At 44.5% G+C, this 52,921-nt stretch overlaps 2 protein-coding genes across 2 annotated transcripts; one reads left to right on the forward strand and one right to left on the reverse strand.

Moving 5' to 3' along the window:
* Nucleotides 1-2,919: 2,919 nt before the first annotated feature.
* On the forward strand, nucleotides 2,920-20,108 carry TSPAN13 (tetraspanin 13). The gene is made up of 6 exons (XM_083468594.1): nucleotides 2,920-3,284; nucleotides 12,060-12,227; nucleotides 14,412-14,492; nucleotides 16,894-17,007; nucleotides 17,380-17,490; nucleotides 18,708-20,108. Exons 1-6 carry the CDS (start codon nucleotides 3,222-3,224, stop codon nucleotides 18,780-18,782), a joined length of 612 nt encoding a protein of 203 aa, XP_083324720.1. The 5' UTR covers nucleotides 2,920-3,221; the 3' UTR covers nucleotides 18,783-20,108.
* A 4,860-nt stretch (nucleotides 20,109-24,968) lies between these two features.
* AGR2 (anterior gradient 2, protein disulphide isomerase family member) lies at nucleotides 24,969-35,236 on the reverse strand. The gene is made up of 8 exons (XM_083468942.1): nucleotides 35,165-35,236; nucleotides 31,716-31,859; nucleotides 30,006-30,069; nucleotides 29,753-29,805; nucleotides 28,588-28,661; nucleotides 27,721-27,784; nucleotides 26,038-26,121; nucleotides 24,969-25,280 (listed from the first exon to the last, which is right to left on the reverse strand). The coding sequence occupies exons 2-8, from the start codon at nucleotides 31,849-31,851 to the stop codon at nucleotides 25,231-25,233; spliced, it is 525 nt and encodes a 174-aa protein (XP_083325068.1). The 5' UTR covers nucleotides 31,852-31,859; nucleotides 35,165-35,236; the 3' UTR covers nucleotides 24,969-25,230.
* Nucleotides 35,237-52,921: the final 17,685 nt, after the last annotated feature.

Consider the following 52,921-nt stretch of genomic DNA (forward strand, 5'->3'; position numbering starts at 1 on the left):
TTGGGGGGGGGGAGAATAAAAGGAGCAGTTTCTGAGGGAGAAGTTTAGACAGGGATTTAGTTTTGAGAAGGGGCAAAGGTTCAGGTTAAGAAATATGGTTTGATTGGAGTTGGGAATTAGGGAATGAGATAAGGAGAACTGGTTCTGAGTGAAGTTCAACTTACACACTGAGGAGACTATCTGTAGTGAGAGGACAGAGTCTTGCAGCTTGGATAGGGATAGGTTGAGGGTCTGGGAAAGGTATAGAGACAGGAGTGTCCGGGGAAGGCTGTGAGTGAACCGGGAAAGGTAGATCTTGTGGGAATGCAGGCTACCTGGGTGTCAGTGTAGCCAGGACGGGAGAGTTCTTCTAGGTATTGAAGACTCCTAGCCCAAGGGGTGAGGTGATCTCCTGGGTGTGAGAATACCTCAGGTGTAGGGTTGTTAAAAGAGTGGGAAACTGAGGAGAAGTGAATCAAAGTATTAAGCTATAAAGGAAGCGGGATAGTGTCAAAAGTATTTAATTGTAATATCTAAGTGACAGAAATGGAGTCAAGCATTTTACCAACCATTCTAGAAACCTGGATATTTACCACCTGAAGTGTTAACACCTGATTTTTTTTGTAACTGAAGTTTACGAAGAGTTGTTCCTATAGTATTGTGTTTAAGACTGAGTCATCTCATAGTTACTTAAGGTAAATAAGTTAACTTCTACCTGAAAGAACACATTTCTTGACTCACTTCATTTCATAAACTTCTTTTTGTTTAATAAAGCTTTTCTTTAGAGTCTAAATCATCAAGTTTTCCCTCACACAAGTCCCCCACTAGATAATCTGTGGTAAATTGTAGAAATGTGTTTAGTTGGTGTACCGTAAGGTGTGTGCACTATATTTAATTGGGGGAAGTTAGTGGGAGTGGGTCTGCCACATTATTAATTGGTGGTAATAAGTGGTGGGTCCACTGCAGCTACCATATCTCCCTTCAGTCTCTTCTTTTCCAAACTAAAGACACCCAGCTCCTTCAACTGTTCCTCATCAGGCTTGGTTTCCAGACCCTCGATCATCTTGGTTGCTCTGCTCTGCACACACTCCAGCTTGCCAACATCCTTCTTAAACTGTCATACTCAGAACTGGAAACAGTATTCCAGATGTGGCCTGACCAAGGCAGAATAGAGTGGTACTATGACTTCCCTTGATCTGGACACTATACTTTTGTTGATGCAGCCTAGAATTGCATTAGCTTTTTCTTCCTTTTTTTGCTGCTGCTGCATCACACTGTTGACTCATGTGAAGCTCGTGGTCCACCAAGACCCCTAGATACTTTTCACATGTACACTGGTACCTTGGGTTACATACGCTTCAGGTTACAGACTCCACTAACCCAGAAATAGTACCTTGGGTTAGGCTTCAGGATGAGAACAGAAATTGTGCCCTGGCAGCGTGGCAGCAGTGGGAGGCCCCATTAGCTAAAGTGGTGCTTTAGGTTAAGAACAGTTTCAGGTTAAAAACAGAGCTCTGGAACGAATTAAGTATTTAACCAGAGGTACCACTGTACTAGTCAGCCAGGTATCCCTGGCTTTTGTCCTTTCACCCACATACATGTTTCATCCATAATGCTTCTCAAACCAGTTCGAATATGTTCTATCCTTTGCAGCTGGGCAGCCTACTTGCATCTTTCTACCTACTGCGTTTTCCCTCCTTTTGACTTTGCTGCATGAAATGTGACTTGTGCATGACGTAGCATCTGTGCCAGCTTGCTCTTTAAACTGTGGACTTGCCACTCCAAATATTGACACAGGCCTTTATCTTTTCACCCTAGCTAGCTGGGCGATTCACTGAAATAAAACGCCTCAAGTGTGCAGATACTCATGACCGTTCATGTTATATTGACCAACTGCATAATGGAGTACAGAGTTCATAAAGGTTTTCAAATACATGGCAGAAGTGGAACTCTAGGAGTTGGTTAATATAGAGACTGAAAGTCCAGTAGTAATCATTTTGGCCATATGCATAATATACATTTATAGCACTATGACACCAAACAGTTATGGCTTCCCTCAAAGAATTCTGGGAGCTGAACTTTGTTAAGGGTGCTGTCGTAGCTAAGATAGCCCGAGACAGGTTGTTACAAAGATTGAAATCCTAAACACCATTACTGGAGTGTAGACTGCATTGAGCACAGTGGGGCTTACTTCTGAGTAAACACACATATTTCCCCTACATTTATAAGCTGCCTGATTGTAATCAAACTTCTAAGTCGAAGAGGTTTACCACCCCCACCCCAAAAAACCCATAGCATTGCACCATAACCAAAATTTTATTTTGATGATGTCGATGCTGCCTTCAGTCTCAGGGTGGCAAGGAACCTGGCATATAAAAAATAAGAACAGTTTCAAAATACAACAATTCAACCTCCAACATATTTTAAACAATGGTCCAGATAACTATTGGGATGCACCTATTCCTTCAGAAAGAACAGAGGCCCATACGATTTCCTGAAGGCTGACTGACTGACTGATTGATTAGATTGCACACAACCAAAGGTGATTGATTAGAACAGGGTAGGCAACTGATTGGAGTAGCCAAGCTGGTGCCCTCCAGATGTTATTGGATTCCATCCCATCCCCACTGACTATTGGACCTGGAGCCCACCACCACCTGGAGGGCACCACGTTGGCCTTCCACCGTGGTGGATCACTGGAAACCCACGAACCAGCAGAAAATGGCGCAAAGCTCTTTTTGACGCCGGTGCTCTTAGCTGCTCCCTCCTCTCCTGGAGCAACCAGAAATGGGCGTGCGCCTGTTTGGCTTTCGGGGCGCCTCTGGCTCTCCCATTTCCCCGCGCGCAGCCACGATCGAGGCGCCCCTCCCTTCCCGGATCTCGGCCCCCGCCGGGTCAGCGGGCCGGGCGCCTATTTGCATATTTTTACCTTTGTCTCCTCCGGCCAGCCAATGAGCGCGCGCGGCTGCTGCTCCTGGCCCGGCCCCCTCGAGCTTCCCATAGCTGGTGCAGCCGCCGCTTCTTCCAGCTCGCTGGGAAACAGGGGCTTCTCCGCCGCCCTCGCCGCGTCTGATCCTTTCTGCCAGGAGCGCGCGATTCTCCGGCAGCTGAGGACCGCTCCTCAGATAGCCAAAGAGGGGGGTGGGGTAGAGTAGATCCACACCCCACACCCCCAGCTATTGAAATCTACTCGATCGGCAGGCGATCGCCGCAGTAGCGGCGGCCACAAGCGCAGAGGCGCGATGGTTTGCGGCGGCTTCTCCTGCTCCAAGAACTGCCTGTGCGCCCTCAACCTGCTCTATACGGTGAGTGGAGGCGCACGTCGGGGGGAGCCGGGCGGGGCGCGCCTCCCTGGCCCACGCGGGGAGCCTGGCGCGCCTCTTTTCCCTCGCCGCCCGGAGGCAATCGGCCCCACCTCTCCCTTTCTCCGGTGGGTCGGGCAAGGGCCACCTTTGAGGCCTGGGCGGTCGCCAAGCGGAGCCTTCCGAGTTGGCCTGGGAAACCCGGTAGCCAACGGCCCCTGAAAAGCCGCCCGGCTCCTTAGGCGCGCCGGCTGCACCTGTTGGGGTGAGGCGGAGGAAGGGGGCAGCTTGCAATCCGCTCCGGGAAGCGCCTCCCTTTCTCCGTCTTGACGCCGGTGTAAAGGGCTGCGTGGCCACAAGCCTGTTTTTTGGGGGGGTGGGGGTGGGATTCCTTTTTCCGGAAGCGAACTCCTCGCTTGGGTTTTTTTGGGTGGCGCTGAAATTTCCCCCATCGAGGTTGCCCACCTTGCCCCTATGCAGTTAACACGACTGCAGAGCAGGCAGTAATTCAGCGTGGTCTCTCCCCCTTCCGAGAGTAGGAGAAGCTTCACTTGTTGAGCTTCTGCCTGCTAGGCATCGGTTTCCAGGAACAAGTAGACACCTGCCAGGAGAAAATGGCAAAAGGGGTGCAGTGGGTCATACTGAGCTGGAAAATCTTCCATGACGTAGCCTTATATTAAAAAAAAGAACTGGGCCAGGCAGCAGGTAAACTCTAAATCTACCTTTCCCCCTTAGATCTTACCCTTTACATGCCATGTTTACTACACCTGCCAGGTGAGGAAGTCAATTCTGCCCGTGAAGCTTATAAACTCCCTAGTTTCCAAGGTGCTGCAGGATGTTAGCTGCAATCCTTTCTAGCACTTACCTGGGAGTAAATTTCACTGAACTGGATGGAACTGAGTAGACATTGTGCTGCCTGCCTTGCTTTTCCCCTTTTGTTTTGTTGTTGCAAAATAGTAACATATCAATACTATGGAAAATGGTCTCTTACATTTCTGATTACGTTGATATATATTTTTGAATGCCACAGGCTTTATTAATCTCTTGAACCTATTTTTCGTATTCAATCCCTTTCACTTTAAAACACATAAAGAGAAGTAATTTCCTCCTCAGTTTAGGTGTTGTGCTTTTGTTTAGGAAGCTTGCCTATAAGCCATGTGATCACAGCTTTTATTCTTTGTTTCCCTGATGTGGCAGCAATGAACTCTTTAATCTGTTTAAGATGCCCTGTATCTCTGTGTTTTCACTGGGACTGTAGGTTGGACAAAACTTTTGTTTGTTTTTTTAAAAAACAAAACTGCTGATATGTATCCCAAGCACAGTTATTTGAAAGTGAGCTCCACTGAAATCAGTGGAAGCTACATCTGGCTAACTGAGCCAGAAGTAGGAACCTATGGCACTTAAGTGGGCCAGAATTACTTTACTTTACAAAATGCTTTACAGTCTTTGCTGTTACTTCATATAGTGCCGGGGTCTCCAAGATGGTGCCCATGGGCACAACAGCCACCTCAGACACTGTTTCTTCTGTAAAATGGGTATTTTGAGCTGCCAGTGGAAGTTCCTTAAGCTTCTAAATATGTCTCCAGCCCCCAAAAGACTGAGGACTGCTATAGCACAACAGTAATTTAGGACTGAACAGAATTAATCAGTCATTATTATTTTCTAGGAAAAAATGGTGCTGGTACTTACAGCAAGTGCCATACTTTTAACATTTGAAGAAAAAGGTGCTGGTACTACTTACCTCTGAGTATGCCCCCCCCCCCACTCCCACCCAAAAGCACTGGAATTAGGGCACAGACCATATCAAAATAGAACAGGATAAAATACTGTACAACATGATATCCACCTGGAAGTGAAACATGTTTAAACAGTTAACCTACAGAAATTGCTGTTGCAAAATGTGACACTGGGTCATATGTAGCTTAAATGACTTTAAAATGGAGTTGAAAAAATTGTTTCCTGATTCGGCGGGAATATTTGATGCTATGGAGTAACGGGGGGGGCACTTTTGTTTCATTGCTTTTCACTGCTGCCAATCAAGAGGGACCGGTATACAGTAGGTATGCATTCGGCGCCCCCCAGAATTCGACACCTGGGTGCCCTGCAGCCTTTGCACCCCTAAGTAAAGACGGCCCTGTAAATTATGATGGTTACCTTTGGGAAACGATATTAGTCCTGCAATGCAGTAACATCACTTTCTGAATTGCATCCTAAAAAAACAAGCTCAAGCATTGTTAGCCTAGAGAATGATACTGCTTCAAGTCTTCCCATGTTTACACTTACCAGCATCAGTCATGGTCAAGAGAGAGGTACCCCTAGACCTGGAGCAATGCCAATGTTTGTAGCTTTAAAAAGAAAAAAAGAAAACTAAAAGGAAAATCCAAAAGGAACCAAACTAAAAAGGGAAAGCTGAAAGGAATTGGAAAAGTTAAGGCAGTGCATAATCCTGAGAGTCTGAGAGGAAGCATACTGACAACTGAGTTGGAGGGGGAATAGAATGAAGTGGCGGGAAAGAAAGGAGGCAAAAAAGATATGTAGAAAGAATCATCACATTGTTTGCATAGGTCTTTCCTTGGTCCACACTGAAAAATGTCCCCAGGGACAGAGCAGAGTTCACCATAGACATTGATGGACATATCCAAGATTTTAATGTAACTGGTGGACTTCTTCCCCCTCAGGGTGGGGGGAAGCCAAAATAGAACAGAGGAGACAGTCACCTAAAAATATGCCAGTGAGACTCTAGAGCAGTCTTTCTCAACCTTGAGTCCCCAGATGTCCCCTAGCTAGCAGGACCCAGTGGTCAGGGATGAAGGCAAACAATATCTGGGGACCCAAGGTTGAGAAAGGCTGCCTTAGAGTGTTAAGTGGTATGAGATGCTGACTGACTGACTGGAGGAGTAGAGGAAAGCCTGGGGTGGATACAATGGAACAGGATCTCACCTGTGCTATTAGAAAAAGAAAAAGCTGATTATGCTATGTCAGCCAGGGGTGTATCCCTTCCAAGGACGTTCTTCGTAATATGTCAAAAGCCACATCGTATACTACATCCTGACACAAACATGTGAGAACATCACAGATACATGTGTGTGATTTGGACACTGTGGGCAAGGATGTAACCATGGCAAAGGTGCATATCTTGCCATGTAATGTGTGGAACATCTCTGGGTCTGGCCGTTCGTCATCTGCTAGGCATTTAATTACGGGACGTATAAGTTTCACCTGCCAGCTCAGTTTGATTATCTGCCTTTATGTACCACTTGGAGCAGGGAACTGGAGTAGGCAGGGGAACAAGATCAAGGAGACTGGTAAACAAGGTGTTTGAATAATGCTGGACTCCGGAGAGCTATTTAAGGATTTCCAAGGGATTACTGCAGCCATTTGAAGTTAAAATTTGATACTGGTTAAAAATCCGGACGCTTGAGTAGTTTTTGAAATTAATTAACTAGAAGAATTGCGGCATTCTTTATAGCACTCAGGGTGGCCTACAATAATGTAAATGATAATATCAGGTCGTGCTGGAGCAGCTCTGTTGGTTAGAGCGTGGTGCTGGTAACGCCAAGGTTGCAGGTTCAATCCCCGTGTGGGACAGCTGCATATTCCTGCATTGCAGAGAGTTGGACTACTAGATGATCCACAGGGTCCCTTCCAACTCTAGGATTCTATGATGAAATTCTGGGAGGAAGATAAAACAACACTACAATTAAACAACGGAAGAGCAATAACTTTGTTATCTGCTGTACCTGTCTGCCTAAAAACAGGATGGGGTGGGTGGGTGGTATCCATCCCTTGAAAAGATCTTAACAGGGCGTGTTAAATGTCTGCAGGAATACACTCCTGAGGGAGTCCCACTATCTTGGCGGGGGCACAGAGAAAGCCCTCTGCTGTGTCCAGTTGTGCAGGGGTGGGGAATCTTTGACTGAAGGACCCCTCCAGGCCTTTGAAACTGGCCCTTGGGACTCTCTAGGCCTTGCATCCTCCCAGGCCACACTCCTCATAAACCCTCAAGTGCTTTTGCCTGGCTGGAATGTGTCCTTGAACTGCGAAGTGTATCTAGAAGCTCCTGACTTTTGCATGGGCGGAATGTAGCTTTCCGTCCAAGGGTGAGTCACATCCTTTCCTCTGCCCCTGTTTACTTTTCACCCAGCCTACTTTTGCTTCTGGCCCTGCCTGCCACACTGGCAGGTCCCCCACCTCCCGCTCCAACTCCCCCAGAAGGTTTTCATGGGGGATTGTGACCCTCTGACCTAAAAATGTCAGTCCCCTCCCTGCAGTTGTGCTTCAAAAAAACAACAACAAAAACACTAGTCTGCTCAACAGCTCTTACGGAGTAAACAGGCTTGTATGGCAGAATAATCATATATAAGTAGTGTTTTACCTTCACAACACTAGGTTAGGCTCATATATACGGACTGTATGTGAGAAGACATCATTCAATGGGTAGAGGACCATGCTTTGCATGCTGAAAATGGCTGGAGTGGGATGGGGGAATCAGGTAATAGGTGATGGGAAGGAATTACTAGCACAGGCACCCCCAAACTTGGCCTTCCAGATGTTTTGGGACTACAGTTCCCATCATCCCTGACCACTGGTCCTGTTAGAAGAGGAGTTTGAATTTGATATCCCGCTTTATCACTACCCGATGGAGTCTCAAAGTGGCTAACATTCTCCTTTCCCTTCCTCCCCCACAACAAACACTCTGTGAGGTGAGTGGGGCTGAGAGACTTCAGAGAAGTGTGACTAGCCCAAGGTCACCCAGCAGCTGCATGTGGAGGAACGGAGACGCGAACCCGGTTCACCAGATTACGAGACTACTGCTCTTAACCACTACACCACACTGGCTAGGGATGATGGGAGTTGTAGTCCCAAAACATCTGGAGGGCCGAGTTTGGGGGTGCCTGCACTAGCAGATGTTCTTTAGAGTCTTGGAGTCTGTAATACAGGGCTACATGGATAAAGAGCCTTACCTGAAATAGGGACCTCTCTAATTTCTGTGGTAATCTTGTGAGCTTTGTACCTGAATTGGCTGAGTATGAGTTGTATCCTTTTCAAGGCACCCCAGAATGCCTGCTTCATTGGTGCCCTTTGGAACATGGATGCTCTGGACAGCTGCTTTGGGTGCTTGTACCTAATTTCTAGTTCTGGTTACTTAACACCCGACTTTGGTTGGCTTTACTGCTGAGAGTCAAGCCCTTTAAAAAAGAAAGAACCATTTATTATGACTTTACATATCAAAGAAAAACAAACGAAGAAACAAAACTCAGAGTTTATATACACCTATTTGGTTACTGCAAATGTTAAGAGAAAAACATGTAGCTGACAGAAAATGTTTCACAAATGTACAGGCCACAACACACACAAAAATAGACACTAAGTGAAACAATTGGGGAACTATCATAGAAGTACTCTACCAGCCAAACGTAAAAAGAAGAAAATTAACTCAGTCCTCCTATAATATCACTGCATAAGCCCCACACGAGTTGATGAAGGAAGTCCTAATCATGCTCTTTCTCCAAAACATAATAAATTAAACTAACCATTGTACATGAACACACACAAACATTTTTTCCTCTGCTTGCATTCTTCCCCTCAGCTGGCAACTAAGTTTTTCCATAAGGGTCAGGGTCAAGCCTTTCTGATGTAGTTGCTGCACCTGCAGCCTCAATTTGATTGGAACATGGCATAGACCTGCTAGTTTCCTTGAGGAAGCTTCTGTTGTGATGTAACATAATAGCCACTCTGCCCACGGACAGGTGGAACATTTGGTATCAATAATGGATTGAGCTAAACCAGGCATGTCTAAAGTCTGTTTCGGGGGCCCTAATCCTTCCTCCACGCCCCTTCACTTCATCAAATCTGGCCCTCTTTGAAAAAAGTTTGGACACCACTGAACTAAACCATTCCTTCCTTTAGGCAAAGCGGGTAGGGGCACATTCGTGACTGGCTTGCACAACTGGATAAGTGTTTTAGGCAATTTTTTAGAGCGGGGACGGATAATGGTTTTCAGCCACAAGGCCACATTTCCTTCTTGGCAACCTTTCAAGGACCACATGTCAGTGAATGCCAGAGGCAAAAATGTGCCGAGAAACCAATGTAAATGTTACCTTTATACGGTAGACTAGTTTCTATGCACATTCTCACATCCCTCTCTGTCCAGGAAAGCAAGAAATCATTAGTGTTTTGGTACACATTTCAGTCAGAGGGGAAAACACAGGGTGTGAAGCAGAGCAGGGGGGATTTGTGGCCTGAGGAGACTTCTGAGGGTCCCATTCAGCCACCAGCTCTGTCGTTCCCTGCCACTGCTTCAGACGGTTGCAGATTTCATATTTTGCTAGCTTATGTTGCAAGAAAGATGTTTCCAATAAGTGTTTGTTGCTTATTTAGGCTGTGGTCCTATGCTTGGGAGTGTGTTGTTGAAGACAGTACCCATTTACTTGAGAGTAAGCCACCCTTGAATTCAGTGGGGTTTTCTGCAGCATCAGTATGCATAGGATTGCCCTGTAAGAATCACCAAATCTCCAATTTTGTTATCAAGCGGTGAGCATGTTACTCAAGAGACTGAATGGTTCTTCTTGGCTTTTATTTTGGAAGCTTGGGGACCGTTTTACCAATTTTGCTTTAAAAGAATTAATTCTTTCGCAGAAATCACTTGGAGCTTTCAAGGGCGATGTGATAGGCGAATGCAAAAAATGTGACTGCTGTTCACGTTTGTATATTTAGGCTCCTAATGGAGTATACAGCAAGAAGCCCTCATTCCTTTCTTTGGTAACACCATGATAAATGTAGGCCCCTCCCTTCATAAATGATTTTTGACTTCATGGGATGTTTTGATATGCCAGACAATAAGTAGTTAGCAATATTTGTGCAATCAACCAACATCTCAACCTGCTTGGCATATCTCGTAGAAGATCTGTGAGCTACACCAAAGGCCCTTGCATTAACTCCTATAACTTAGAAGGTGCATGGATGACTCAAGCTTGCTTCACAAGATGGCCCTGATGATCAATGGAAAAATACAATGGGAACTATTGGATTCTGGCTTCTTTCGAAAGTTGATGGTTCCTGTTTTTGTGAATTGCATTAGCAGACTTCCTTGTTTAGAGTACTGGAGGAAATCATTACTGGTTTGGGAAGAACCTTCTTTGAAAATCGAAACCTTGCAACTTACGTTGCAGTCCAGTCTGTTCATTTGCTAGGTGAACCTTCAAACTTCAGATACTTCTGCAAGATAAATTCTTGGCCTTCTCAGTTCACTGCTATCTAACGTTGCCTTCACTTCTCCCACATTATAGCAGAGACTTAGGTGGCTCAAACTTACTGTGGTTTACGGAAACACAGGAAAGGCAGGAGCTTCCTGCATATAAAACATGACCTTGCAAGCTGACCTAGCTGAACCTAATCTTCCACTTCAAAATGTCATCCAGAACAGGAAAAACAGCTGTATCCCCAAGGTTTCCAAACTTGCTTTGATCAAATTCAGACAAGAAGGGCTTGGCGAGAGTAAAAAGCTGTCTTCCTATTAACAATATTGGATGCACTCTTCCCAGCAAATGACGTCTCTTAGGTCAAGTCTTCATCTCGCAGCCTCCTGTGTCAGCAATATAGAGAATGCTGAAGATAACACGTTGGCAGCTCAGTCTGCAGTTACGCTTCTGTGGTGTGAGATTTCTCAAGCCGTTTGAACAGCCGAGGATCGCAATGAATTGCCTGTGCGACTTAATTGTTGTGAATTTAAAGCACTTCTCTTCACTTGCTCATGGGTGTCGAAACAATGCACCTAACAAATCAACAACATATTATTCATCCTTCTGGGTCATTACACAACGGCCTGGTCTGACCTCCTAGTAGAATATTTCCAAGAATGTTATAGGACTGATACCTGCCCATGAGAAAAAACTCCCTATTTGTAGGCACTGGTGACTTGAAAGAACTCATCCCAGCTGGCAAAAAGTCTGTTTTGCTTGGAGTAACAATCTTTTCCTGGTTGTTTGGGACTAGTAGAAGGCAATTCATAATGGAAGCTCCATGGAAGCAAAACTTGTATAAAAGGAAAATGGACATGAAAGCTATTTTCCTTCCATCCATCGCTCCTCCATGTGCCCCCCCATTCTTCCTCTCTTTAAAAACACACACACCAAAACTTTCACTTAAAGTTTTCAACATGAGCTATGCAAGCCAATCCTTGGCTTGATAATGTTATTCTTTTTCTTTATTTCATAAAATCTATATACCAGTTGATTGTTTTAAAAAAACCTCAGAGCAGGACAAAACAATGACATTATCAGTAAAAAACACACAAACCCAGTTAAAAACAGCTATTTAAAACACTTTAAAAACAAGCAAACTCCACAGTAAGCTAAAATCCAGATTAAAGCACCTGTTATCATTCTACGTATCTGGATAGGCTTGCAAAAAAAGAGAAGTTTTTTGCAGGCACTACAAAGAAGTGCTGTGAAGGCGCCTGCCTGCTGTCAATAGGCAGGGAGTTCCAGAGGTCAATTTTGTACAGATGCGGAGTGAGTATTACATGCCACTGTTCTGCAGTGTGGAGCAGCTGAGTGGGTATATATGGGGTGATGTGATCTTGCAGGAAAACTGGTCCCAAAATATTAAGGTCCCAAATTATATTAAAGGTAAGACCTTGAACTCAGTAGTAAGTTTCAGCGAGCTCCATCGGACTAATTGCAATGTGCATGGATTTCATCTTTATATCTTTCTCTCTTTTTTGCTTTTTAGGAAATCCTAGTAATCCTTTTTCTCTCTCTCTCGCTTTCCTTCCAGTTGGTGAGCCTGCTGCTGATTGGAATTGCAGCATGGGGCATTGGTTTTGGCCTCATCTCCAGCTTTCGGGTGGTTGGAGTAGTCATTGCTGTGGGGATATTTCTCTTCCTGATTGCTCTGGTGGGGTTGATCGGCGCCATCAAACACCACCAGGTGTTGCTCTTCTTCGTATCCTTCGACCTGGGCAGTTTTTCTAACACACGACCCATTTTCCACGGAGCTATTTGTAACCCTATTTCCCCCCTTTATCTGCCTCGACGACTCCTTGCATTGCAGCTCAGTCTAAATGCGCAGAGTCACCTAAAGCACAAGGAACATTGATCACATGGTTGGCCCTTGACCCAGTTTTGACATTTTTATTCCCCCCCCCCAAAAAAAAAGCTGTTTCGTAAAGCAAACAGTTCTCCATCTATAAATGGGTCACAAGACGGTGGTGGTACAACTGGTTTCCTTGAAATAGTTACAGATCACCGATAAGGAATACCAGCTTGTTTTCTGGGCTTTCTGAAGCAATTATATACCTTATGCTTCCTGCAGCAATCCTGTTTTCTTCTAGAAGGCAGCGCTGCTTATGTCATGCACAAGATTATAGGGTGCATACTTAGAAGCCCAGCGAGAGAAGAATTCTTGTACATGGGAGACCTGCTTGCCCTTTCCCAGCTGCCTAAAAGCCCTGCTTGAATTACTTACCTTGCTGCTTCCCAGCTGGAATAGATTTATCATGTACATATACTGGCTATGGCATGATCTGTCCACTGTTAGACTTTTCAACCATGCATTTCCTCCCTACAGAAAGTGGATTTAGACTTGCAAGTGTCCCTTGTATGCCTAAAATTAACATTTAAAGCTGCCTCTGAGATAGTTTCGGAGTTAGTGACAAGGGACAGGGACTTTTTGGTTGTGACCTTCCACTTACGGAATAATTTGCCCAGTGAGGCCCACCTGGTGCCAACATTCCTGTCTTTTCAGCACCAGATTAAGACACTCCCCTGCTTAGATTTGCTGGTCTGTGATGGACTGTTCGTTATTAACTACCAGCTTCTAATGGACTTTGGTTATTAATTATGTATTGTGCTGATATTGATTGTGCCAACCTTTATGGGGCAAGGTGTGTTTGTAGTTTGTGTCTGCATAATATGAATTAATCGTTTTTGTTTTTATTGCCTTGCTCTAAATTTTGGATGTTTTATACTTTTGTAAGTTGCAATGTCTGGGTTTTTTTTTTAAATCACATGAGAAATATGATGATAAATGTTAATATTAATTATATATTTTTTATTAATAAGAGTTTTCAGCAAATGTTTAAAAGTTGAAACAGAAGGCACCTGATGAATCTCTGTTAGCACAGTATTCCCCAATACAGTGGTACCTCGGGTTACATACACTTCAGGTTACAGACTCCGCTAACCCAGAAATATTACCTCGGGTTAAGAACTTTGCTTCAGGATGAGAACAGAAATCGTGCTCCAGTGGCATGGCATCAGCAGGAGGCCCCATTAGCTAAAGTGCTTCAGGTTAAGAAGAGTTTCAGGTTAAGATCAGACCTCCGGAATGAATTAAGTACTTAACCCAAGGTACCACTGTATCAGGTCTAAGACATGAAGAACTCTCTTTCTTTGTCATCGTGAAATGAGCTTCCACCAATCTGGGTAACAGCCAGTGATCCTCCTGCAGATGATTCTGTAGTTGGGAAGAAAAGTGGTTACTCACTAAAATCCTTCAGGTTACAATCCCAGATTCACTTACTTGGGGGTAAGTCCCATTGAACTTGCACTCAGTGGGGCTTACTTCTGAGTAGACATGCACAGAATGGCTCATCTGATTGCTGCCAGCCTTTTGGAGAGAATGTCAGTAGAGAGTTTCCCCCATACACCATCCCACCCTTTCTTTGATAAGAAACAAAAGACCCTTTTTCTGCTTAAAAATGATTGATGGGTAATAAACCCCGCCCTCCATTGCATTTGTGTCATGTGGGGGCTTAGCAAAGGCACTTCCAGTAATGAGGCTTTAGGAATGCCACTTGTCAGTAGAGGTAATATGAAGAAATGATTGAACCAAGATTGATTAAAGAGCAACTTGATCCAAGGCAGGCAGACTGGCAGGCTGGTCAATCAACCAAAACAGAGAATAGTCTAGAGTAGTTTGTTTCTGATTCTCACCCTTAATGGCACCAGAAAAAAATCCTCTTGTCTGTGATGATCACCTTACTTTACTTCTTGATTGAACTCCATCTCTTCCAAGCCAAGAGAGCTTAGTTTCTTGGCTAAAGAACCCCATTTTGTGCATACAGTTAACATTGCATTTTCATGAACGATACACATGATCTTGTTGACCTTAACTACATAACTTCAGTATATGATTATTCTCTTGCTAGTGTTTATTATACAGTTTTCGGTCTCCTGTGCTTGTTTGACATTGAACAAGGAACAGCAGGTAAGAGATGACTTCTTTGCCTAAAACTGCTCATAGCCGTGGCTAAATCTGTGTGCTGCTTTTCCATATAGAAGCGCCTAGAGTTTCTTGCAACAGGGCAAGAGCAGGAATATGCGTCATTGCTAGAAATAATCTTGTAACTATTCAATTCAAAACATACAGAGCAATCAAAACAGTTTTTCTCTAGTAGTATTTAAAATTTGTTACAGAGTAGGCAAGTGCAGTCATTAAAACTTATTGTCCACTGATAAGATCAAGCTTCAATTATATAAGCCTGAGATACTGGGCAGTGGGTGGCGCTGTGGTCTAAACCACTGAGCCTCTTGGGCTTGCCGATTAGAAGGTCGGCGGTTTGAATCCCTGCGACAGGTTGAGCTCCCGTTGCTCTGTCCCAGCTCCTGCCAACCTAGCAGTTCGAAAGCACGTCAGTGCAAGTAGATAAATAGGTCCCACTGTGATGGGAAGGTAAATGGCGTTTCCATGTGCTCTGGCTTCCATCACGGTGTTCCATTGCACCAGAAGTGGTTTAGTCATGCTGGCCACATGACCCGGAAAGCTGTCTGTGGACAAAAGCCAGGTTCCTCAGCCTGCAAGCGAGATGAGTGCCGCAACCCCATAGTTACCTTTGACTTAACTTAACCATCCAGGGGTCCTTTACCAATGCCCTTTATACTATACTATAGTTTAGTATAGCATAAAAAGGTAAACGACCCCTGACGGTTAAGTCCAGTCGTGAACAACTCTGGGGTTGTGGCGCTCATCTTGTTTTACTGGCCGAGGGAGCCGGCGTTTGTCCACAGACAGTTTTTCTGGGTCATGTGGCCAGCACGACTAAACTGCTTCTAGCAAAACCAGAGCAGTGCACAGAAATGCTGTTTACCTTCCTGCCACAGTGGTACCTATTTATCTACTTGCACTTTGACGTGCTTTTGAATTGTGAGGCTGGCAGGAGCTGGGACCGAGCAATGGGAGCCCATCCCGTCACAGGGATTCGAACTGCTGACCTACTGATCAGCAAGCCCAAGGCTCAGTGGTTTAGACCACAGTGCCACCCGTGTCCCTTTAGTATAGTATAGTACAGATTAACCAGCAGTATAACCACTTACCAGCCCCATGCAAGGGCCAAGACAGGAGCTAGTAGTTGGGTTTCTTACAGCTGTTACGGGATGATGGTTAGTCAGCTAACTACTTTGCTCTCTTGCTCTGTATGTCTTTCCTTCCTCCTGTGCTTGTGTTGTGGACATCATGAGGCCAGCTTTAAAGCTTGCCCATTAACCCTCCTCCATCTTCCCGAGACGGGCCATCTGCATCTGTCCCTGAAGAAAAGAATGGTCCCATTTTCCAGCAGGCAGATACATGGCATTATAGAGCTCCACAGCCACTGTCATATATCGCCCTCTCTCACACACATATGAACCGTCACAGCTGACACTTATTCCTCCACACATTACCACTGATGGCTGAATGCTCTACATGCCACTTGGAAGCTACAGAAGGTCCAGGAATTTTCAAAAGCTGCGACATACTTAGGTATGGCCCAAGCCTCACACCCATCATACCAGCCATCAAGTTAACCAGTCTGACACTTCCATGTCAATCTGACCCTCCTTCAAGAAGAAGGATCTGATTTTTGTCTTCCTTCACATCTAAATTTTGGGTTCCTCCACTTGCAGATTAACTGCCCCAAACAGAGATTGGGATGTGTACAACTTGGGAGAACTGTGAAGACATGAAACTCTGTTAACCTAATATCTTTCAGGGTTTTTGCATAGAGAGTTGGAAGTGGCTTCTGCACGTAGTGCTGTTTATTCTGCTGGTTTTTGCCACAACGACTCAGGAAAGTGATTTTGCAATTGTCATAGAAAGCTCATTGAAAAGACCAACATGAGTGTGCTGTAGCCAGGAAAGTAGTAATGCAAAGAATTGCCAGATAATCGAAAACAGCCCATTTACTAGCACATGGCAGAAGTTTAAAGGTTGTGTAACAGAGGAATCCCAGTGCAACAGTTGCACTAGTGGAAGCTTGTTGCACAACAGCTCTTTTGTGCAATCTGTTGTGTGACAACCTTTGGTAGTGTGCTTGCAATTTGCTTTGCACAACAGTGTTCCACCAGTGCAACGTGTATACCACAAAGGGACTTTAACTTATCACTACGGTGGATACAACCCTAAGTCCCAGGTGGTCAAAGGCATATAAATATAGGAGTGAATGGCTGTGCCCTTCATAAAGCTACAGGGAAACATGAATTTCTTCTGTGTGGTTAGTTCAGATAAAATATCCAATCTGGAACAATGGTGATAGTACTATACAATCATGCTGGGGAATAAGAACTGTCATATCAAATGGTTGACAAAGAAAGGGTACCCCCCCCCCTCTAAATAACTTCTTTATGTATTCTAGAGCAAACTTCTAGAAGTTGGGTGGAACAACACAAACAATGCCAAGCAGGATATCGAGAGGAATCTAAACTGTTGCGGATTCAATAATGTCAGTGAAGCGGACACATGCTTGGCCGTGAGTAAACAACTCGGTTCCATTTTCCCCTCCAAAGCCTGTTTTTAGAAGTACTGGGCAGCTAACTCTTAGCAAGTATCCACAGTTGGCTGTCTTTGAAAGAAATAATTTGTTTAACTTGCATGTGAGGTACCTGCATTTTATTGGAGTTTAATCACACCTAGAGAGTTTTTATAACTTTCATAACCTTGAGACACTAGTTGCGAATTTTGGCCATTAAATTAGCAGCACCACGAGGGTTTTTTGTTTTTGTTTTTGTTTTTTTTTGAGGGGAAGGACATAAATTAGAAGTATCCCTTGTATAAGGAAAATGATCTTGATGCGTAGGGATATATGACATCTTAAGTGTATTTAATCTTTGCTTCATTACAGAGCTGTGTTAAGCTACAGTCATGTCACCCATGTGCACCAATAATCAAAGAATACTCTGGGATGGTGTTGAGATTTGTAGGAGGCATTGGACTCTTCTTTAGTTTCACGGAGGTAAGAAAAACACGGCTTTTACTTTGTAAAAAGCAACAAGGTTTTTGGGGAGAAGCCTTCAGTGCTAAATGTCTGACGTAAAATAATTGCAAGCACTCAAATCATTGCTGCGGGTTTCTGTGGTGGCAAAATTGTCATTTACCGTATTTTTCACTCCATAGGGCACACCTAGTTTTTAGGGGGCGGGGAAATCAAGAAAAAAAATCTTATTTCCCCCCAGCCCCAAAGAGAAGCGTACAGGCTAAAGCAGCCATAGCCTCGTGCAGCTTCTCCCTGCTGGAGGGGTTGCGCGCGGCTGTGTCACAAGCGAAGGCAGACAGCGGGATGGATCCCGCTGGCTGTTTCGGCTTCCTCTATAGCCCCGCACAACCTTTCCCTGCCGGGAGAGGCTACGCAGGGCTAAAGAAGTCATAGCCACGTGCAGCCTCTCCCTGCCGGAGGAGCTGCGCGGGGCTATCCCTGAAGCCTGAAGAGTGAGAGGGGTCGGTGTGCACCGACGCCTCTCGCTCTCCAGGCTTCAGCGAAAGCAACGCGAAGCCTTTGGAGCTTTTGGGAGGCTTAGCGTTGGTATCGCTGAAGCCAAGGAGCCTGCATTCGCTCCATAGGATGCACACACATTTCCCCTCAATTTTTGGAGAGGAAAAAGTGCGTCGTATAGAGCGAAAAATACGGTAGTTGATCATGCAACTGATTATTGGTTTCTCAAGTAAGTTACCACTTGGGAAATAATAAGGGTATGCATTTTTAAAAAAATCTGAACTGTTCCTGAGGCATTCTTCATTCGTTGCTTCCATCTGCAATTTGACTCCCAAACCATTATGTGGAAACAAAATACAAACCACCACAACAAAACAAAGTAGGTCCATCAAGCTTGACGTCTACCATTATCTGCTCTATGTGAATACTTATACCGTAGATGTGCATAGAGCTCTTTCATGCAAGAGGAGTGTAGCCCTGTCAGATGGAGCTCCCTTCATACACCAGCCAAGTAGGCAGACAGGCCCACCTCAGGGATTTGCCTCCCTTGCTCACTGTTTCAACACAACCAGATGGCGGTCTGGCCCCTACCTGGCCCCCCAGGACAGCTATGTTTACTATGTTTTGGCTACTTAGGTAAAATGTGGTGGTGGTAGGATATGGAACTTGAGAACTTTACGATCCCCAACAAATGATTTATTTCCTTTCTTCTCTTCTCTCCCTCCCCTCCTTTTCTTCAGATCTTGGGTGTGTGGCTCACCTACAGATACAGGAACCAGAAGGATCCTCGGGCAAACCCTAGTGCCTTTCTTTGACCTGGAAACTTTCTCGGGGGACTGAATATTTCTTTTCCTGTGTTTTTAACCATGAATTCTCTACCAATTGGCTGCTTTCCACATCAGCCTCGGCCTTGTGCACTTGAGATAAGATGGCCTGCCTACAGCTGCTTCTCATCTTGGTTTTTCTTGTATTGTCCTTGGATTAACTGGCTTGGAATGTCACCTGTGCCCCTAATCAGAATCTGGATACTTTAGGAATGTGGGGGGAGTTCTGTAGGAGCTCGTCTAATGTTACACTGCCCAGCCCTGCATTCTGGTCTTTGACAATTGCTTGCTATTGCCTTCGGTGGGCAAAGAGGAGAAAAGAGATTTCTGATCTGTTTCGTCTGCCAGAAATTCCTTCTGAAAGATCAGTTTTGAATGCCCAAAGCTGTGTTATGAAACCTGATGTAAATTATGATGCTGTTGTTTCCAACTTTGGTATTATGGGGTGTTAAAAAAAAACACCCACAACCACCACCCAATAACGTAGACGTCACGGGATGTAGAAAATCATTTCCCACCCTGTGTTCTGCTTCTCTCCTTGTTTCCATAGGCAATGTGAAAACCTGTGTACATTAGTTAGTGTTTTCCGTCTATTTCAGAATTGCCATGGAAACGTAGTGATTCCACTCCAGAGCCCTGTTTTGTCATTTCACTGCATTAATGGATTGTATGTGAGCTTCTTAATTCACTGCAACTCTGTATACACACACATGAACACACTGGATTGCAATGGCTCCTTGTCAATCAGAATGGTTAAAATTCATAATAGATTCTCCATTGACTTTAGAGTGTGGCACAAGGGTAGCCAATGTAGTGCGCTTCAGATGTACTGGATTATATCTCTCAACCCTGACCATTGGCCCTTGGGCTGGTAGAAGGTGGAATCTGACAACATCAGGAGGGCACCAGCTTGTTTACCCTTGATATAAAGCTTATCTTCAACATGCAACAAGTGATGATGAACGGAGATATGAAACTTCATTGTATTACCCAATAACTTGCATTTGAATGACCTGTGTGTAGTTTAAAGTGGCTAAAAGAGAGAATAATGTTTAGTTAGCTTGTCACACTAAGAAAAACTAGTCTTGATGCCTAGAGTTCTCATATAAATTTAATCGGTGTAGTAAGTTAATTGTGATACTGCTGTTGGTCTTTAAATAATTATGCTCAGTCATTGCTATTTAAAATACTTTTACCGCACTCGGTATTTAAAATATTTGATCGTAAATGTGAACTAGAACATTACAAATATGTATCTTTGTAGCACATGGATAAAAAAATAAAACTTTTTTTGGAAGTATGTTAAAAACAAACAAACAGGTAGAGTCAAGTGTCATGCACTGTAGTTGAGAGCTCCCAATGAAGGCCTGGGCTGGAAAGCACTGTGCTTCCTAGTCAAAGCTGTCGTTCTAAAATGACGTGCGTGGATCGCTTAAAAAAACACACACACACAAAAACACCTTGAAGTTAGGCATTGTGCTTTTTTTTAATAGTAAAAGATCTGGGTGAATTATTTCAGGGGTAGGGAGCCTTACAAAATCCCAGAACAAAAACGAGATGCAAGAAAATAACAAATTGCAAAGCTGGACCAGCTGGGTAAACTTATTGCAAGGAACAGACTGTGGAAAGCCTTAATGGAAGCATGCACTTAAAACTCTGGCACAAGCTAGCACAAGATGCCATGATGGCCGCCAACGTGAACAGCTTTCAAAGTAGCTTAGACAAATCCTCTGAAGGAGTGGGCATGCAGCTTGGGGGCTTCTTCTGGACCCATTGCTGATGCTTGAGGCTCAGATGGCCTTGGTGGTGCGGAGTGCCTTCCATCAGCTTCAAAGGGACAGGGATAGCCTAACATCAGTTGTCGACGTACTGGTAACCTCTAGGTTAGATTACTGCAGCGTATTATATGTGGGGCTGCCTCTGAAGATGGTCCAGAAACATCAGCGGGTGCAGAATTCAGTGGCCAGGTTGCTCACTTGGGGCAGGAAAGGTTGAGCATATTATGCCAATCCTAGCCCTACCAGAGTGGCTGCCCATTAGTTTCCAGCCCCAATTCAAAGTGCTGCTTTTGACCTTTAAAGCCTTACACGAGCTCAGGACTACAGTGCCTCAAGGACCGGCTCTGGACCCTGCCATCACCATCTGACACCCTTCTTCCTGTGCCCCCTACACAAAGAGGGTGGCAACATGTAAGCAGGAGACTCTTTCAGGTGGTTCATAATTTAACGGAACCACCTGCGCCATCAGAGCCTGACAAGGCCCCCAAGATCTCCTGCAATGATTTTGCAAAGTCGCTCAGATTTGGAAAGAGGTGGACTCCACCGTGGGAGCAGGGCTGGGGCGGGAGAGTGCTAAAGTCCTGTCTAGTCAAGTTGCATGGGATCAATTCCAATCGGTTACCTCCAAGGATGAGAACAGGCTGCTTGGACAAGTGAAACCAACCACCTGTCTCCTTAATCCTTGCTCATCCTGGCTGATAAAAGCGAGCCGGGAAGGGCTGGGTGATGGGCTCTGCAGGGTGGTGAATGCTTCACTCCGTGAGGGAGTCTTCCCAGCCTCGCTGAAAGAGGCGGCCATTAAACTGCTTCTTAAAAAAACATCTTTGGACCCAGCCTCGGCCCAGTATACCTGAAGGAGTGTCTCCACCCCCATCGTTCAGCAGCCAAGGGCCTTCTGGCGGTTCCCTCACTGCGAGAAATGAGGTTACAGGGAACCAGGCAGAGGGCCTTCTTGGTAGTGGTGCCCACCCTGTGGAAGGCCCTCCCATCAGATGTCAGGGAAATAAACAACTATCTGACTTTTAGAAGACATCTGAAAACAGCCCTATTTAGGGAAGTTTTTAATGTTTGAAGTTTTATTCTGTTTTTAATGTTCTGTTGAAAGCCGCCCAGAGTGGCTGGGGAAACCCAGCCAGATGGGTGGGGTAGAAATAACAAATTATTATCATTAATACATTTTCTGCAGTGGCTCCCATTTGTGGAATGCTCTCCCCAGGAAGGCTCGCCTGGCACCTTCGTTACATATTTGTAGTCACCAGGCAAAGTCATTCATCTTTGCCCAGGCCTTTGGTTAATTAAGCAACTTTGTGTATGAGGGGGGGGTGTATTTTTTTTGTTTTTTCTATGTTATGTATTTGTGTGCTTTTATGCTGTAAACTGCCCAGTGCTCCTCAGGTGAAGGGTGGTATAAACATTTTAATAATGATGATGTGTTCTTTTTCTAGAAAAAGAGGTGCCAGAACTCACCTTGAACACCCCCCTCATTCTCTTAGAATGGCAGTGGTGCCCACCTGAGAGGTGCCGGAATTCAGTTCCGGCAAGTTCCGGCTGAAAGAAAGCGCTGATGATAATGCTAGCCTGTTAGGCTGAGGTACAGTGAAGGATGCTGTCCCTTTGCTGGTGTGTTGAAGTAAGATTCAGACATTTGTGTGTGTTTTGGAATGAGCAGGAGCAAGCAGAGTAGGAAGATTCAGCTGTGGAATGGATGGTGATGTTTGGTTGCTCTGTCTGCCTTTTGCGATCCTGGTCAGGCAATGTACAGCATGAATATTTAAATGCTGGTATTTATTAGGTGACCAGACTTTGGTTACAAGTTATTTATTTACACGCTCCGATGTAGAATGCATGACATAACGAGCCAGCTAATCAAACATTAACTATTCAACACTTTTATGTAAATTAAGACTGCCTGTGAGGTAATGGAGACTTTTCTGGCACATTGACTTGTGAGAAGCCCTCTTTCAACTCACTTAGTTATTTGACTGGTTTTCCTCCATTCAGCAGGAGTAGTTTATATGTTCCTGATGGAATGGGAACATACTTGGCAGGAATGGTTTGAGCCAGAATGAAACCATGGGCTCAGCCTGAGGACTCTTGGTCTTTATTGGTCCAATAGACAACCACAGATGCCTTCAATTGATAGGCCTCTGTTATTCAAGGACCCATATTTACTTTAGTGCAGGGATGGGGAAATTGTGATTCTCCAAATGCAGTTGGACACTAGTTCCCATCAGCCCCAGCCGGCATGGCCAATAGTCAGGAGTGATGGGAGTTGTAGTCCAACAACATGCAGAAGTCTGTAGGTTCCCTGGGTCCTGCTTTAATGTGCCAGAAGGAATCACGGAAGAATGGGGTGTGGGCTGTTTTTGTGTCTCTCATCTGAGCCCTTGACTCACTGCAAAAACCCTTTAGCAAATCATCAGAGTTTTGGGGAAAAGGAATATCCGTTTTCAATATTTGCATCTTGAGGCCAGCATTTTTATGTGGTGGGCAATGGTCTTGTTGACTCTTTTTTAAAAAAACAAAACAAAAAACCCAAATATTGGCTTGATAAAGCATTAGAAAAAGAAAACACACAGGGAGAGAAATTTCACAAATGACAGAAAATAGTGAGACGCCATTGAAAGTTTCTCCATCAGGTTTCCTTAAATATAATTCATTTCTCAGGTATTGCAAAAGCTGTATAATTTTCCACTGAATTAATGCTAGGAAAGATTTTGCACATTTATTCATTTCCAAATGGAATCAATTAACAGGTTCTCTGTATCTCTAACCCTTGCTGAGGAGGGGAGATAATTTTGGCTCACTGCAAATCCAACATTTAGTCAGCTTCCCTTTGGATGTTACAACAATAATTTTGAATTTTGAATCCAGGTAGGGGCAGGAAAGACCCCTGTCTTAAACCTTGGCATAGATGATAACTGAACAAGGTGAACCAGTGAGCTGACTTAGTAAAAGGCAACTACCTGTGTTCCTGTGTATAGAGTTCTACCTGGCAAGAGAGGTGTGGGCCTAGAAAACACAGCTGGGGAGCCACTCTCCATTAGAGTTGAGGGATGCTAACTGTGATCTCCAGAGCCTGGTATTGTTTCAAAACTGAGCCAAACCTTTGTGCCTTTTTTTTTTTGCACCAGCTATGCTGAGACCTATAAGGATGTAACTGACACACCCTCACTAACTATAGGATCCTCACTAACACACCAAATCACTATAGGATCCTCACTAACATACCAAATCAAATATTGACCTTCAAAGTTTTCTGCTGTTTGCTTCCCATGATTTCTCTTTCTCCACCAGCAGCACAGAGATGGCGGCACCCTCACCAGCAGCAATGGTGGCAGCACCCTCACCTGTCCACCAGAGGGCACCACCACCACTGACTAGTATTAAGAGACAGAAACCCGCATGAATTCATAATCACCAGCTGAGGCGTATGGCAGACAAAGCTCGGTTTATTATGTGTGTCCCCCTCTCCCTGCATTAAAGCCTGGAAGAGCTGCTCTTCACTCATGGCTTTTGGATGGTGATGGTAATAGAGAAGGTCCAGGTTCATACCTGTAAGCTATGGCTAACATTAACTGAAGTTTATAAACAAATAAGGCATCCCCACGTAGGTAGGGATGTCAGAGAATTCTGACCAAAAATGAAAATAAGCAGACCAGGCAGTTTGCTTGTTCTTCTGCAGTCAGGAACGGACACCAGTCACACAAATACAACTGGCAATCATTCACATTGCTGTTGGGCAGTTTGAAGTCTGCCGTCCATTTGCTGACATTGGAAGCTACCTTGCATTGAATCAGACCATTGGTGCATCTATCTCAGTGGCCCACGATATGTCGCTGGACTCCAGTAGCCCCAGCAAGTGTGGTCAATGCTCAGGGATGATGGGTGTTGGAATGAAACAACATCTGGGAGGGGGGGTGCAGAGTTTCCTCAGCCCTGGTCTGCACTGACTGACAGCAACTTCCCAGGAATGGAGAGGAGACTTTTCCAGCCCTGTCTGCAGATATCGGGGACTGGTGGTCTGCATGGAATTAGGTTCTTTAAAATTTGTTTGCTGTGTTATTTGTGTCATTGAAAAAGAAGAAGAGTTTGGATTTGATATCCCACCTTTCACTCCCTTTAAGGAGTCTCAAAGCGGCTAATATTCTCCTTTCCCTTCCTCCCCCACAACAAACACTCTGTGAGGTGAGTGGGGCTGAGAGACTTCAGAGAAGTGTGACTGGCCCAAGGTCACCCAGCAGCTGCATGTGGAGGAGGAGGGAAGCGAACCTGGTTCCCCAGATTACGAGACTACTGCTCTTAACCACTACACCACACTGGCTCTCTCATTGGAAATATTATAGATGCTTCTGTACAAGATTGCAAAATAAGACAGATCACAAAAGTGCAAACTCCATAAAGTGTTTTTCTTTTTAATCTTGATTTATAGAAAAGAGCATACAGTGTTTTTAGTCTTATTTTATAAAAGCAATCAATACATAATACCACACAGTTACAAATGAGTATTTATAACACAGTTATCCTCCTGGAAGTTATGCATACGGTGAGTTGTTGATATGCATATCCAAGGGCAGCCTACGCATTCTCTTCGGGGAGAACTATTTTTTCATACGCTGCATTAGAGGTGGAAGAGCTGAGAGTGTGTCTGTTTTCTTTCTTTACAATTCAGTCTTCAACAACTTCAGAGCTTTCTGCATATTTGCATACACTAGAAAAACAAACAGATGATGAGTCAGGGAGGCGGGGGGGTGTACAAAAAGTAATCTAGCATGTAATGCACATCAGTTTGAACTTTCTAAATTATGCAAACTGCAATAAACCAAATCTCACTTTAATTTCCCAGCATTTACAATAGCAGAAGCAGTGCACACTGTTAATGGTCCACACATCATTGACAACTCAGTTAAATTGGATAACACAGGTTTAAATGGATTTAATGGTGCTTTTCATGCTGAGGTTTCCATACAGCAAGCCGTTATTGTGCATAGGACCCCACCATGAGGGTCATGTCAGGTGCAGAACTTGCTCTGGGAATATTTTGGCAGTGGCATGAAAACAATCTGCACCATGTTGGACCATCCATGTGGATGGATTACCGGTTTCAGGTGACATTCACATGGCATCCATATCAAAAACGACAGACTCTAAACCATTTACATAAATGGCACCAGTCATTTTCTATGTGTTGCTATGCATATTTATTCAGAAGTTAGGATGGTGAAATCTATCCATTTAGTTTTCTTTCAATTCCACATCTTCCCAGTCTAAAATTCAGTTGTCTACATTTCCACATCAGCTTGTGATTTTTTTAAAAAAAGAAGTCATCATGAAAATTCACCAGCATTTATTACTATTTTATGCACATTTTGCAATGCTATTGTGCAACTGGAGGGAGCTCCAAAGCAGAATTTCAGACCTTCCTTTGTTCCAAATCTATGCAAAAAGCTCTGCTAGGAAATACTTACGTAATGCAATGTCTGAAGGCTCGTAAGCATAGAGGCGGTTGGAGTATCTTCCAGTAATATCTGCTCTAACTGTCAGTGACGGATCTGGAGAAACAATGATCACATTAACTTTCCATCTGCAGCCGTCAAAAAACCCTCAATGAAAATGGCTTCTACTGTCCCCATGCAAAAGATGCTTAACCACATGAATGTTGTCTATAATTCTCCAGTATGGATATGCATAGTCACTTTTTTGCATATCTGCAGGGGGAAATGCTGAGAAATGTTTCCCTGCTTCTGTAGGAAGGAGCTGTCGTTATGTGCTGTTACAGTCCACTCGAATCTCCACAATTAGCGTGAGATTCCAGGGGTATCTGGCATGCTTACCAAAGTCTGTGTTCCCTTTTGAGACAACAAGACACAGCTGAGACTATGATGTCCTTATGACATATGGTTTTATTTACACATATAAACATCCTGCCCCTAGATGGAGAGATAGTAGGGCATTCGCATCCTATGAGGGTCTGGCTCCTCTCTTGAGCGCAGCATTGGATTCAAAGAGCAGCAAAAAGCCATCCTTTGTGTCCCTTCCTTCCAGTCTGTCTTCCCCAGCTCTCCTCCTCCTCCTCCTCCATGCTGCAACCAACTCCAAGGACCTCCCACAGCCTACATCATTCAGTGACATAGGTGTCAACTCCACAGTTGACACCTCCACAGAAATTATGGAGTGAATCTGGCACCCACACATTTAGGGGAATCTGGACCCCCACAAATCCATAGCAAGGCTTTGTACACCAACAAAGCTTTCCTTCTCAGCTGCTTCCACTGAACAGCTGGTGGGCAGAAATGGGACTCGGTGATTTCTCCACCCCCATCCTAAATAATAACTAAGTAAAATGTAAGCTGTAGATGTTAAAGCAATGAGCAGCATCAGCCTGAGGGGGAATCATTTTAAGATCAGTGTCATTCGTTAACTCCTTGGAGTGTGTGTAAAAAATCCACCCTTTAGCCAATTTAATAAAACAGTGCTCCATTGTTTGCAGAGATGCAAGTATATTGGAAATAAATTTGGGGCAGGTTATTGTTGCAGATGCAAATGTGAAACATTTCATTTTACACAACTACTTTTTTGGCCCTTTATCAATCCCCTCCTTAAAAACAGGAGAGGAGAAAGCTACTTTAAATTACAAAAACTGGGTGGGCATGTGGCAAGTGTATTGCATGTTAAGAGCGGTTTTATGGGACCCATCCTATAGGTCTTTGAGCAAAAACACCAATAACGCCAGTGGTACAGGAGATTCAGGTTTTGCTAGCAACAGCCACATTCTCCAGTTGGAATGCTTGCAAAACCCTGTTTCCCCCATATTGGAGATGCAACCTGGAGATAAATTAAGCTTTCGTTCCACAGTAAATATTAACTCATCTCAGCTACAGTGGTACCTTTAGTTACGAATGTAATTCGTTGCAGAGGTTCGTTCTTAAGCTGAAACCATTCTTATCCTGAGGCACACTTTCGCTTATGGCACTTCCTGCTGCATCCTGGGACAAAGTTTGCAACCAGGAGCAACTTCTTCTGGGTTAGTGGAGCTTGTAACCCGAAGCGTGCATAACCAGAAGCATGCATAACCAGAGGTACCACTGTATTCAGCCTGGCATGCCCCCCCCCACCAATAAACAGAACTCTTTGACCCCTTAACTACTCACCTACAAACAGGATTCTGGGAACATACTGGCCATCTGGTGAAAGATGTTTGTCTGTGGTTTCATACTTAAGGAAAAGAAAAAGAAAATACAAATATCTGTGATGCAAACCATTTAGACCACACAGAGAAGAGTCAAAATATCTATTAAACATTGCCAGTTACTTCAACATAATGAAAGGTTAGGTGGAATAGATGATGATGTGACAGCCATCCCCTAATGTATAATATAACAGAATCGGACCACAATGAGGATTTGATGAGCATTATAATTATTTTAGCAAGCACATCCACCCACTAAATTTCACACACAGTATTTTTCCCTGTATGGAGATAATATCCACATAAGAAAAATGTATATTAAACTGTTATACATGAAGAATGCACAGGTATCCATTTTGTTGGAAAGCTGCTCTATACTAGGGTTGCCATGTGTCCAGTTTTCTCCTGACATGTTCAGGATTCCAATGGCGAAATTTCCATCCAAGGGGGGTTTTAAAAAATTGACAAAGCGTCCAGGTTTTTGCAAACAGAACCAGGAAGTGTCTTCCCAAAAATAGGCCAACAACTTTTTGGGTGATCCCCCTCCCCCCCCCCAATAAGCTCAACAACTGTTTGCGTCTAGATTTTTACTTCTCGAAATATGGCAACCCTATCTATATATTACTTGCCCAATAATCATGGCAATCTAAACACTTGCCTATTTTTCTAAAAACAGCAACCACCCTTATACAGAGTGCTTCCATTTTGGAAAGATGCCCTGTGTGAACCAGCTCTAGGTAGAATTAAATACCGGTAGATCAACTTGAAACTTGGCCGAGAGAATAATTGCTTTATTACAAAACAGAGCCAAGTGTCAAAGAAAACTTACAACAAGATTGAGGAGAACAAACTTCTCAGCCAATTTCTGTATCTCTTTGTGTTCAGCAAATACCTTCTTCAGTGCTAGAATGGGAGAAGAAATTAGACTCACTATTAGAAAAAAAGAAAGAATCTGAAACATAGAAAGAACATTATGTATCTATTGTCAGTACAGATCAAATAAAAATTCATGAATGCTTAAGGCCTGAAGGCCTAATACAGATCACTGTAAAATGAAAGAGATAAGCTAAAGGCTCAAAGTTTAGAAACAGGTCTGGGAACGAAAGGAGGTCAAGGTTATCGCAATCAATGTTTTGGGTTTTTGAAACCTGGATTCTTTTGCTTAGCAAAGGAATTCACAAGAAGCCTGAGGCTGAAATCCAAATTCCACTTACCAGGGAGTAAACCTCACTGAATTCAGTGGGACTTACTTCTGAGTAGACACAGGATTGCAGCTTAAGACAGGAAACTGCACTTACTGACTTACTCATGCTATTACAGATGGGTAGCCATGTTGGTCTGCCATAGTCAAAATAAAAAAAATTCCTTCCTGTAGCACCTTAAAGACCAACTAAGTTAGTTCTTGGTATAAGCTTTCGTGTGCATGCACACTTCTTCAGATACACTTCAGATACACCAGTGTATCTGAAGAAGTGTGCATGCACACGAAAGCTTATACCAAGAACTAACTTAGTTGGTCTTTAAGGTGCTACAGGAAGGAATTTTTTTTATTTTTACTCATGCTATGTCACTCTAGTTTGAATTATACAATAAATGTTTCATTTCTAAGGAGATAAGTGCTGGATCTAAGGCCCACCCGAAAACCAGTCTCTTATGTGAACAGAAAACATATTCACAACTGTCAAAGAATGCATGGAGTTTGGGTGTTCATACGATGTGTGGACAGGCTATCATTACGAGCTCTTCGGCACAAATTTGTCAATCTCTGTTTCTGACTGTGATCATTTGTGAGGGGGCGGGGGGGGGAATGTAAATAGAAATTTCTGCCTTCCATTTATCTAAACCTCCCCAGTTATTAAGTATGGGATAAAAATATAGATTATGCTTTCAGTGTAAAAAGAGCCAGTTTATTATTGTTGTTATTATTATTGTTAGTAATTGTATTTGCTTGGATGTAGACCAAAAGATTATGTGTCTGTTGGAAAGAATGGTACCTTGACTGTGAGGGCAGTCTTCTAAATGGTGGATGATCATTATAGGTTTGTTGCTGAAAAGAAGAAAAGGTCCTTTTTAGAATCTCACAGTAGCAGGCGATAAAAAGAGCAAAACTCATGATGGACAAAAATCTCAATGACTTAAGATTTAAGGTCCTGGAAAAAGGTATTGAAACATTTCTCATTTCTTAGAGTGGAAGGAGGAGACCTTCACACGCCATAGTGAAAACCATGTAGAGATAGGGGAGCTTACTTTGTCCTGGCTTTATGGAGAGCTTCTTCATAAGTCTGAGTCCAGATAAGCTGATCTCCCCAGCCTGAAAGGAAATGATGAATGGAATTTAGTTTTAAAGCATATTATAATTGAGGAGGTATTAATCCTATAACCAGTTGTAGGGTTGCCATATTTTGAAGAGCAAGAAAGAGGGCCCATTTGCCGACTTCTACTTTTAACTATGGATCGCTATGACAACACACATTTTACATACCCATGAAAAAGAGGATGTGTCCTGGAAAAAGAGGACACATGGCAACTGAACTGAGTCCTGAACAAAGGCAACTCTAAGTGAGGCTTAGTGCTGGTCATCAGGCAATGGCTTTTCCCACCCGCCTTGCCCTACCCTCCAGACCTAGAAGCCATGATAAGGGAGCTGTTTCCAGAGGAAGAATTGTGAGGGGAGAAAGACTTTCTGTTTGCCATCAGGGGTTGGTTGGTTCAATCTGTGCTGCCTCAATTCCAGTCCGAGGAACCTTCAGAAGGGAGTTGCAGCCATGCATGTCGTGTGTATTTGTATTTTAATGAGCTGAACAGAGTGAAAGATTATGAGTCTTTGATGCTATTTTGTTAATGTTGATATTATTTTATAGATTATAAATGCTGTATTTGTTAATCATATAATATGACTTTTGCTTACATTGTGATGTTTGGCTTGTTTTTTAGTTGTTGTTTTGTTAACAGTGTTTTATAGATTGCAATTGTTTCCCTGATGATTTGTGAATTATCCTATATGATTTATACTGTGTTTGTGATGTTCTCTCATGTTTATTGTGTTCTGTCATGTTGTTATTATTTATTGTTTGTAAGATGCTTTGGGATACATTCGAATGAAAAGTGGCATAGAAATATAATAAAGCAAATAAAATAAAACAAATCACAAATTTCCAGCTATATAACCTTATGCCAGTTAGCCCAAATACCTCCTGCCAACACCATATTTTTAGGTGTTACTGTGTTTACACAAATGTAATACGCACTTTTTTTGGCCAAATTATGTTGCGAAAATTAGGGTGCACCCTAGTTTTGATGGCACATTTACATGCGCCAGTGAATACTTTTTTGGTTTCAAGGTTTTGAAAATTGAGGTGCGCATTAGATTCGATGGTGCATTAGATTTGCATAAATACGCTATTCCCCCCCCCCAACCCATTGATTAATTGCAATGATTTCTTCAAATGCTGGCATTAATCTGAACTAGCACTCACTTCAAGTTCAATGTGAAATTTAGATAATTACCTGCTACGAATTACCGGCTGTTGGAGAAATGTCCCCTGAGGCTTCCTTATTTAAATAATGTGCACCCCTCCTTATTGAGAAAAGACCCTCTTACACTACAATCTTATAACAACGTATAAGGGGTAAGCGTCACTGAACTCAGTGACACTCACTTCCAAGTAGATATATGTAGTGCAGTTTTGTAAGTTCTCAAAGGGCAGGATCCATCAGAACAACCCTGTGAGATAGGTTAGGTTAAGAGAGGTCACCCAATCAGCTTCATGAGTGAATTGGAATTGGATTCCTGGTTTCCCATGTCCTAGTCCAACACTTTAATTGCTACAAACCCGCTTGGGTCTGTTCTGAATCTCCCATCATTTTGCTTCATTGGATGGTCTTGGGTTCTAGTATTTTGAGAAAGGGTTAAAAAAGCAACTGTCTTCCCACTGCAATCAGCTAGTGTTCCTTTACCTCTGGAGAGAGTCTGGGGCAGTTTGGGACGGGTTTCTTTTACATCCTTCTTTTCACTTTTCACAGTAGTGTCTTTCGCTGAAATGTACGAGACGGCGACGAGCAAAAGCAATACCGATACAAGGCTCTTCTCCATGGTTGAAGCTAGGGGGAGAAAAAAAGCACTAAGGATTTATTCAGCTGCATTACAGAACGGGAGACTATTAGGTATGGAACAATAGAGGCATGCAATCAATCTTGCTGGCTAAGTTAAAAGCAATGGAATGGAATTACTCTAGTTCCAGCTTGGTCACAGTAAAAAAAAAGGAGCAACCGAATGTTAAGTGCTACATACAACATGCATGAGAAACTCGGCTTGGGAAGCCTGCATAGAAGCAGGGATGGGAAACTATATACAGTTTTATGCACCATTTACCTTGGTATATGCATATTTGTGCACATTACTTGGCTGGTGAATTGCATTGCAACATTCAGAGAAGTGTGAATTTTGAAGGATGGCTGTGTTTCATTTTGCTTACTGTTTTAGAAAGTGTGAATTAGGTAGATTTGCTTAAAAAGCAAACTGAATCCAATTTCTTCCCCATCCTATAATGAAACTTTCCATTGATGGTTACATTGTGAAGACAAACAGAGCTAAATGTAACTCTACTGTGATATTCAAAGCTGATACTTTGAATTAAAAACTAACCTTTATTTCCCAGGCACTAATTTGGTGTTTACAGTGGACTTGAAGAAAATGGAGCCATGCAAAGCAAATCAAAGTATTTTCGAGGCCCTTGCCTTGGGTTGTGAGGAGTGAAACACTTCTCTCAGTGTGGTGACAACAGGGAAATATTAAGGAGACAATGAAATCAAAGTAGTTTCAAATCCCTAGGCTTGCCAAGTTGGCTATGCTCTGACAGCCAGTGTCCACTTAATGCACCCCAAAGCTGCAGTCTTATGCACAGTTACCCTTGTGTAAGACCCACTGAGCACAGTGGTACTTAATTCAGAGTAAGCATTGCAGGGAGTTGGACTAGATGACCCTCAGGATCCCTCCCATCTCTACAATTCTATGAGTCTACGTGTGTCTTCACATATGATGCATTCCCCACCCCCCAAATGTACAGCCTGATCTTATCCATGTTTACTCAGAAGTAAGCCCCACGGTGTTCAGTTGGACTTGCTCTCTTGTAAGTGTATATATTGAGCACTGCAGCCTTGAAGTTTTCTAAGCCAATTAAAAGTCACGCAGTAAGTTTTCGAATGAAGGCATCTCAAGATGCTAATTCTGCTAGCATTTCCAATGCTCCCTGTCTTGACGGTGAACACAATTCTGAATGAATCTGATTAACCTCATTTTAGTCCAATTATAGATCTGTTGGTTTCAAAATCCTGACTTTTAAAAATAGCATCCATCGCTACAGGGGACAGACAGTTGATGCTAAGACCTGACGATTCTCACTCAATGTGGCAGACTGCAAATTTGAGAGAAGCAAAGGGTTTTCTGCAGGTCTCAGGACCAATTCAACAGTGGTGGCATATTGAAGCATGGGCTGTTGCTGTTTAATCTTACACAAAGACTGGTGAGTTTAGCTGCATGATGCACAGAGCTGGGTCCTCCATTCCAACTGAGGATTCCACCTCACTCTGCCCAATGGCAGGACCGGCCCTGGAGTTTTGATCATTATCTCAGTTTAGACCCCAACTGCAGGGAACAGCAGAAGTTCTATTTAAAGGCATGACTTTCCAAACACACACACACACACACAGAGAGAGAGCGAGAGAGAGAGAGAGAGCGCAGATGTCCAACTTAAGAAGAAGTAGTGATGGTGCTGAACCCTCCTCTCCACCAATATGCAGCATGTCCCTCCACATGCTCTCCACCCAGGTGAGCTTTGATGATGGAGATGCACACAGGGCTGGGAGAAAAAGTTCTGGGATGAGGGGCTGTGGGTAAGTAGCAGAGAAGGGTCTCAGCTGCACACCCCATTTGGCTCTATAGATTGGCACCAGGTTTCTGGGACAGCCTTGCAGAGAGTGGGTCTGCCTCCATCAAATTTGGCTGAGGAGGAATAATAATGGTGCCATTTGAGATAATCAAGACCCTGCTCTGAAGATCAAGCGGGGCTGATATGGTCAGGATTAAGTCTACTATGCTCAAAAATCAGGAAATACAATTTTCAAGCATGTTACTCATCTTCCATATTTTCTTCTCAGATTTTCTACAACAATCAGGAAACAATGGTGGCCAAAATGGGCATTCTGAAGCTTCGATCCTAAGCATATTAACTTGGAAGGAAGTTTGAATGATATCGAATGGGGCTGATTTTCAGGTTTTGGATTTGTGTTTTTTAAAAGGGACTGCAATCCTGTACACACTTACATGACAGTAAATGCCGTGCAACATGTTAGGACTTACTTTGCAGAATAAGCACGCACAGGTTTGTTTTATTAAAGTGACAGACATCCTTATGTCTTCATGGGGGAAATTAAAATAGGCAAGTTTTTGGAGGGGTATTTGGCTTTTTAAGAAAACAGGCAGCAAGGACATCTTGTCATCCTTTGAAACCACAGGGGCATTTAAGCAGGCCAATATGCATCCAGCGGAGTCCCTTTTTATGGCACAGCTGATGTCAATGGGCACTGTGTCAGCATCAGGGAAGCGGAAAGAAACACAACTGGGCAAAAAATGGAAGAAGTGGGTGGGTGTGGGGCACGATCCTTTAAGCAGCAGAAGATAGACAGCTGAGAAGATTCAAGACTGGTAAATGTAGTACACAGAAACCATAGCACCATAGAAGAAAACAGAGCTTTGACAAAGGCATTAGAACAGGGGCCAGCAAACTTTTTCAGGCAGGGACCAGTCCACTGTCCCTCAGACCTTGTGGGGGGCAGACTATATTTTTTTGGGGGGGGGAATGAACAAATTCCTATGCCCCACAAATAACCCAGAGATGCATTTTAAATAAAAGGACACTTTCTACTCATGTAAAAACACGCTAATTCTCGGACTGTCCATGGGCCAGATTTAGAAGGCGATTGGGCCAGATCCGGCCCCCGGGCCTTGGTTTGCCTACCCATGCGTTAGAAAGTGCTTGCACTTGCCAAGCAGGAAATCAGACAAGGGGGTGGGGATCAGCAGATCCAGTGGGAAAGCAATGACTGACAAAAGTTGCTTCTTCAAAAAGAAAAGGAAATCACAAAGGTTTGTAAAGCTTAACACACACACACACACACACACACACACACACACACACACTTGTGGTCATCAGCATAGTTAGTGAAAGAAACAGCAAAACACTCTAGCTGCTTTTCTTAGAACTGCTGCACAGCCCTTTCACTGCCCTTTCACTGCTCCAGTCTTCCCAGCCTGTTCTTTGTTACCTGCCCATCAATAAGTAACCTGACTCACAGGCTCAGAGGACTCTGCACAGGTGCTTTGCTAAGCCCAGAGCTGATCATCTTACCTGCTCTGCCCTCCTCCTCCTTTGAGAAACTGCTAAAGTGTTCCAAGTTTCAGTGTGAACAAGGAAGGCATGGTATGCCTATTTATGCACCTGGGCACACCTCATCCCCACCCACAAGCTGTGGCATTTGAATACTTCTGATGCAGGGGGAAACCTCTATTTTATTTTACTTTTTTAAAGAAAATAAATAAAAGACAAGACGTTTGCAAGTAATTTCTGAAACAAATAAATGCCATCAGCGCACAGTGTATCAGTAGTTTTAGAAAAGTAAAATTTATATGTGTATATGAGAGTTTGGGGAAATATATTTTCTGATGTGGGCAATGAGCCAAATCCAGGTAAGCATAAATCAAGGCTTCTGATTTGCCTGAAGGCTGATCTGGCTTTTTGTGATTGGACAGAAGCTTCGTTCTAAAGCACAGGTCTGCAATTCCTTTGAGAAGATGAAATTGGATATGACCTCAAGTGTGAATTAGATGGTTACTTTACTGAGTCCAGGGCACTGATCCAGATCAAAGAAGCCAAGGGAAATGCCAAATGAAAATGGAACCTGACAGTTCATCTTCCAAAGCAGGGTGTGGTGTTGGCCCACAATTCCCATTGCCCATAGGACCTGGAGCCTCACAGCAAGGTCACTGGTTCCCCACCATTGCTTTCAAGTGCCTTTTACATCACTCCAGTGTTGGAAACCATGCTGAAAATATGAATCTCATCATTTAAGGAGGGAGCTGCCCAGACCCTCTGCCTTCAGTGTGAAATGATTTTATTGAGCTGGATTCAACTAAGTCAGTATACACTAGTGGAAGCCGGTGCTGAGACTCCTCCTAGCTCAATGGGCTTGCTTGCCTCCCTCTCCTCTCGCCTGCGCGCCCCATCTCCCCCAAATCTACTCTGGGGAGTCAGGAGAACCCCCAGGACAGCAGGCAGAGGAAGGAGAGGGGAGGTCATCCCATCTGCCACTGCTTGCATTGATGAAGCACTCAAATCAGTGCACTGTTGAATCCCACCTGGTGTTCTTCTTGGAATAGTAGCTGTTTCCTAGCAACGAAAGGAATAGATGCTGAACCGAACAGATTGCTAAGTGAATTTCTATATAAGGGAAGCTTATCAATACTACCATGCATGCAATTTGATGTGGTGAACATTGTATTTCACAAGTACATACCCTTAATTGTGTGTGAGTACTGAGCCGAGGACTGCATTGAGTAGGAAGGTCTGAAGGGAGATTCTTTTATATATATATAAAGTTTTATTGAATTTAGTAGATAACAAAACATTCTTATGAATGGTATAACAAAAAATACAAATAAAAATCACTTCATTCCTAATCAATTCATTTCACCAAACATTCTTACTCAGTTACATAAGACTTCCCATCACACCCCCCCAATGTGTTTGCTGATTCTATTTTCCAGTTGTAGTAATAATTATTACATTATACTGTTAGTATAATGTACGGGGTGAGCTCCCGTTGTTCGGTCCCAGCTCCTGCCAACCTAGCAGTTCGAAAGCATGCAGTGCAAGTAGACAAATAGGTACTGCTCTGGCGGGAAGGTAAACAGTGTTTCCGTGATCTGCTTTGGTTTCGCCAGAAGTGGCTTAGTCATGCTGGCCACATGACCCAGAAAAACTGTCTGTGGAAGTGGACAAACACCGGCTCCCTTGGCCTTTAAAGTGAGATGAGCGCTGCAACCCCAGAATTGTTCATGACTGGACTTAACTGTCAGGGGTCCCTTTACCTTTACCTTTACTGTTAGTATTGTCTTATAATTTCCAACATCTTTTTGTATCCTACTTACGATATTTTTGGTTACTAATTTATACAGAAATCATTCAAATTCTGCCATAGAAAGGAGATTCTTACCAAAGTGGGCTCAAATAAACTAGTTGACCATCCTTCTGTGGATCAGGGCCCCTACATTACTAGTTTTTCTGATTGTGGGGAAGCTTCTAAGAGCAGGAAGATTGGAGACGGAACAGAGAACTGCAAGTGACCCCTTTCTGAGTTGCCATCTCTCAAGGCTGCAATTGAACAGAGAGCGTAATGCACTCTCAAAAATAGTACAGCCCAAGCTTTCTAGATCAATAGCCAGCACCTTGAATTGTGCTAGAAAGAGAAGAGGAAGCCACGAGAGCTGTTAAAGCAGCACCTACAACACCAAGTTTGGCACAGATTGTTCCAGATATTTGCTGCTCTCATTAAGCCTTAACAGCTACTAGTGTTCTCCTGATGTAAAAAATGACAGAGAGTTTTATGACACCTTAAAGATTTATGAATATATAATGGCATAAGATTTTGTGGATTGAGGCTACTTCACTAGATGCAAGAAGTGTTCTCATCAGCAGCTGCAGCTGTAAGGGGAAGAACATTGTAAACTGTGGGGTAAAATCCAGCCAAAGTTTAATTCTTGCAGAACTGTACTCTATACATTTCACAGGCATTTGACTCCATAATTTACAATTTCCCCCCGATCCACATATAACTACCATGTTTAATTGATGTTTGAAATAATCTTTGTGAAATACTTTAAAAATGGAACAAAAAACAAAATCCGTACAGGTAACAACAACAACAACAACAACAACAACAACAACAACAACAACAACAACAATTTATTATTTATACCACACCCATCTGGCTGGGTTTCCCATCTGATTATCTGATATAATTTCCCATCTGATATCTGGTTCTGATATCGCAGTAATAAAAGCTTGAAAGTGCAGGTAAACCTTCTGTAGCACACACACACACTTTGTGGCCCCTTCAAGATCAACATGATAATTGTAGCATATGTTTCCATGGACTAAAGTGAGCTACACCTAAAGTGAGCTACAAACATGCAGTCATTGGTAGTTTTGCTAACTATGGGGAAGGGGCATTTGCACAGCAACAGAGCACCTGTTTCTAATGTAAATGCTTCCTGACTGAATTCTTGGCATTGCCAAACAGGACTGGGAATATCCCCTCTGTGAAGCCCTGGAGAGGCACTGCCAGCCAGTGTAGACATTACTGTGCTAAATGGACCAATGGTCTGACTCAGTGGGAGGCAGCGCCCAGTGTCCCCACTTTGTGAGATGAATGAAGCGTTTATCCTTGGTGGATGTATACAGAAGGCTATAGAAGTGTATGGGTGGGGAAGAAAATTTTGTAAACAGTGGGGTCCAGAGTCTGCAAAATGGAGAGGGCAGTCACAGTAGGCCTGCGACAACCACCACCACCATTTCTTGGCTGTTTCATGCTGTCTCTGCTATAATTGACATATTTTTTTGCTGCCTTTTATTGTTTTGTTGTTGATGATTTTATTTTTCCTATACAATCGTACCTTGGTTTCTGAACAGAATGTGTTCCAGAAGTCCGTTCAACTTCTGAAACGTTCGAGAGCTGCGGAAGCCATGCCAGACGTTCGGCTTCTGGGCAAAGTTCGCAAATTGGAACAGCTACTTCTGGGTTTACGACGTTCAAGTTCCAAGTTGTTTAGTGTTTTGTTGGAAGCTGCCCAGAGTGGCTGGGGAAACCCAGCCAGATGGGCGGGGTATAAATTATAAATTATTATTATTATTATTATTAGTTGTTGTTGTTGTTCATGAACTAAGCTGTTTGAAAACCAAGGTACGACTGTATTGTATTTTACCCTTTGTTTGTAAGCCTTCCAGGGAATATTGATTAATACTAAAAATGCACATACTTATGGCAGTATGTCAGCTCTTGTTCACAAAAGCTTATGCCACAAGCAGTCTTTAACCAGTCTTTAATGCAGCACATAAGTCTCTTTGTAGTTACAATTGCCTTACAGGCATTGATTGATTAGAATCAGTAATGTCCACCTAACCTTTTCCTGGTTGGTGTGCCATACCAAAAAATTGTAAAGACACGTGTACTTAAGGCCCAGCGGCAGATCTCACCGTCTCTCATGCCATAGCAAATATGTTTCCTAAGGTGGAGACTGTAAGAGGCTACAAAGTCCAGTCATCATTATCCAGGTAAAAAAGGGTGTTCACCTTGCTTCACTGGATGCATTCTTCTTTCCTTGCTTCTTCCTTGGCTCATAAATGCAACAGCTGCCCATTCTTTAAGAACTGGCACCCGGTAGCTTAAGAAAGGGTGGGGTGATGGAAAAAGATAAGTAGGATGACACTATATGCAGAAAAAGATAGATCCTCCAAGTTGCCCAGATACATGTTTAGTGAAGTGAACACATTTAAATATAAATCCTCCTTTAGGGGCTCGGGTTACATACGCTTCAGGTTACATACGCTTCAGGTTACAGACTCCGCTAACCCAGATACATGTTTAGTGAAGTGAACACATTTAAATATAAATCCTCCTTTAGGGGCACTGTGTACAGTGGTACCTCGGGTTACATACGCTTCAGGTTACATACGCTTCAGGTTACAGACTCCGCTAACCCAGAAATAGTGCTTCAGGTTAAGAACTTTGCTTCAGGATGAGAACAGAAATCGTGCTCCAGCGGCGCGGCGGCAGCAGGAGGCCCCATTAGCTAAAGTGGTGCTTCATGTTAAGAACAGTTTCAGGTTAAGTACGGACCTCTGGAATGAATTAAGTACTTAACCTGAGGTTCCACTGTACTTAAATTCCCCCCCCCCCCATAATTCTTAAGCACATTCAGCTTGAGTCTTTGGTTGAGTTGAGCAGTGTCAATGAGTGTGACCCTGAGCTCTCCCTTCCATGCATTCAGTGAATGTGAAAATGGCTTTGGTGCTATAGTGTGGAAGAAACTGAGGTGTTCCTTGGGTCCGTGCAACATTTTTGTGTTGTTCTTTACTCCTTATGTTCGGAATCAGAGGTCATCTAAGGACTGCATCGACTTCTTCCTTTCAATGCAACATTCGCCATTGCAAATGCAAATACTGGCTTGTGCCACAACAGCAAAAGCTCCAGGGAGCACTTGGACTTCGCTGCAGGTTTCTAGAAACATGCAAGAATGTGTCAAGTCTGCTTCACCCAGACCGGAAATGTCATTGGATGATGTGTACCTAACTTCTAGGGCAAATCCTGCTGGGCTGAGCTATGACGCTGCACTAGCCTTGCTGAGTGTCCCATCCCTGAAAACAAACAACCACAGTGCTTTGTTAAGGTATTAAGGCCTAGTCATCACTCCAAGGCTTGACAGAATGTTATTTCTACCTGAGGATTTTTGAGGCTTGGGCCTCATCTGCACCATACATTTAAAGCACCGTTCTACCTTAGTGTCCCCTCCCTGAATAATAGGAACTGTAGTTTAAAGGTGCTGAGAGTTGTTAGAAGACCCCTATTCCCTTCACAAGGGACTGTGAAGAGTGGTTACTGACTCTTAGAGAGGCATAAGTGTGTTTTTAATGCACGGTCTATGTTATCCTGTACTTCTTTTCAGGATTAGTGATCTTTGAAAATGGCTCTGAGCCCCAGGTCTGTTGTGTCAGGCCGCTGAGCCCAGTACCCAGATCTCTAGGCCAGTTGGCACTGCTGCTGGCTACCCTTTCCCATTCTTGTCAGCCTGGGAACCTGCTGCTTCTGCTGGCACTGATTAGGATGATGAGTGGGCCTGGCAGCGAGAACAGCACATACCCTCCAGCATTTCTCCAATGAAAATAGGGATGTCCCATTCCATATTGATAATTTTACTATTTATACCCCACACATCTTACTGGGTTGCCCCAGCCACTCTGGGCAGCTTCCAACATATATAAAAACATAACAAAATATTAAACTTTTTTTTAAAAAAAGCCCTCCCTATACAGGATTGCCTTCAGATGGCTGGGTGTGTGTGTGTTGCATAATGCCACACCCTCCAACATTTCTCCAATGTAAATAGGGACATCCTACGGTAAAGTGGGGCATTCTGGGAGCAGATCAAATCAGAAACCGGGTTAGACGGCTTCTCTAAATCATGGACATCCCTGGAAAATAGGGACACTTGGAGGGCCTGACAGCTCAGGAAGAAGGAAGGCAGCTTAAAGTGGTGTCTATTCAGCCTGGTTATCCACTGCAGCTATCAACACCTCTTGGGATAGTCAGCCTGGATAAGATGGCAGCAGACCCAAGGTCTTGCCTGGCCTTCTTCCTGTGGAACTCCTTCTGCCAGGTTGCCTCTTCATCCTGCTTGGTTGCAGTGGTGGCATGGAGTAGAAAGGGAAGGTCTAAGGGGTTTGTGGAGTATAGTGTTTGTTTGTTTGTTTGTTTGTTTGTGTGTCTGTTTTACAAGATCTGGGGCAGTGGTGTAGCGTGGGTTGTCAGCACCCGGGGCAAGGCAAGTAATTTGCGCCCCTACCCCGTGGATTTGCGCCCCCTAACCCGTGGATTTGCGCACCCTAACCCTAACCCCCAGATGTTGCGCCCGGTGCAGCTGGCCCCCCTGCACCCCCCACGCTAAGCCACTAATCTGGGGAGGGGTTATTGCAAGCTGTGAGGGGGTTCATGAAGTCTGAGGGTGGATGGAGGGTAACCAAGGTGTAGTTGGGATTTTGGTGAGGATTTTTTGGTGAGTGGGTAGGCAGAGTTGGTGAGCAAAGGGATGGGTATGGGGATGGGGATGCCCATGTTGGCAAGGTTTAGTGGTCCCAGAGTTCCCTGTAAAGAGGGATGGACTGTGAAACCACCCTGGGAATTGTAGCTCTGTGAGGGGAATAAGGGTCTCCTAACAACTCTCAGCACACTTAACAGACTACATTTCCCAGGATTCCCTGGGGAAAGCCATGATTGTTTAAAGTGGTATCATTGTGCTTTAAATGTATGGTGTGCTTATAAAGATAGACACCATCATTTCATTGGGCAACATCATTTCATTGCATATCCTGATCTCTGAGAACAACTTTGACTTCCTTTTCCACATCCACAAGGCAGAAAAACTTATTAAATTAGTGGAAAAAATATATAACCCTGGAAAATGTCTGTACAATGGTGCGGGCATATGAACAAGATCCTGGTGCAAGTTTCCAGGAACTTTGTTGCACTCAGTTCCTGCTTATTGCTTGCTTACAAAACTGATTGGCAGAATTGTACTTATTTCTGTAGCCCGTCTGATGTTTCAACTATGGTGAAATCAATGTTGTATCTTTGCCATCTTTAGTGTGTAGTATTGGAAGCTGGACAAGGGGAGTCAGATAACAACAAGTGCTAAGCATGCTTAGTTCAGCTTGCAAATATTTCATTAAGCGATAGCAAACCAGTTCGTTACTGTTTCAAAGCCCTCTCAGAGCAGGCTGGTTACTGATTAGTCTGCATATGAGAACTTGGAATAGAAATACTTCGCTGCTCTATTTACCCAGAAACTGCTTTTTTAATATGAAGTCAGAAAGGACCAGGGATGTCCTGAACAAAAATAACAGAATGCTTCCCCCATGTTGCAGATCACATGAGATTATTCCTCAAGAGCTGACCTGGGTTCTGCTGCTCTGGGGTTTGCGAGTTATGGCTGTTTATTGTTGGTTTTACAGTTTTATGCATTTTATTTTATTATTGTAAACCATCCTGGGATCAAGTGATGAAGAGAAGCCCATAAATCTCTTCCATTGATGCATACATGTACAGTAAACCTGCATAGGTAAAGGTAAAGGACCCCTGGATGGTGAAGTCCAGTCAAACGCGACTATGGGGTTACGACACTCATCTTGCTTTCAGGCCGAGGGAGCTGGCTTTTGTCCACAGACAGCTTTCTGGGTCATGTGGCCAGCATGACTAAGCCGCTTCTGATTCAACGGGACACTGTGATGGAAACCAGAGTACACGGAAATTCCATTTACCACAGTGGTACCTATTTATCTACTTGCACTGGTGTGCTTTTGGACTGCTGGGTTGGCAGAAGCTGAGACAGAGTAACGGGAGCTCACACCGTCGCGGGGATTCAAACCCTCTGATTGGCAAGCCCAATAGGCTCAGTGGTTTAGACCACAGCGCCACCCGTGTCCTTTAATAGGATGCACATTTAATATACGTTATTTCAAATACATGCAGCTGAAGACTATCAAAGGGAAGGATTGAAGACAAAAGAAAGCTGGAAGCCCCAAGCAAACCTAGTGCAAAAAGAGCTTTTAAACTCCGATCCTCTCCTTCTGGGCAAGTCGTGATTGGTGCACCCTGTGAACAAGGTGTCTTTGGTCAGTAGAGCAGTTGCTCTGGGAGCGGTGGAGATGCTCTAGTGGGACAATATGACTTCCAGTTATTTTCTTCCAGTAAGCAGAGCCATAACAAAAATCTGGTTTTTGTTTATTTCTTTTATACCACCTAGGTGATTCACATGAAATTATGGGGAAATCACCCAAGGCAATCTGATCAATTAGGCAGCTGGGATAGCTTAGCTCAGTGTTTCCCAACCTTTTTTGGGCAACGGCACACTTGTTTCATGAAAAAAATCTTGAGGCACACCACCATTACAGCCCCGTGACATCAGCGCGCAGCGTCACACCGGGAGGGACATGAATTGCTAGCAAATTACATAATCGCCTCCTTGAGGGCTGGCTCATCTTCTCCGAAGGCAGAACCCCATTAATTAACAGCATAGACTCGCACCATAGCCAAGATGAGGGGGGGAAACCTCAGTCATGCACATGTGGGGGCTAAATGAGGACGAAGACCGGGCAGAGAGCAGGGTTCAAATCACCCCACCTGGCCAGGACAATCCCTGGGTGCTCCCTTGGGCCACTCGCCTGACCCACCTCGCAGGGCTGTTGTTGCGAGGATAACACGGGGAGAACCACGCGCGCCCCCGGGAGCTCCTTGGAGGAGAAAGCGGGCGATGAATGCAATGCACGAAATATATGAGAGGCGACCAGGTTTTGCAGGTGAGGGGCCCCCGCCAGCCTCCGCTTCCAACACCCGGCGCAACGACGCCAAAGTTTCCCCCCGGGCTCGGCTCGGGGAGCAGCGCTGCTCCCCCCCCGGCTCCCCTTCGCCCTCCCGGCTCTCTCTGCCGCTCACTGGGGACCCCCCTCACCTGCCAAGTCCGGAGCGCCGGTGGAAGTTGCATGCATGCATGCAGGGCGCCGCGTTGCCATTGCATTGCACTGCACTCCATGCAACGCCTGCACGCACGCATTGCCTTGCACGCCCACCAAGGGGTCTCCCCGCGGTCCGATGCGTCCCCTCCGGCGCGGATGCAGCATTGCAAAAATAAAACCCCCCCGACGCAGCCCTACCTGGGGGGCAGCCTCCGCCTCCGCCGCTCTGCGGGGATCCCCGGGCTCCATCCTGCCGCCCGATCTCCGCGGGGGCGCAGGCAGGCTGCGCGGGTTCTGCGCGGAAGAGCCCCTGCCCGCCCGGCCGCCGCCGCCGTGCTCATTCCATGGCCGGGAGAAGAGCGCTTCAAACAAAACGCCCGGCCCGCCAGGCCACGCTGGGAAACGTAGTTCGCGCACCTCGCGCGGGCGCGGAGCCCAAGGGCGAGGGGACTACGGATCCCGGCAGCCCCCGCTCCGGGGACGGAGGGGGAGAGGCCGGGTGCAGGGATGGAGGGACGGGTGGGCGAGCGAGTGAGTGAGTGGCAGCCGCCAAGCCTTGGCCGAGAGCCAGGAAGGGCCTCCCCAGAGAAGGAGGAGGAGGGAGGCGCAGAGCGGGAGGGCGGTAGGGAACCCCAGGGGTCATCTAGTGACGGCGCCCCAATCGAAAATTTGACTTTTTTTTAAAAAAAATCTTTCGAATTTTTTAATTTTTCCCGCGGCACACCAGGCAATATCTCGCGGCACACTAGTGTGCCGCGGAACAGTGGTTGGGAAACACTGGCTTAGCTGGTAGAGAGCATAAGACTCTTAATCTCAGGGTTGTGAGTTCTAGCTCCACCTTGAGTGAAAGATTCCCGCATTGCGGGGGTTGGAGTTGATTATCCTTGTGGTCCCTCCCAACTCTACAATTCTGTATTGAGATTGAATCCTCACTTGAGCCACTTGTTGTTACGCAACAACATCATGGCCTTCCTGCTAAACTGAATGAGATTTAGAACTGTGCTGCAAAGTGGCCTGATCCAGCTCTGGAGGTCACAGATAGTGCTTCAGAACACTTGAATTACGTCCCTTTAAGTTGTCTATATTTGCCGTCCTCTAAATGGCAGTATTGCCTATGCCTTCAATTTTTAGGGGTATTCCGTTAAAGGAATCTGGGGGTCGTGTATTCCGTCCGATGCCTGCTTGGCGGGAGGCCATGGCACGACCCTCGGTGACAGCAGGGGTGAGCCTATAGTTGGGATTAGCATCAACAGGCTCCACCTACTGGTGAATAAACCCACTTGTTTCGATCCAATGCCTAAGCCAATACCTTTTCATTGCTGTAATCAATAAAGTTGTGGCCTTTTCTAGCCCATCAACCTTATATCACGTGTCCTTGTGTCTTCATTTCACTTCGCAGGGGTCGGGTCCTCGATCCACAACTGCACTCAGTTTTCATAGGCGAAGGAACCGAGAGCATTTCCTCCTGTGCAGGGTGGCTCTGAATACTCATACATTTGGAATCTCTGTTGACTGCAGACAATGACCTTGGTTAGGCTCCCGTGTGATAAACAGCAAGGGGCTGAGGTTTCTAAAAGCACCTGTTCCGACTCCATGGATACGCTGCAGCGCGAGAATGCAGCGTTATGTGCTGCAGCCTGCTGTAATTCCCTCCTGCAAAAAAGCTGAGAGTCTGGATGCGACCTGGACTGACATCTGACTTTTAAACACAGTAGATGAGACGGTGTCCCCAGCTGAACCTGCAGGAAGACACCTGTCTGCCCTTTGAGGTACGGAACAGAAGGGAATGACTGTGGGGCTCAGCTAGAAGGCTGCTGCTGCTGCTCCTGACCTGAGTCACTAGGAGGCGCTGTGGAGGACATAGTCAGAGGAGGAATGGGAGGAGCTTAGAGGGTCCCACCGGGTTGCAGGTCATTAATTCTGGGACACAAGAGGTTTTCTGAACCTGGGAAAGGACCCTATCACTTTCTTTTGTTATGTGGTCATAGACATGAAGAAAAGGGCCCAGTGGCTTGAGCGATAGAGACCTGGACCCGGGTGATGATCCAAGTGGGTTAACAGAGGATTCTTCTATCCTTCTCCCTCTCCCTCACTCAGGAGCCCCCCATCACCACCAGGAGGTGGCTAGCAGAAAGTGAGATGCTGATCCAGCTATTATCTCTCACCATGGAGATGCCCGCACCAGCAGAAGTCCAGTACACCTGAAGATTTGCTCAATGGCTCACCCAATCTCAGGACTCCAGCCGCTTGTCATGCTAAAGGTGTGCCTGCCCACTCTTTGAAAGGAAGGTGCAGCGAGTGTGTGTTGCTTGCTGGATCAACATCTTAGCTTATGCTTATGCCCTGCATTTAACCTCTCACGTAGCTGTGCATTCTTGTAACCTGGGATATGCTTTATGTACTGATCTAATCTGAAAATTAAAGACATGGGCAGAACTGGTGCTGTAAGCTCAAGTTCTTCATCCACCAAAGAGAGCCAGGACTATTTCCCCCACCACCCCCCACCAGCCCACACACCCAACATCCACCACCTATAACAACTGTCCAATGGTAGGGCCAGCCTTATGCATTAGTGGGTTAAATTGTGGATCTGCAAGTTGAACAAGCGACCATATTCTTCCTCAGAGTCTCCATATGCTTCATCTGTTGCCCACAGAGATTTAGAAAGCATTTATTGTGCACCCTGATGGTGGCTCGCTCTTTTCCAAGCAGTACCAGAAGAGATAAAAAAACTTTTAAAAAGGCAACATCAAGAATGGTCTGACAGTATAGGTTAAAACTGCAGTAAGACTGGTTTGACAAATGAGCTCAAGATCTCAGAGGGCGCGGTGTTGTACATTCTTAAGCACAATCAATTTATAATTGAATTCAAAAAATGAAAGTCGACAGGACTAAGCTAATCGAATCTAACCATTTCCACAGGTCATTTGCCCCCCTCAGGGCATGACAAGTCACTGACTTAAATTCAGCTTGAAATTCAACAGTTTGAAACCACAACAATTAGATAAACAGATTTTTGGAAAGGACTATAGCTCCATGTGGAGCATCTGCTGTGCTTGCAGAAGGTTCTGGGTTTAATCCCCGGCATCTCCAGGTATTCCTGGGAGTCCTGTCTGAAACCTTGGATAGCTGCTGCCAGCCAGTGTAGGCAGTATTGAGCTCAATGGTCAAATGGTTTGAGGGCATGGTTCAAGGCATATGCCCATGTTCCTCCAAATGTGCTACTGCTCTTTGCTGTCAATATAGAAATGCAAAATTTATGTGGGAAATTGCCATAGTGTATGTTTGCAGCCATTCTGGGCATCTAGGATGTTATCAAGGGTGCCACCGCTCCATACCCTTCCTCAAATGACCGCCAGAGGGAGGAAGGAAAACCGCTTGGACCTCTGCTTAGAAAGCACAGTGTCAGGCACTGGGCAGAGGAGGAATGGTGGAGACCCGCATTCCCAGCCTGACCCTTCCAGAGAAGAGGAAGACAGTTCAAAATTACAACAGGGGTTTGAGGGAGGTCACAGCTCAGAGGAAGATGAGGGGGAAAGCTGGGAAATAATGGGAGAGGAAGAAGAAGCAACAGGAGGGCAACAGCTGGCGGAGACAGTGTCATTAGAAAGCATTTCAGATTCCCTCCTCTCCCAGAACCCGGCGAGCCTTGAAAGTAGGAGAGCAAAGGGCTCAAAAGCAAAGGGTCCTCAGCACCACCCATATGGGAGAAGGTAACAAATGAAGAAGTGGGAGAAAAGGGGGTGGAGCACCACTTGGGGCAACACCATTATTCCAAGAGGCTGCATTCCCAAGCCTCTCTCTGTAAATGTTGAATAAAAAGCAGATGGTAAGAACTTTTCCTTCTCTCTCTTTTTTATATATAAATTTTTATTAGTTTTTTGACACATCATTTTCAACAGTAATTAAACATACTTTTACATCTTATTCCATCAGTCCTGTCTGAAAATTTTCCAATCTACTCTCTTAGTATGCATTTCTTATTTTCCCTATTACATTTCAAACTCATAACCAATATCTCTATCTTTTTCTACTTTGTAACACTTCATATATTTCTCCTTAGAGAGCCAGTGTGGTGTAGTGGTTAAGAGCGGTAGACTTGTAGTCTGGGGAACCGGGTTCGCGTCTCCGCTCCTCCACATGCAGCTGCTGGGTGACCTTGGGCTAGTCACACTTCTTTGAAGTCTCTCAGCCCCACTCACCTCACAGAGTGTTTGTTGTAGGGGAGGAAGGGAAAGGAGATTGTTAGGTGCTTTGAGACTCCTTCGTGGAGTGATAAAGCAGGATATCAAATCCAAACCCTTCTTCTTCTTACAAAACTACAAAAGTTTTGTAACTTTTCCTTGTCTCATCCTGCTGTGGGGGTTGGTTCCTCTGCCACCTGACACACACAAAAAGTCGAAAACTTATTGCACCAGCCCTTTATAGGCACAGGAAAAGTGAAGTGTGGTTCACATTCCCCCATGGATTGTACTTAAGTGGCATCTTGCATAAACAGGGTGGCTTCCTTTATGCAATGAGACTCCCCCTCTCATCCCCATGTGTGCTTCCTAAATCTGTTCTGGGTCCCCGTCCCCCATCCTTTGGAGGAGGCTTGGCTTCTTCACTGAGTTATAAGGGGACCGTTACTTGTCTCATAACACTCTTTCAAGGACTTTTGTAGCATGCAATTGCCCCCAGTTTGCACCTATGTGAATTCTTTATTTCGCAATGGTGTTGATAATGCCTTGGTAGAGCATGCTGTGAGGTCATTTATGCACTCAGCCCTCTTGGTGATTCATTCTTAGAGGAACACACATCCTGGAGATTTCCTTTTGTTGAATTAGCTTTATGCACACTAGGCCCCGGATTTTCACCTCCAAAACGAAATTGACTAGGGGCGATGCATTTATAAATAAAAAATAATTTAAAAAATAAGCGCCAGTAAAACAATAAACTTCCTCCACAAAAAAACCACAGCCCACATATGAATAAAATACTAAAAAAGGGGGGGGCACAACACAAACTACACCTTAAGAAAAGAAAAGCAGCCTTGAGTGAGGGAAAGGAAACACAAACAGCAGTTACAGTCAAGCCTTGCTGGAAAAGAAAGGAGTTTAATTAGCCATTATATTCGATTTACCTAGAAGAGGCGTGAGAAATGAAGCTGAAATGAAGCCCCTAGAACATACCATTCTCAGACCAAGAGAAGATTGATCCTCATTCTTCATTCTAAATGGCTGCCATTTACTCCACTTCCCTGGTGTTTCCAGTTAATTTCCGCCTTATATTTGAGCTTTCACACACTGTAAAAATCTCTTCTGGAAATCTAATCTATATTTTGATTTTGTTCTGTGAACCGCCCTGAGACCTCTGGGTATAGGGTGGTAAAGGTAAAGGTAAAGGGACCCCTGACCATTAAGTCCAGTTGTGACCGACTCTGGGGTTGCGGCACTCATCTCGCTTTATTGGCCGAGGGAGCCGGCGTACAGCTTGCGGGTCATGTGGCCAGCATGACTAAGCCGCTTCTGGCGAACCAGAGCAGCGCACGGAAACACCGTTTACCTTCCCACCCGAGCGGTACCTATTTATCTACTTGCACTTTGATGTGTTTTTGAACTGCTACGTTGGCAGGAGCAGGGACCGAGAAACGAGAGCTCACCCCGTTGCGGGGATTTGAACCACCGACCTTCTGATTCGCAAGTCCTAGGCTCTGTGGTTTAACCCACAGCGCCACCCATGTCCCTGTATAGGGCGGTACATAAATAATAGTAATAATAATAACAACAACCACCACCAAATAAATCACAAGTTAGAGCTCACTCTGGAGTTATCTTCTTGAAGAAGAAAAATCCGCTTCCAAGTCTGGAATACGTTTGCAAGCCTGGACGTTTTGCATAAGGTCCAGAAGATTCAGAGTCTCTTTACTGCCTTATATTGCTGTCAAGCGGAGCAGCAGAACCTGGCTGGAGCCTCTCACCTGCCAGTCTGCTGACCCTGTCGGCCACCTCTCTTTGTGTCCCCATCTCCCCTCCTGCCTTGCTTGCCTTGCTGCTGAGGATGGAGAAAGAGGAGCAGCTTTTCCAGTCCATCCATGTTTCTCACCACCACCAGAAGCAAGGGCATCATTCACAAGGCTTCCTGTCTGTACTCACCTGCAAGGTCTGGGTGAGGCTCCACTTGTAGTTCTCCTAAAAGAAAGCCACTTGTTTTAAGCTGGTAGTGTACTGGGCCTCAAAGTTTTAAAATGCAGTAAAATACATAGATTTCCCCATTCCTTAACAGGCTTATGAACCTACTGCTGTAATACTTAGGAAGGTCACTTATGTATCTCCCCCCAAAAAAGAGAAGAGGGTTTACATAAATCTGGTATGTGAAAATTTGGAAATAATTACTGTGATTTAAATAGAAATGCAATGCATCTCACCATATTAGGGACCAAGAGGCTTGTGTGCTTACTGGGTGGTAAGGGTTGACGGACAGCTTCAAGGCCTCTGCTCTCCTTTCTTTCAACCAATCACAGACAGCCCTCTCAAACACAGGACTGTCCTCTATAATGTAGGACATATGCCCCCTTGCAAATAATCCTATGGCAGGATTCAAACAGCTGCACAACTGGCTGGGCTAGCTCAAAGGGAATGTGGGCTTGTGTTTCTTGAAAATGAACTCTCCATGCTGTTGGCAAACCTCTTTTGAAGGAATTTTACCGAAGCAGTTTGCAGTATGTGGCTCTGTGGGTGTGCACGTGTCTCTGATCTGCAAAACAACAACAACAACAACAACAACAACAGATCCCGTTGGGCATTTCCAAATGCTCAGGGGCAAACTTAACATAACTCATTGAGCCTTGGCCTATAAATAGCATGATGTCTAAAGTGGAATTACTTGGGAATTAGAGATATTTATGTAATCATGTGGGATAGAAGTTTCATCTCCCCCTGAACCTCCTTGGAGAAAAGCAACATTCAGAATCCCTAAGTCACCTGCTGTAAGTCTTCTGTTATGATGATTGTCTCAGGCTAAAGTCCTATTTACACGGGGGTGGGGGGCAACCCAACTACCCCCCACCAAGTAAACAGAGCTAGGATTGGGCTTGAAGGATTTTAAATAGAGACGGCGTACACACCATACAGTTAAAGCCCTCATCTCAAGAATCCTCGGAACTTAAGGGTGCTAGGAATTGTAGCTCTCTGAGGAGTAAACTAGATTCCTCAGGATTCTTGGGGAGAAGGGAGAAATGTGCTTTAATTGTATTGTATGTAGGCAGTCAGAGTTAGCGTTCAGGATTTATGTCTGAAGGAACACAGTGACTTGCTACAACCAAATAAAGGAGAGCTGTGTTTCTGGATCTGACTGGTCCTCTGGTTAAGACACATCAGCATTGGGAATTTTCCTCTTCACAGGCCCTTTTTAGCAGCTTACAAGTAGGTGTAACACATAAAACAATGAAACGTAAATCAGCCCCAGAGCTCATTCATCCAGTTCATGCTTTTTCTGTCACCTAAACGCTGAGGTGTTCCAAAGCCTTTGGTCTCCATGGCAAACATTTTCTCCCTCTTTTGTTACAGCTCACAGCAAATATTTGTACAGAGTGAAATGTTCAGCCCCATATATTTATGGACCTGCCATCTGCTGAGGGGAGCCACCACCCACCTGGTAGGAGACGGATACAGGCTAAGGACCTGTTCCGTCAGTTTTCGACTTTCTGCATCCCCGTCCGTGTGCAGTTCTGAAGCTGGAGGAGTTTGTTTGCTTCCTGTTCAGATTACTGGCTGCCGATAAGAGGAGGAAAGAACGCGGAGCGCGCAAATTTGCTTGGGAATCGTATCAAGGCTTATCCCACACCCCGTTCTGCACACATCATTTTCAGTCTGAAACAAGTTCTTAGCTGTGTTGTGGAAGGAAAACTCGGCACAGCGGAGGGGCATGTCCTTTTGTAGGCATTTACAACAGCCCTCTGCAGGAGTTACAGAGAAAGTGTAAAGGAAACATGCGGTGGGTGGAACAGGGACTAGCGTGCAAACTCTGCCCTCCCTCCCATTGCCATTCCTACTACCTTACAACTCATGGAAGGAACCTGTCTGAAGCAGGCAGCCTATTGTACTGCTGGAGACTCCACGTGCATTTTTATAATGCACAGAAAAAAGAGTCTTTATGACTATGTGTTTCCTTTAGGTCACAACCGCACTGCACATTAACAGCACTCTTATACCATTTTAACAGTCATGGAGAATCCTGGAAACTGTAGTTTTTTGAGGGTGCTATGCATGCTGTAAGCTGCCCAGCTGATTGTTGGGTGGGCGAATGGGAAACCAGGAGGAAGGAGGAATGAAAGAGGACATGGGTGGTTGGCTGGAACTCTGAATAGGGCAGCTGAATTGGTAGAGCAGGAGGTTCTTAATCTTGGGGTTGTGGGTTTGAGCCCCACATCGGGCAAAAAATTCCTGCATTGGACCAGATGATCATCGTGGTCCCTTCCAACTCTACAGTTCTGTGGTTCTAGGATTAGGAATGTTCGACGCTGCTGCATTTTGTTGCAACAAGTCCCACTTGTTACCTCCATTCCTGATATTCAGGGCGCGAGCCAAAACAGCACCATCAAGAAAACACTGGCAGTATTAAGGTAAATTCAACAATGTAAACAAGTTTTGATGGTGCAATACTGGAATACTGAATGGTATAGTTTTTGTAAAATATGCAGGGATTTATGATATGTAAAATGAACCATGGAACGAGAAGAAGGGAAGTCATGGATATCTTAAGGATGTAAAATGAGTATTTTAAATGGTAAAACAGAAAACTTAATAAAATTATACACAAAATAGTACCATCAATGTTTAATAG

This window comes from Podarcis liolepis (genome assembly GCF_965112155.1).
Source record: "Podarcis liolepis genome assembly, chromosome: 12".
Classification (NCBI taxonomy): domain Eukaryota; kingdom Metazoa; phylum Chordata; class Lepidosauria; order Squamata; family Lacertidae; genus Podarcis; species Podarcis liolepis.

Coding starts and splice junctions, on each gene's coding strand:
- TSPAN13 (XM_083468594.1), top strand. CDS start 3,222: ATGGTTTGCGGCGGCTTCTCCTGCTCCAAGAACTGCCTGTGCGCCCTC. Junction 12,228..14,411: donor ACCAGGTGTTGCTCTTCTTC/GTATCCTTCGAC, acceptor ACATAACTTCAG/TATATGATTATTCTCTTGCT. Junction 17,008..17,379: donor AAGCGGACACATGCTTGGCC/GTGAGTAAACAA, acceptor GCTTCATTACAG/AGCTGTGTTAAGCTACAGTC.
- AGR2 (XM_083468942.1), bottom strand. CDS start 31,851: ATGGAGAAGAGCCTTGTATCGGTATTGCTTTTGCTCGTCGCCGTCTCG. Junction 28,662..29,752: donor AGACTGCCCTCACAGTCAAG/GTACCATTCTTT, acceptor CTCCCATTCTAG/CACTGAAGAAGGTATTTGCT. Junction 25,281..26,037: donor GCCTTCAGACATTGCATTAC/GTAAGTATTTCC, acceptor TTGTTTTTCTAG/TGTATGCAAATATGCAGAAA.